This window comes from Aplidium turbinatum, chromosome 13 (genome assembly GCF_918807975.1).
Source record: "Aplidium turbinatum chromosome 13, kaAplTurb1.1, whole genome shotgun sequence".
In the NCBI taxonomy this organism is placed as follows: Eukaryota; Metazoa; Chordata; class Ascidiacea; order Aplousobranchia; family Polyclinidae; genus Aplidium; species Aplidium turbinatum.
In genome coordinates this window covers 11,409,552-11,481,640 of record NC_137484.1, presented here as the reverse complement: position 1 = coordinate 11,481,640, position 72,089 = coordinate 11,409,552, and the positions used below count along the sequence as shown (strand labels likewise).

Genomic DNA, 72,089 nt, shown 5'->3' with positions numbered 1-72,089 from the left:
TCAACGTCACGCTTCATTGCACAGAGCTGTGGGAAAGGTCTATTGCAATGGACCACCTGTGGCTCAATTTACCGCTAAAATATGTAAGATCCTGGCTGCTAAACCACCTATCAGCTAAGGATATATAGCCGAGCTGGCTGCATAGCCGACTGGTGAGAGCTCTGGAACGGCACTGGAAAGGGCGCCGGTTCGATACCGCTTACGAGCATGCGACTGTGTCTTTGGCAGGACACTTTAAGTTTAAGCAGTGTTGTACGTTGACGCTGAGGCTGCAGCAAATGCATCCTTCTGAACCAATTAGACATTTCGTAACTTTGCGCAAAGACTGCAATATTTAAATCACCAAAATTTCGAGGCACACTTGAGACCATCCTGCCGCACACCAATGTGCCACGCCACACAGTTTAAGAAACCCTGGACTAGTCAGTACTCAGTAGCGAAAGTGGAAAAAAATGTGGAAAGGCGCACCAAAGTTACAACCAACCAACATTAAAAAAAAAACACTCAAAAGTTAAAGTCAAATAAATCCAATAAGAAAATATCTTGACTGGAAAATATCTATACTGAACAAACCCAGACTAAAAGAAATATCCACAAGGAATAGAATTCCACTCTCGAATATATTAGGACATTTTCCATTCGAGATTATTTCCTGTTAACTTCTTCTTCGTCGTATGAGCTGTCTTCTTCCGAACCATATGTTCAGACCATGAAGTCATCAGCCACTCGACAGTCTCGTCATCCAGGGCCTTCAATCCAAGCGTTCCATGTGGTGGTTGATGGATTGGGCAGTCATGGACGACATGGTCTATTGTCTGGTCTGTGGCACCACACTCGCATCCCGGTGAGGGAGCCAGGCCTCATCTGCACATGTTTGAGCAAAAGCGACCGACGCCGGCTCGTAGGCGATTAAGCCCGACCCACGCAAGTCTTGCGAGGGACATTCCCGGAGGGTAGGGATCGACGTCGGGTAGGAAATCACGGAGTCGGGAGGTGCTGATTAACTGTTATAGATATTTTATTTTTCCTCATGGATATTTTCCGTAATTTTCTACGCGGCCCAGTATTGCCCTATTGGCGTTTTTAATGCCAAATGCGAGAAATTTTGTGTTCTTTTTAATGCATGTGGGAAGGCAGTTTTTGGTTTGGCGTGGTGGAATTTTTTAGCATATTTTAAAGTTCTTTTTTAGCATTTTAAATAGAAGTTTTTAAAAACCCTATTTTATCTATTTGCAGTACTGTATTTATAAAAAATCAAGTTTGAAATGGCAATCTTTTTTTGCGAAATTACATTATTGCATTTTAAGTTGATTTTTTTTTCAACACCATCAGACCATAGACATCTATGATGAGACTGACAGTGGTTAAAATTACCATTGGTATATTTATATACCAAATTTTACGAATCTGGTATATTTTTTTTACGTTTGGTGCAATAGTTAAAATTTTTGTTTGATATTTGGTATATTTTTTTAGTATTTGGTAAGCACTTTTGTGGGTTTAGTATCATAATGCCTATTAGATATTGTTACCTACATTAAAAAGTGATTTCTTCTTTGAAAAAGTGAAAACATTGAGAACTATTGAGCAACAACAATCGCCAATTAACAATGAGCATTCAGCTACCCCATTGCTTAATACTGGTAGTGCTCTGGCAGGAGCTGTGATTCTAAAGACTGAAGTAGGGCTAAGGGCCAGGATTAGGGTAGGTATATTTCTAATTTTTAATAAAATCTGGGAAAACTTGTTATTTTAAAAGCATGTAATTTTTGTCTTTATGTTTTTGCATTTATGTGCCTCTCAATAACTGAGAAGCCCCGATAGCTCAATTGGTTAGCGCGTCACTTCTGGAACGAAGAAACTTCAAGATCAAGCGGCGCTGGTTCGACTCTCGGGGTGTGCGCTTGAGCAACGCACGTCAAGGACTGCTCTCCATTCAGCGGCATCGAATGGATGGAATAGTTCCCCGGCAACAAGACTTCAACAATCGGAAACTTCACTCTGTCAATCTCGGTGACCGGGCCTGCGTCAGTGATCCGAAGCCTCTACAAGTACGTATGCGAAACTGCCAGGATTAAGCTCTGCAAGAAGCTTTCCCAGTCCGAGGATAAAGATTCAATCAATCAATTAATCAAATGCAATCTTTTGATCTAAACATGCTCACCGAACTAGTCAACAATCAAATTAGAACTACAGTAGTCAAAATCAAAAAGTCTTGAACTATTGACAATAAACTTGAACAATAGACAAAAAATCTTGAAAAATTAGAGGTAGTCAAAATCAAGCAATCAAATATCTATTTCAGTGTTAATACAGTAGGCCTAGAAGTATGAGATAAAATGTGCTTTTTGAACAAAGGCTACAATGTGCTAAGGTAAAGACACCGCGTTTGGATGATAATTGGAAATTTCTCTGAAAGATGATGTACGGTAGTGCAAGACAAAGCAAAACCTTGTCAAAAAATAAGTTATCACATTGAAATTTTTCTGTAAGGATGAAAAAAGCTATTTGAAACTTAAATTCAAGTTTAAACCAAACCTTCTTTCAGTATATACATAATCAAGTTTATATTTATTAAATAAATGTACCGTAGTTGAATACAAAATGTGAGTCTTGAAAAAAAAAGAATATTGAAGCAAAAAATACGTTAAAGAAACGTAAACAAGATAAAATTATTACAGAATGGGACTATTCACCAGGCATTTAAATTATGATACGGTAATTAATTGCCTTCTTTTGGTGACTGTAAATAAAATTTGCGAATATTTGTTGGGGACACGCCTCCCAGGAACCACAATCTCAACATCAGCCTTGTTTTGGAATCATAACATTTACACTATCTTATTTATTTTGCTTGAATTTTTGCATTGAAATTTGATCCCTTCTCCCTAATTTTTCTTCTAGGTTTGCTGCGATTCTAGTATGTAATTCAATCATGATGTCTTTTTCATCTGCTTGTTATATTTAGCCTATATGTATGTATGTATAGGGTATATAGGGTATAGGGTATAGGGTATATATTATATAGGGTATCTCCAAATACCCATTGCCCTTGTTGCAAGTTGTTTTTTAGTAATAGTATATTAATACTTAAAAGTAAGTTACTGCTGTAGTATTTATTCTATTGAAGTCGTTTTGCAATAATAAATCAAAGAAATCAACTATACCAAAACTGCAACTGCTAAAAATTTCTCACAACTAGGACATAAAACCAGTTATGTTTTGCGATTAAAACTTATGGATCTAACAACCCTTAAAAGTTGCTCGGCATTTTCAGTGAGTGGCTGACATTTTGAAGGGTTGTGGAATTGTAATGTTAACCCTAATCATAACCCAAACTGTAATCAACAAATTTTTTTCAATTGGAACTGGCAACCCTGACAGTGGGCATTTAGAGGTACCGGTAATACATAGGCTTAGATATATTAAATTGAATCACTATTATCTAATAACCTTTACAGCTTGTTTTACCTTTTACTGAAGATCGTTAAAAGGTCCTTGTTCAAATACAAATTACAAAAATAGGAAAGTCCATTTGAATAAGGACCTTCTGATAATCCCCAGTAAAGGGTGAAACAGGCTGTAGAGATTATTAGAGAGTACTGGTAGTTAGTGGCTGAATTTGATATAATTTGCTTTTCTTGTTTGTTTTTTGTTTGGCATTGAGCACGTTTTGTAGTATTAATAGCAAGTATTGTTTAGGCCTAGATATATTAAAATTAGCATAAATTAAAACTTTGTTTCTCTTGGTTATGAATTAAACATTATTCTAGCAGTTTATGTGTGTGAAAAGTATATAATTTTTGCATAAACTTTTGCTTATAAGCTCTGTTAGATGTAAACTTGGAATAATACTATTTTTAAGTTTGGTTTATAATGCTCTGTAAAATGTGGCAGTCCTGGGTGTGGCTATTGACTAATATCCTCTAGGTGGCATTGCTATAGATGTTATGGTCATTCTGTTAAGTAACAGTATATAACACTTTCAGTGGTACCACTCCTAGTGTTTTTCCCCTAGATCTAGTGTTTTTGGATTGCATCTAGTGTTCTAGTGTTTTTTTGCTATCTAGCGTTTTTTTAGCGATTCACTGCTATGTTGGTGTGCATAAGTTTAGACAGTGTTCAAAGTGGATGCAACCTAGTTCGTACCCTGAACAGTTCGTACCCTGAAAAGATCGAGAGAAAAAATTAAAAAAAAGTGGAAGTCGCTGATCGCAGTGTCCGCAAACATTTTTTTGCAGTTTCCGCTAACCCTAGCCATAGACTAATCTATGCTCTAACCCTAACCTTCGCTGACCGCAGTTTCCGCAAACATTTTTCCGCAGTTTCCGCTAACCTTTACCCTAACCATAGAGTAATCTATGCTCTAACCCTCACTGATCGCAGTTTCTGCAAACATTTTTCCGCAGTTTTGCAGTTTCCGCTAACCTTTACCCTAACCATAGAGTAATCTATGCTCTAACCCTAACCCTCGCTGATTGCAGTTTTCGCAAATATTTTTTTGCAGTTTTTGCTAACCCTAACCATGCCCTAACCCTCGAGTTTGTTTGCGGAAACTTCGATCAGTGAGTTCGGCTTTGTGCTATTAAACTACGATCAGCGACTTCGCCTTTTTAAATTTTTTCTCTCGATCTTTTCAGGTTACGAACTGTTCAGGGTACGAACTAGGTTGCACCCGTTCAAAGTAGCCCCACCTATTTTTTGTTTGGCTGCATCAATGTGCTTGTAGTGCTTTTCAAAGTGGACAGCGAGTTTTTTGTCTGACACTCAATGGTGACCAAATTTGAGATATTTAGCATAAATATTTTTAAAAATACACAAAAATGACTGTTAAAAGTGTTCAAAGTAGACTAAAGTAGGTAGCGTACGTAGTCTACCACCATAATGGCAGGCTAGGCTTACATTTCGTCAGCTTACATTTGAAGAGTGTGGAGTTCTTACACTACACTACCCCAGAGATGATTGTGAGTAATATTGCGTTTTTGACAATACATTTGCAAAAGCCAAATTTGGGGAAATTTTGTTCGACCCCCAAAATGTTTTACTCTCCTACGGCTATGACTTCAGGGCTCTCACTTTTAAGAGAATTCAGTTCTATTTTGAAATTTTAAGGACTTTTAACACTCACTAACGCCATTGGTTTTCGTTTTTACATTACCGGTAGGGTGGTCCAAAAAAATTTTTTTTTGTAAATATTAATGTCTCATGCTAAAATATTGTTACCATTGATAAGAAAATGACATATATATATAATGTATGTGAATTTTCATAAAGATTGGTTGATATTTAGAGGTTGCTTACCGTGGTTCAAAGTTTTGTCGTTTGCCCCTATTTTAATGTGTTAAGAGGATATGCTACAGATATGATATGATACGGTACAGTCGGTAGGCTACAGTGCCATGGTATATTGCACCAAAAATACAGTTTAATAATTACTTTATAGTATATATGTTTATAAACTCTCTAAACCTTTGACAGCCTGTTATCAGAAGGTCCTTATTCAAATAGAATATATTTGAATAAGAAGGACCTTCTGATGATCCTCCCTTTAGGGTGAAACAGGCTGTCAAGGGTTTAGAGAGTAGGCTAATAACTATATATATTTGATTTAATTTGCTGTGCTTGGCTTTTTGCTTGGCATTGAGCACTTTTTGTAGTATTAATAGTTTTTATTATATATATTTGATTTAATTCGCTGTGCTTGGCTTTTTGCTTGGCATTGAGCACTTTTTGTAGTATTAATAGTTTTTATTGTTTAGTGCAGTGGTTCTTAACCTATGGGTAATTACCCACATGTGGGTAATTTCAGGATAGCAGGTGGGTAATCAGCTGAACCAGAATATTTAGATTTATAGATGTAACAAACAAATCACAACTCATCACAAATATCAAAGCTTCTCCTGTGTTTGGAATACAGCTTGATGAGTCTGTTGATGTTGCAAATCTTTCTCAACTGATGGTGTTTGTTCGGTATCTTCGCAACAACACTATTGATTGATTGAATCTTTATCCTCTGAGTGGGAAAGCTTCTTGCAGAGCTCCTTGCAGTTTCGCATACTAGTCGAGGCTTTGAATCACTGACGCAGGCTCGGTCACCGAGATTGACAGAGTGAAGTTTCTGATTGTTCAAGAACTATGTCACAGCCACGCAAGCACTTGATTGTGTTATTAAAGTTATGAACTACATAAAAGCGAGTGGCCTTAATACACGACTCTTGTGAAAATTATGTCAAGATAAGCAAGTGGAGTATGATTTTCTGTTGTTTCATATTTCTGCACGCTGGCTCTCAAATAGAAACATGTTGATTCGGCTTGTGTGTTTCTTACCAGAGGTTACTGAATTTCTTAAGATGCAACATAAACAAGGATTGAACACGGATATTTCAAATACAATGTTTCAGAACAGGGTGGCATGCCTAGCAGACAAGCTGTTAGATCTGGAGTCAGATTTGCGTTGTGCAATAATTATTCAAAATCGCACCAAATATTGCACCGATTGTAGGCTACACATAAAACAAGAGCAAATGTCTCACTGACACTATTGATGTCCTAGTTTGCATTAAATGTTGTTTTTGTTGAATAACGCTGTTTTATATTTTTAATATGTCAAAATAGATAAAATTAAATTTTGGGTAATGGGACTTTGATCTGGACAGAAATGGGTAATAAGAGAAAAAAGGTTAAGAACCCCTGGTTTAGTGCATACATAAAGGAATTATTGCGCGAGGGTCTTTCTACTACAGTCTGGATATCGGTGATCGGCGACGACACTCAAAAGATACCGGTACTGTTTTTGTTCTTCGTCACATGTGTGTAATGTGTTGTATTCCGTGATCAACGCCACTCTGCGCCTGGGTTTTTTTTTCGGTCATTTATCGGTCATTGACCGATTTTTTAGCAAAATGTCCGAAAAAAATATAGTCAATTCGGTCAAAATGTCCGAAAAAATGTGACCAGAAAATGTGAAAATGACCAAAAAATGTGAAAAAAAGAAAAAATATGACCAAAAATGACCGAAATAAATAAAAAATGACCGAATTTTTTCAAGCCATTTCGGACAAATGACCGAAAAGTCTCAGTGAAAAAAAAAACTCAGCTCTGCGCTCGGCAATGTCATTTACAACCTTCATTTCACTCACAATTGCTCTCGCTTTTTGATACGCATCATTGGTTTCCCAGTTGGTTTCCAGTTTTCCCAGTTGGTTTCCCAATTCTCAGTTATCTGAGTCTATCTCCAAAAATGATGAAGACAAATTCAGGGCCCTAAAAATCGGTTTGTATTTGATGTAACAAATTCTTCCAAACTTCTGTCTGCAATTTCTTTGTGGCAAATTACAGCTTTTTTGCTTGGCTTTACTCCTTCGTCACATGTCTTTGTTGCAGTCACCATCCTCTGTTTAGTGTCTGATGATACAGAATTATCAAAGAATGCCAACGCGATAAGCTACTCTCCCAGGTACCACAAATGACGCAACATCTTGTTCACTACGATCTTGTAGACACAGTTCATATGTACCACCAAGATCGCATGCAAGAAATGCAGGGAAAGCTACATAGGCCGCACGATTTGACCACTCCACTCCCGCATCAAAGAACACCTCAGCTCAGACAAAAGTTCGGTCTTTAATCATCAACAATAGTGTCACACCGACTTTGAATTTACAATAATTGCCCGAGAAAATGACGCAGTAAAATTACGTTTCAAAGAGGCCATATTCATCAGCAGACAAAATCCTAAAATCAACAAGCGTGCCGAAAGGGAAGAACTACGTCATCTAATCTACTAATCAACTGAAAACAATTTTTGCAACATAAAACGCCTAACAACACAGAAACTCAACAACCAGCAGCCTCAAGCTAAACGAAAGAACCACACTAAAGAACCACTCACTGACTTCAACACCATTCATCATAGCACATGACTAGGGAACTGTGTTCCGAAATCTTGCGCAACTTACTATGCCACAGCAAACTCGCAGCATCAGGCTAAGACAGATCGTTTAAATCTACCTTGTGAAGTAAGCTACGATCATGCTGCTAAAAGCGAAACTCAATCAATTGCATAAAGTTTTACCCATATCCCGCAATGCAGGATAAAAATACAAAACAAACATCAAAGATGAAAACTTATTTTATTTGGGAACTAGGCCTACTACTTTTTGAGATAAAAAGAAATTGACATCTTGTCGTTACGCACCAATAAAACCATGATGGGTAACTTTAAAAAAATTCTTTTTTTATTGGGTAGAGGAAAGATTGACTAAACGTTTGGCAAAAACAGAAAAGTGCTAAAGTCTCAAAGTACGGCAAACTAGTTCAAATTGGATGGTTTAAGTGCAACCATACTTCTTTTAAACTTGTCTATGACAGCACAATGGTGTGATTAAGGGAAAACAAACATGACTATGACATCACAAGAGAGTATTGAACCTCTTCAGGGAAAACAAAAAACATCAAAATGTTTCCATCTTTCACTGCATTTAAATGTGATTTGGGCTAAAAGTTGGGACTTTAGCACTACACTGCTTTTGTCAAACTTTTCACCAATCTTTCCTCTACCCAATTTAAAAAAAAAAAATTTTTAAAAGTTACGCATTGTCACAATCAATGCGCAAAGCCTCGCGTCGGGCTGCTTTGCGTCTTGACGGAATGTGCTGTTTTCATTATTGAATTCTTGAGCGGTATGTTATTATCGGGTATTGACCTAAAGTAACCTCTGATGACGAAATCTGTATTATGTAACGTGTTTTCTACAACCTTCGGCCCGACGTGACATTCTAGAGACTTTGTTGTTTACATCTCAATGCTACGTGACCGACGATGGGTTCGTGTGATGCAATACTACGTCACCTTCTCGAAGTTACTGGACTGAACAACCAACTATATAAATAGTGGTGTAGTTTGTGTAATGATTATTATGGTGATTATTATGAGTTGATTATGAGAGGTGTGCTATGAGTTGTGGATTGGTAGTTGATGCAGAAATTATAGTTATTTGAGAAGCCGTTCGTTAAAGTTCTTCAAGAAGTCAGATTATCATTTCACTAGTAGAATTATTCGACATTTAATTGACTGCTTTTCGGTTTGACCCATTAAACTACGTCATTGAACCTTTCCAAGTCTTTTTCCTGGTAAGAGATAGAAAGAAATCGTGACATTCTGGGGGCTCGTCCGGGATAAACCGAAAAAATTAACCGAAAAACCGAAGAATACCGAAGATTTATTGAAAGAATAATAAATTAATGTCAAGATGGCGGATACTGTCAAACATGAGATGATTGAAGACTTAGGGAGCATGGCTGAACGAATGGGGCTGACTGGTAATGAGAAGTCTCAGTTTGTGATAGAAGAGTATCACAAGATAATGGACCAAAAAGCTCAGCGAGAAGCTGACGAAAGAGAAGATAGAAGAGCTGCTCGTGAAATAAGGAAAGCAGAACTTGAAGCTGAGGAAAAGCGAGCACAACTTGAAGCTGAAGCAGAGGAGAAGCGGGCGCAGCGCGAAGCTGAAGCTGAAGAAAAACAAGCACAACGAGAAGCTGAAGAAAAACGTGCTCAATGGCAGTACGAAGCAGAAGCTGAAGAAAGAGCGCAATATGAATTGGAAAAGTTAAAACTTGAATTAGAAAGACAAAAGCTGGACATTGGTGAGCGATCTAATTCTACTAATGAAAATGCTCGAGATGTTATTGTGGCGCAAGTTAGACGTCCAGATTTGCCATCATTTGTTGAAGAAAAAGATGAGTTGGATAGTTATTTTTTAAGATTTGAAAGGTATGCTACAATAGCCAAATTGGAGAAGTCGACGTGGGCTACCCAACTAAGCATGTTATTATCGGGACAAGCTCTTGATGTATATTCAAGACTTTCGCAAGAAGAAGCCATGAACTACGACAGATTGAAGTTAGCTCTGTTAAAGCGATACAATTTTACCGAGCATGGATACCGTCAAAGATTCCGTGAGGCAAAGCCTGAACGACACGAAAGTCCAGGTCAATTTATTGAACGTTTGAGAAACCTTTTGTTTAAATGGTTTGAACTTTCGGGGGCCGAACAATCATTGGACGGATTGGCAAACCTTATAGTTAAGGAACAATTCACAGATTCATGTTCAAAAGATCTGTCTGTTTATCTAATGGAGAGAAGTCCAAAGACTCTAGAAGAAATAGCCAGTGTGGCAGAACAGTACTTAGTTGCTCATGATGAAAAGTTGTCGACTGAAGAAACGTTGTCATTCAATAATGACGAGGAGCAAGCAAATAATTCTAAAGGAGGTGCTGTTCCAAGAGAAGTACGTTGTTTTAATTGTAATGGCTTAGGTCATAAGTCTGTTAACTGCCGGAAGAAGACTAATAGAAATCATCAGGAATCGAGGAAGTGGTGCAATCGTTGCAATAGGCAAGGACACGAAGCGAAGGAATGCAAGGACAAGTCGTTTTCCTTATCCAATCAGTCTGGAAAAGATAAAGACACGGACGTTTATCGAGGTGGTTGTGCGTTAATGATTCCTAAACCCACGCTTGAAAATGAGAGATCGGATGAAGATGATCAGTTGGAGAAGAAAACGGGAAAGAAGACAAAAGAAGATGCTTATAAAGAAATAAAACCTGAAGATTACCTACCAGTAGTGGATGGAACAGTTGGAAACAAAAAGGTAAAAGTTTTACGTGATTCTGGTTCTACGGGTATAATGGTGAGGAGAGATTTAGTAAATGACAATCAGTTAACGGGAAAAACTGGCCATGTGACAAGGATAGATACCACTTCAATCCAAGGACCGTTAGCGATGATATATATCGAAACTCCGTATTGTAGTGGGACTGTGAAAGCGTTATGTTTACAAAACCCTTTAGTTGATCTTATAATCGGAAATGTTATTGAGAAAAATTCTGAAGTTACTTGTTATTCTTGTGGCAAGAATGGTCACTTTGCTCGAGCGACCATTTGGAGTTTGCTATAGATGCGGTAGACGCGGACACTTCGTCAGGGAATGCGTTGCTAACGGCGGACATTCAGAAAACAGACGTTGCCGTGACAACCATTGCTACCGATGTGGGGAGATTGGACACATAGCCAGGAGCTGCCCTTTTGATGAAAAGGCTTGCTACAATTGTCATAAAAAAGGTCATCTCGCCAAGGACTGTCCGGAAAGGAGGTGTTTCCGATGTAGGAAGATGGGTCATCTTGCTCGCCGATGCACTGAAGACATTGAGGACGATGAAAACTTTCACAGTAAACGTGACTATTGTTTTGAGAAAAGTTATCGTTGGTAGATCATGCAACGATGGACTTATGAGAATTGATTTATTGAATAATTAATTGTTTTGTGGTATGTTTTGTATTGATTGTGTTGTTATATTGTTTGCAACAATATTCTAAGGGGGGGCGTATGTCACAATCAATGTGCAAAGCCTCGCGTCGGGCTGCTTTGCGTCTTGACGGAATGTGCTGTTTTCATTATGGAATTCTTGAGCGGTGTGTTATTATCGGGTATTGACCTAAAGTAACCTCTGATGACGAAATCTGTATTATGTAACGTGTTTTCTACAACCTTCGGCCCGACGTGACATTCTAGAGACTTCTGTTGTTTACATCTCAATGCTACGTGACCGACGATGAGTTCGTGTGATGCAATACTACGTCACCTTCTCGAAGTTACTGGACTGAACAACCAACTATATAAATAGTGGTGTAGTTTGTGTAATGATTATTATTCTGAGAATTATTATGGTGATTATTATGAGTTGATTATGAGAGGTGTGCTATGAGTTGTGGATTGGTAGTTGATGCAGAAATTATAGTTATTTGAGAAGCCGTTCGTTAAAGTTCTTCAAGAAGTCAGATTATCATTTCACTAGTAGAATTATTCGACATTTAATTGACTGCTTTTCGGTTTGACCCATTAAACTACGTCATTGAACCTTTCCAAGTCTTTTTCCTGGTAAGAGATAGAAAGAAATCGTGACACGCATCATGGTTTTATTGGTGCGTAACGACAAGAGGTTAATTTCTTTTTATCTCAAAAAGTAGTAGCCAAAACTTGTTTTAATGTTCAAAAACAGATAGCCCACCCCAGAAGACATAGGGGTAGAGCTAAAAATTATCCAAATATGTTGAGCGGTTCTTGAGATATTGCCGTTTTTCTATTGCTCCTTATCTATGAAGCCACCTAGTGGTAATGTTATTTTACTAACCCGAAAACCGCTTGTGTGATTTTCATCAAGTTTGCACCAAATGCACATCAACTGAAACAACCTCTTGACGGTGTGGAGTGCTGGTCAAAAGTGCCTTTGCGAAGCAGAGAAACAGGACACTGACCACCTGGTCCTAACATGCTCATTAACCAAAGTCTCAGGTGGCTTCGAAACTGTACGCGAGTGTGGTACTGCATTTAACAACTGGCTGGACCAAATTACAGACAATACTTGAGATGTGCCAACCATAGGACACTGTTACTACTATTTGAGACGATGAGAAATTTTTATGGCTCGTGTGTTGAGACTTCAGATCTACAAAATTGCAATGAAAAAATATACCAGACATATTGTCTGATTTGAAATAAGTTATACGAGTTATGAGACTGTTTGTTTGTTGAAAGAGACGCTATTGCAATGAGTTTACTCTAATTGCGGCATATTCTGACATTTAATGTCAAAATAGGTAAAAAAACGAATAAAAAACAAAAAAAAACGATAAAAAACAAAAAAACGAGCTCGTTTTTTTTTAAACAAAAAAAAACGTTTTTTTACATCTCTAATCGCGCATGAAAATATTGCCTCGAGAACTATCTCTATGAATAATGTGATGACGGCAGGTCAAATACAACAAGTCTTTGGATTTCAAATGAAATGGTCATTCACTGATTTTGTTCAAATACAATTACAAACCGATTTTTTTAAGGCTCTGAATTTGTCTTCATCATTTTTGGAGATAGACCCAGATAACTGGGAGACCAATGACGCGATTGACATGTACCAAAGAGCGAGAGCAATTGTGAGTGGAAGGATGAAGGTTGTAAATAACATTGCCAAGCGCAGAGTGGCGTTGATCATGGAATACAACACGTTACACACATATGATGAAGAACAAAAACAGTATCTTTTGCGTGTCGTCGCCAATCACCATCAGCGATATCCAGACTGTAGTAGAAGGGTCTGCTACTATTCGGTGAGTTCTCTATTCGGTGAGAGTCTTTTTCAGAGAGTTCCCTATTCGGTGATTTTTTTTAAATTATCAGGTACCGTAGCCTAATTATCATTGCCGCTTTTACATCGTTTTAACGTCGCTAAACGTTGACCCTAACCCTAAAACGGCAATGATAGTTAGGCTACGGTACCCGATAATTTAAAAAAAGATGAAGCTCGACTTTATGCCGATGCAGTAGCGGTGGAGAGCTCTGTGGCATGAATTAGTGATGTGACACTGATAAGCTCAATGTCATATGCAAAACATCCCAGATCTGGACCAGATAAAGTGGCTGTCTGGGATGTGTCTTGCTCTCAATGTTTGGTGCCCTTGAGTGCCTAGAAACATTTGTTGGTTGGAAAAATCTTTATGGCTATCGTAGAGGCCACATTGGTATGATTAGCAAATCACAATGCTTAATTTTGTAGTGAGTGCGAATGTACAATACTCACCCTTGTGTATTATGTCAAGTGGATTGCTCCTTCTACATAAACTACTCGTTATGTTTCAGTCGAAAATAAAGCACCCAACAACATAATCTAACCATGGAACATTTTTTATTGATTGACTCTCCTAAAATATTTGACATTTTTTCTCCTGATTCGGCAGTTTTTTTAGGTGCATTTGACATTGTTTGAAATTTGGCTCCGACAACCCTGATTCACCACCTACTTGGTAAGCTGTCTAGTGTCTGTTACCGCTATTTTTACCGAGCCAATCTTACATCTTAATTTCATGCGATCGCTAAGGTTTGAGATCGACTTCAACAATTATTGAATGTTGCAAAAATCAAAAAATTAATTGCTTGCAGCTTTATTTGATTAGGTGACATCCGGTATATTATTTGATTACTTTGTAGTGAACATTATTTTCCAAAAAGAAGCTATTTATCTTGCCAATGCCATTTTACAATCTATAATTTTATGTAGACAATGATTTTGCTGAAGTGAAAATATGCTAAAATTTTGGAGGCTGATACTGCTGTGCCTGCCTTTTTTCTGTTATAACATTTTCACATTCAAGTGAAAAAAGCTACCAAACTACCTTAGTTAATAGTTAGGCCTATTCTTTGGTTACATAAATAGGGTCTGCTACTATTCGGTGAGTCCGATTCGGTGAGTTCCTAACCTCTAACTCCTAATCCCTAACCCTAAAACGGCAATGATAATTAGGCCACGGTACCCGATAATTAAAAAAAAATTTGAAAAAATCCCCCGTTAAGGGATCGGACTCACCGAAACTGGCCATTCCGACATAAATAACCCATTTTGTTGAGCAAAATTACACAATCAATCATAAATAACATCTGTCTCCACTAAGCTGTCAAACTTCTTATTATTTTTCTTTTGGAGTGTGGTACCTCTTCAATTTAGCCCTTGATTTCTCACTTGGATATGAATCTGGGTTTTTTTTTCGCTGAGACTTTTCGGTCATTTGTCCGAAATGACTTGAAAAAATTCGGTCAATTTTATTTATTTCGGTCATTTTTAGTCATTTTTGGTCATATATAGTCAATTAACTATATATTTTTTCGGACATTTCGACCGAATTGACTATATTTTTTTCGGAAATTTCGCTATAAAATCGGTCAATGACCGATAAATGACCGAAAAAAAACCCAGATATGAATACGTATTATGTGCTGCTCTAGAGAGAAATGCCTACCACCCTTTTTAGGATTATAGGCTACTGAACCGAACTCTGAAATCCAATGTTATCTTGAAAACAAAAAAAATGTATATTTTTTTACTATTCTGTTGAAATTCTTCCCTTAAACTCATGAAATCTTTTCTCTGGAAGAAATTCTTCCTCAGTTGGAAAGCACTGGTCTAACAAGTGTATGCATTTCTTACAGGCCTGGCTTATAATCACAATATGTAGTGAAGCACTGGTATGCAATTTTCTCTTTGGATTTACACAAAGCATAAAAAATAAAAAGAGGTGATACACAATTTTATAGCTTGTTTATATTTGTGGTCGCGGGTAGCATAGCTTTTGCCTTCCAGTTGGACCTATTCCTTCTTCTCAAGAATGGAAAATGTAGCAGGAAAAAATGAAGTGCAATCTTCAAGCAAATCTTCAAAGGATGCAGATCAAAAAAGGCTTCATCAAAAAGTAAGTACCTATGTGACTATTTCCCAGAAATTTTACTGTACTAAACACTTAAATTGCTAAGTTTAAAAAATGGTTATAAGAATTCTTACTGTAGCCTACTTATGACTATTCAATCACTTAATACTTAAAACATCTTGCAATTGTGGTACTTTATCTATTGCCAGTAGGCTATGTATGACACTGTGCTGAAATATCTGTGGAAATAATTCACCACTAATTTTACTCTGTAACTTTTAATGTACTGTATGTATATTTCCTTCCATCATTATGTTCCTCGTATTGAGGGTTGGATCATGGATTCCTTGTAATGTTCGCCGTTGTTCATGACAATGTTTATATGTGTCTTTTAAAACCATTTTATGTCGACAGTTTCTATACTTGTATAATGTATACAGTAGCCTAATTTTCAAACTTTCTATTTCAATAACATCTTTCAGTTGTTGATATTGATAACACAGGACTGTATGTATTGTTTACAATGTGTGATGTGCAAACATGATAGGCCGTACGTAGCCTGTTTTGGGGAGGTTGTTTTTATTTTCCATCTTTTTTCAGCCCACAGACAACTTTTACTAAAAATTTTGTTTGGGATCCTTTATGAGATCGGTAAAATATTTCATAATATAACACTGAAATAAAAAAGCAAAAGAAAATACAATTCATTGTGAATGGGACTGTTGAGCTTGCTTCTTCAATATGATCAGATCAAGGCAAAGTTTGATAGGAATCAAACTTAAAGCGAATTTAGGCAACCTGCCGACTGGTAGAGATTGTTAACCTTGAATGTGGAGAGCACATGCGCAAACTGTGCAAGTTTTAACTTACAATAGGTAGATTCATGGTACCGGTACTGGTGCTTGTCTCGTTTACAGATTAATCAATAAAAAACTGTAGAATTTTATGACCAATTTAACCAAAAATTGTATTGTTATTTTTTTAATTTCTTGAAACTGCTGCTATCCAAATGATCCCTACAATTTTTCTAAACAACACCAAACGGGATGTTTGAAAACCGTTGCATCAAATTGTCATTGACTCGGATGTGATCGTGAACACTGCCAATAATGTTTGGTCTGTGACTTAATAATGAATGATTGTTTTCCGTAGAGAGAACAAGGCTTGATGACAAAACTGGGCAAAACTGACTTGCTAAAGTTGCTCAGCATCATGGAAGGAGAAGTGGAGGCTCGGGATGTATGCATCACCAATCTGCAAGTATGTATCGACTTTGTAGTAATATATCAAGTAACTGTACATATGTATGTAATGTATGGAAATTTGCATGTGTAACACCCTGTGAAAACAACTTCCTCGCTTTTCCTGTAAACCAAGTATGTTAAATCTCCGGAATGGCCCGTTTCGGTGAGTCCGATCCCTATTCGGTGATTTTTTTAATTTTTTTTTTTAAATTATGGGGTACTTTAGCCTAATTATCATTGTCGTTTTAGGGTTAGGGGTTAGATGTTAGGAACTCTCCGAATCGGACTCACCGAATAGTAGCATACCCTTAAATCTTACATGACACTTTAGGATGTGGTTGACAGTGATTTTGTCATTGCAATCTTTTATTTCTTTTCATATTTTATGATACCATATTAACTTGACAGGCTCAGTTAAAGAGAGATTCCCATACAAAGGAAAGGTACTTTCAACATAGCATCTCCGATCCATTTTTAGCATTGATGCGAGATAACGAAGCTTGCAGTGGAAATGTTACACCAAGTACAGAGAATACTGCTAAGAAGACCTTGAACAAAGATGGGATGCCGGTAAAAAGCTTTTCTGCTTGCAAAGTTGAACCAAACTTTATTTCATTTGTACAATGTACATAGAATAATCTACAGGTTTTCAACAAATATAATAACTTTTGTGATTTTTTATTTTTTTTACGTATTACACTTACCAATGTGAAATAGCATCACCATCCCAACAGACTTGTTTTTGATCACAGATTTACATAGAGCCGCTCCCGTTGCTTGAAAAGGTTGTAGAGGAGTGCAACAGACAGCAAGTTAAAGTAAACCAACACCTTGCAATGAATAATGCTTGTCACAAGTTGGTGAGTTATTATTATGCTGTTAGCTAGGTATAATTTTGTATACCGTAATACTTTCTTTAGGGGTAACATAATTAGTTGTAACATTTTAAAATACTCAATTGTCAATGAGAATTTTCACATGATCGTTGATATGATCGTAGAAACGTTTAGTTTTCTGTTAGCTGTCACACAAAAGTAGCTAAGCATGGCTAGCAATATAATCTTGCCGTTGAAATGGAAGAACTCTGTTCTCTAATTGAACTTAGCGGTACTGAAGCATCATGTGACTGACATAGTAACTCTTGAACTTTTTATTATCATTCTATGATATCTATAAGAATATATCTACTATTATATATTTTGTACACATGAGCATTGAGCATGGAACTCAAATTGTGTCCAAACATTAAGCTTTCAAAATGTTTTACTTTCAACTTGAGTTGTGTAAGTTATGGCAATAAGATATTGTCTAAATTCCAAAACTATTATGTTATCGACATCAAAGAACTCGACATCAAAGTTAAAAAGCCCCTAGGTGAGATGATATAAAATATATATAAAGAAAAATAAAGTTGGACACAGCAGACTGGCTTTGAGGTGATGATGTGCAACTTGGTACATATTTTCCGATTTCTAACATAGTATCTTTGCCCATCTGTACCACGCACATGAGAAAAACAAGTAACACCAAAACATGTTCCTTTGTTTCAGGTCAAAAGCGAATTGCTCGAACTGAAGAGAAAGTATGCCAGGGACACAGCAACCGGTGATGACGTCACAGCTGCGTTGGAGAAAGAGCGCGAAAAGCTTCAAATAGAAATTCGCGCCGAGCGAGCGAAAACGAGGAAGATTGAAGTGAAATATAACAATCTGCTTCAAAGAATCAATGAGGAGACACAGACATTTCAGATGGTGAGTAACTTTGTGTTTGTACAACTTTAATGATTATGTTTTTGCGCACATTGTGGGCACTTGCTCTGAAGCGTTGTCGAACCGAAATCCTTTCGGGCGTCGCACAGACTCTCTCACTTCTTTGGCCATGCAGCCGGCAACAGCGTGGTTTGTAGTACAAAATAACAGTACAAATGTAGAAAACCGTTTCCTTCCACACGCTTGTCCTTGTGGCTATGATTTCAAAAGCAAATTTTGAGGTATTTCTGTAGCATACTAATTCGTTGCTTTTTTTGTGAGTCTTTTTCAACTGCTACAAACGGAAACTCAGAAAGAAAGTATTTAGCAATATATTAGCCCTTTAAAAGATAACTGTTTAAACTACTAGAAGAAAACTACTGAATTAAAATTATGTATACTACATTACTGGATTTCTACCTAATTACTGAATTCAAATTGTTACCATTTGTATTATAAAAGTATAAAACATGTAAATTAATTGGAAAAGCTTTGATTTGATTTTCAAAGCAGTTTGGCTTTTTCTGTCAACCTCACATTAACGTGGCATTATTTCTTTTTATCGCTGCATATACATTTTGATTTGTCAAACAAAGGATGATTTTCATTCACCCATTACCACAGTCGCATGGTCATATTAAGACGTCAATGTTGGTTTTCAGATATCAACTATGCTGCTTGAAGAAAGAAAAGTCCGCAAATCAAACTTTGATATCAAGGATGACACACCACTTGAGCAATTTAAGCTACAGTTTAAAGAAGTAATTACTTTGAATTTCCACTATTTGAAATGCCTTTTATTGCCCACGAATTGCCACTGTGCAGTGTCAACTATTGCAGCGATTAAAGCGCTAGTGCGGGTGCTACGGAAATAATAGACTTTGATACTTTCCGATTGATACCAAAAACTTATGTTCAATCGCTCCCAGCAATCACAAGCTGTCTTGTTGTGCATCGCTTCAACTGTCGCGAAACGTTGAAACAGTGTGAAATAACTTGCCTTTTCTGGGCCGTTTTTACGTATTCTTGAAGCGATCTTGAATTCTTTTGACTTTATTACTCAACTTATCAATTTTTTTTTATCTGCAAATGACCCGATTTTTCTGCGAATTTAATTCCGTAACAATCCACTACATGACAGGTGTCAATCAGGAATAAAGAACTTGAGACGTTGGTCAGGAATATGAAGATCAACGAAGCGAGCATGAAACAGGAAATACAAACTCTTCAGCAGCAATTGAAAAGTGCGGCACAATCTTTCCCGACCGCCGTGAAAAATGGCAAAGAAGTGTCTTCGGTGAAAAAAGAAAACGAAACCCATTTGAGTAAAAACGTTGTCACACCTTTGTCCACTGCACCCTCCGCTTCAACTGATAATTCCAGAGTGGTTTCTGTGAAGCGGACATCAAGCGTCATAGAGAAACGCTGCGTGAAGGCAGGAGAGAGACAATCAGTTGGAAGTGGGACAAGAGCCACACCTTTGTCGAAGAGCTTTGATTCTTCCGAAATGAGTGACAACAACAGAGGAAGATATGTCCTGCATCTTGAAGATAAGAAGGTCTCCGCGAACAAAGAACGTGGTTTACAAATCGCCACCAACATTGTATCCTCCCCAACATCCGGAGCAGCAAATTTTGCTCTCAATTCTCCTAATCAACCTCCGCCTCACTCCGCTTTCTCAAGTTCACTGACAGTATCAAAAGGACAAAAACCAACATCCGCTCCATCCGGATCATTTCAAGCCACTCGCCAGAAGTTCCAGCGCTATACGAAGCCTAAGCCTTCGCTTCCTGTTTCGTCACTTCGCAACCATACCAACGAAGCCACTGCTGCTACCCAAAGGTGCCTTTTCGTGTTGTCTCATTCAAGCACTGAATTACAAATTAGCAAAACAAACGTGTTTAGAAGTAGAGTTTGTGATAGGTAGTGTTTGCGTTACAGTACTGGAATAGGTTGTGTTGTACCTTGAGTGTGGGTGAATTCGCAAGGGCGGTTCACACAGAAAATTATGGAATCTTTGCTAGGGACTTCAACTCACATTGTGCAGTAAACTTTCCTTCCCTTCTGTGCAGAAGTCCCCTTCAATCTGCGTTATCAAGGATACAACACAACTTAGTTCGCATAAACAATAAGTCATTTTCAAAGTTGGCTTGTCGATGTTTTGCCAATTCAAACCTTTCTATGCTCAGTAGAGTAGTAGTTATGTCCTCCAGTTGCATATCTTTGAAGATCGTTTGCGCATACTATTAAAATTTATTGTAAAGTGTCGTAAGTTTTTGAAAAGGCTGCGTTACTTTCAAATTGCTAAACAGGTCTCGATTTTTCAGATTAATCCCGATACTTGTAATAACTTGAGAACCGGAATTTCTCCGTACATTGAACAGAATCTGTTTGTTGGCGGTCATCTGTCCATGGTAGAACGATATTTACAGTTTCAACTTTTTTCTTTTGCCACCTTCACGCAGTATAGCTTCTGCCCATCATTTTCGCAGCGATAAACCCGCTCCTTGCTTTGCAGTCGCCAACCCAAAAGCAACGCGGAAACATCACCAGCCAATGCATTCCCATCTGTGCAGGCTGGTGGTAAAACTGAAGGCAAAGTCAACTCAACAAAAAAGTTATCAGAAAGCGGCAATGGATACAAGCCACAACCTCCTAAGCCGGCAAAGGTATTCACAATTTATCTTGGTTTAGCTCTGTGATGCTGTTCAAAAATGCGCTGTTTCTTTAAGTTGATTTTTTTACACAGTTCCAGGAAATGATTCAGCGGATACGTGATTTTCCATTATCGCTTTACTTTATAGAACTTGGCTTCGAAACCCGCTAAGGAAGAAAAGAGTGACCCCCCTCGGCAAGCTTGCCCTCCACCTGTACCTCCTAAAAAACCAAGCATAATCCAAAAATCAAACAGGTTTGATAGGATACCTTTGAGTTTTGTCATATAGTATTGACAACAGTTTTTGTGCCAAGAAAATTACTTTAAGATGGTGCGTTATTTGGTCGATTAACTACACTTAATTTTTCTGTGTTTTTTAAACTTAAAAGGTAGGCTATATACAAAGTTGAAATGATATAGGTTATACTATACTACATATCTGATGCTTAAAGTCTGAGTTCATCTTTATTTTTGGATTCCATTTCAGCGTGAAAGTGTCAGCAGTACGTGCTATGGGAGATCACGAAGCCCCCAAGAAGACTGGTTTGTTGTTTAACTTAACTTGACTGTCTACAGACTAAATTATTATCAGTTTTTTTGTGCTGCAGCATTTCAATGATTTGCCTGGTAATGTTGAAACTTGCTAGAGTCCCTCGGATTCTATAAAAGAAATGGTTTTTCTCCACTTTAACGACGTTTAATCTATGTATATTAACACAATTTCGCTCATGCTGTCGTGTTCAACTCAAAGGTCTGCGCAGTGGTGACAAGACTTCTCGAATTACTTCAAAACCATCACCTACTGCTGCTAATAAACTGGTGAGTTCAAGCCATCTTCCAATAAATTGGTGATTTACGAGTTACGCTGTAGAGCTATATTTTTATAAGTTACTTGCAAAAAATTTTGTCCTACAGGTGTTCTTGTAAATCTAATTCCTACAAAATTGGGCAGATATCAGAGCCGCCATTGAACTTTGGCCAAGAGTAGCAGTTGTTGCGATCACTTTGGCCACAGATGACGTTGAAACTTATTCAGCAAGAAGCTCAAACATTTAAGACCCGACATAACTTTTATCCTGAAGTTAATTTTCTGACGTAAATTCGTTTTTCAGACAAATCATTCAACAACGTCAAAGACGAACCTAAAGCGGCCCACCTCTCTTGGAACGAACAACAGTAATAATAATAATAACAACAACAAAAATCTCAGCCGGTTGAGCATTGCAGGTAGGAATAATTCACGTAAATATAGCAGATGTTGCTTGTGTTCGTTATCAATCTACATCTCCAAACAGCAAAATTTGTCACTTTTATATTGATTCAACGTCTGCAGATGTTTGGCTCAAGGTTGCAGTCAACGTTGAATCAATGTAAAAATGGCGGATTTTGTTGTTTGGATCGTTTGAGAGAAGTAACAAGACACAAAACATGTTATCATTGCCTCATGTAATGACTTTGCCGATTTCTTTGCAAATACTTATTCAATTTCTTGCTCCCCAATGTTTTTTTCAATTAATTGGCGTTTCATGTTTCAAATAGAATTTATCGCAATCGCTCACCCATGTTCTTTTTAATCTTAAGATCATTTTTTATCAAGTTGATTCTTCGAATAAAATAACATCGCAACAATCATCATAATCCATCGTCGGTTTGTTTCCCACTAGTGGGGGTGGCCGATTGTTTCCGCGCAGCAATTGTTTTAATCCCTTTTCTTCATTTCACCCTGTCCCTTGCATCTTCCTCCTTCAGTCCAACTTTTTTAAATTCATCCTTCACTTGTTGTTTCCACGTTCTTCTTGGACGACCGCGTTTCCTCTTCCCATCCACCTTTAGATCTAGTGCTTTTCTAAGAAAAGTTACTTTCTCCCTCCTTATCACATGTCCATACCATCTTACTCCATTTGCCCTTGCCAGTTGGTCTATGGTCTCTCTCATATCCAACAATTCTTCAGTCCTTTTTTCCCTTCTCGTTTTCACCCCACACATTGCTCTCACCATTGACCTTTCCGTTCTTCTCAGGATTGCCAGTTCACTCTCTCTCAATACCCATGTCTCGCTACCATATAGCATTGCAGGCCGCACATAGTACACATGCCGCACATTGCAGGCCGCACAACAATAATATACAGATGTGTATTATCAGCGTAAGCAGTGACTAAAGTTATCGCTGCCATGTTAAAATGCTTCAGTATTGTTTTCAATGCAGGCGATCACACAGGAACCAGTAGCCTCATCACCCAGCCCGTTCCTCCTAGTAAGTTTATCATCTTGTCATTTTTAAAAATAACAAATTTTGCCATCTAGGATGTAATCTATTCAGCGTGACGTCACGCCGGGCAGCTTTTGCGTTCACCCAGCTAACAAGTCAGTCTTTTTATCATTGTTTCAACGTCTGCTTAACAAATGTTTAACGTGACACCTGCAGACCGGGAATCAATGTAAAAGCACTGACTTGCTAACAAGGCAGATCATATAATAATAACAGTGCAAACTATGCTTCAATGCGCTCTACATCGTGATGGTATGAAAATAATTCAATCTATCGACATATAGTTTGTTAGTAGCCTATTTGGTGTGACCTAATTTTATTTTGAGGCTATCACGCCGTCAAAGTCAGCTGCTGGGTGAGCGCGTAGTGATGAGATAGATTTTCTGTTTTCTGTTTGCCCTTATATTTGCCGCCAGGAATATAGCTGAAATCTTAAGTTTACGTTTACATGGCTAACTAACTCTAAACTATTTTTGTTTCCAACTTGATTTGATTTGTGGTCATTTAATCAACTTTAGCGTTAAATTAGCATTATTGAGTATTTCATATCACATCAATGATTGGCTTCTGCATACAATCACTTGTAGGTTCAGCTCCGGCGCGTCTCCTACTGAGCGCTCAACAGAGATTATTTCCCCCGCAAGACGGCAGTAGCGGACAGTTGCTATCACCAGTAACAAACACGGTACCGAAGTCACCTCTAGGCCCGACCATGTTCAAGTTTTGAGTGAATCGGCGATGGTGATTGCTTGTTTTGCAGTATATTCAGTGGAGTGTCTTGCGTTTTGCATCGTTACTTTTTAGAGCCAATTGAAGACGTAATGATTTAATGAAACTTTTATTATCAGTGAAGTTTTTATCGCAGTCAAATTATTACAACTAACAACCCAAGCAGAGTTTTTGTATTCGACACACTCTTCACACAACGCTTTCTTCACGTGTTATCATGTTTAAACTTACAAACTAACATTTTTAATCATGTATTTTATTTTACCTTTGCATTTTCCGTCTGGGACTGCGCCATGATATGGCCACTGTTTTGAAAACACGTCTATGAAATAACCAACATGATAGCTTGACAGCTGGATGGAAATCATCACATTTTATTATTTCTTAAAACTGTCGCCACTCAGACAGCAAACCAACCGTTTTTTACATTTATTTAACGTCTGCAGACGTTGATTCAATGTAAAAAAAGGTTGATTTGCTTTCTGGCATTATTATTTGCTGTCACGTATAAATCAAGCGACGTGTTTTCGATGTTAGAGTCACAATATTTTACTGGCTTTTCACAGAAATGATTTGGTCACTGTGCAGGAAATTTTATCGTTTGTTCAGTTGTATATTCTTTGTTTTTGACTTGTCTTTTATATCGTTTGTAGATCATGTTATGTGATGTTTTCTCTATCACGGCCCTTATTTTTAGTTACTGTATTTAAACTTTAACGCGTTAAAGATTTCATGATCTCGACCAAATCCTCTATGAGTAATAAAATAATCAGATGGTCTTTTAATTTTAAAATGTCTAGTTTTCCATTTCCAGCAAACGCGACCGTTCAACGGTGCCACAGCCATAGATATATGATCAAACCGATAGAACTTTGCTGTTATGTTTGAGAGTATGAAAGTGTAATATGAGCTATTTAATAGCCACCACTGTCCAGTTCAAAACGTCTAAGCTAGAAACGTTATGTTCCATTCCAGTCCGCAATCAGTCCTTTTGATACATTGATTCAACGTCTGCATACATTGAATCAATGTGAAAAGAATTGATTTACTGCCTGGGTGTCTCGTTTGGTAGCAATGAAGCCATCCAAAGATGACAAATTTTGTTTCAAATTTCCACGCATTCCTTCGTTGTGTAAAACGTTGCAACACACAACTGTGATCTGGTGAAGATTCCGTGAATTTGCAAGTAGTGTTCTTTAGACCAGTGGTTTCCACTCACTTTTTCACCCTGTAGCATACATTTAGCGTTGAAATTTTGTGCACAATTTTATTTAGTTTTTTTTTTTTTTGTAAAGGACCGCAAATGACCAAGTAAATTGTAAGGACTCCACCGTGCGGTTCTAAATCGCTGGGTTAAAAAAACAACAGACGTCACTTCTGATTTTTTCTCCAAATCATCGTAACTTTTAAGTTGACAATCAGCAAGATTTCATCACTTGTATCACTGCTTTAACACCATTCAATTACTACATGTCATATGGTTGGAATGTGATTTTGTAGCTCCGTCTGAATGGATTTTCAGAACCGCAGTATGCAGATACCACAATTGATATTGAATGTATGTATAGTTTCGTAATGTCTTTCATGTTGTGGCCTGGCATTGTATAAACAAGGCAAAGCATTGCTGCTGTAAAGAGGGCAAAGCATTGCTATATTTCTATGTCATATTGTAACAAATCATCAAGTAACTACAATCTTCATCGACCCCTGGTCACCGCTCTGCCTTGAACTAAAAGAAAATGGTCTCAACCCCAAGTAATGTCATGATCTCCTGATAGCAGATAAATGTTACTTTTTGTCTCGATCGTTTTTATTTTCACTGTATTAAGCTTTTTTATGTAGCAAAAGTAGCTGCTGTAGTTTTGTTTAGCTGACCAGTAGCTTTTAGATCATCTCTTTGTGCAGTTCCAAGAACAAAAGTTGCTGATTCTTTGCTTTTTTAACCTCTGTGGATAACATTGCTAGTTTTATTGAATTGACCATGCACGTGCGTCACGTCATGATGTTACATTCCAAAGTCATATCTATTATCAGCAGGCTTAACCTAGAGAAACTTTTTTCAAAAGGCCGGGATGTGCTGCTTGGTTTTCTTAGCCGCAATTCTATGGTACCACCAATCTAGTTCAATTTTTGAGTTTTATTGCAGTGCAAAGATTGACATCCAACTGGTACGAAAAGTACGCCGTGAAATATTTTTTATCTTTTGCACCACTTTTTCATCGCCTGCACCTTATCCCAGACAGCAAAATATGTCATTTTTACATTGATGCAATGTCTGCAAACGTTGAACCAATGTAAAATGACAGAATTAGCGGTCTGGGGAACGGTTAAGGTTGGCACATACAATGTCAGATTTAGTTGTAATTTCATGCTCTTTGTTGCAGTTTACTTTTCTCGCAGCATTTTTCAACATGACGCCATCAGCTACAGTGTAGTTTTATTCTGTTATTTGACTCGTTATCACACAATGCCATCTATTTAACTAATCATGTAATTTTGTGATCCAATCATGTTAGCTGATGTCTTTGTCGCATGATGTCACACTGTTGAAGGGTCAGCAACCGGTTCAAAGTTACCTGCATAGCATATTAATGAAGCAAGGGACGTAATTGCACGAGAATTTATTACAAATCTTTTGCAGCTGTCTGGGGAATAATTTGCTTTGTACAGCCTGGTTATGGCCCGCCAAGTCCTGATTACTAACTTTCATGTTTCTTCATATAATCCAGATGTGGCTCAGTTAATATACCGTATTGTTCTTTGCAGTGACCTGTATTTATTTCAAGTTGTAAATTAGACTGTGTGGCATGTTGGTGTGAAACTTTCAAATGATGTACGACGTATGCGAAGTAAACGACTTTTTTCCTTTGCTTTACAATGTTTTTCGTTTTTATGTAACGTGAACAAATATACGGAGCCTAATTTACCTGGTGATGTGGACAAGGATGTCAACAGGAGGTCGCTTTTGTATTTGTGAAAGTTAGTTGGTTAGATTGATGCTTTCCGCACTGGCATTTAATAAATTTATTTGCTTGAAAGGACTGAACTATTTAAATTGGTTACAACGGCATGCACTAGGTCTCAAAGTGGAGTGGTTATTAGAAAATGTAATCACAGGTAAAAAAAATACGAATAAGACTCCTTTTCATGATTGCAACAACGAAGAATATTGGAATGCAAATACTTTAACAATCACCCTTCGTTCTCAGGGCTACACATGGACTACCATCGGGAAACAATAGCACAATTAGAAGTGTAGTTTTCACTAACGTATTAGCAAGCGGGCTGCGCTCACTGGAATGAGATTATTTGTTTTGGCAACATTGCAAATTTTTTAACGTTTTTATTAACATTTTCAACTTTAAACTGCCCCTGACAGGTTGGATCCAAGTATAGTAACTTTTTAAAGCATTTCCTAGCGCAGAATTACACTTAGCGAAATTTTTAATCTTAACCTCGTAGCTCGACTGGTTAGGGCGTAATTTAATCAAACGACTGCTCCGCAGCGCCACCACAGGCGAAACTCCATATTTCACTGCTCTGGGACGACTTTGGTGGTATTACGTCATCCTAAGTGGACGTCGTTAGCAACGGATGAAACAAACGCTTCCTAGATGTAATTGGTGGATCACAGTTTGGTCGGAGTTGGTATTAGCGGTTGCTTTTTTCGAGGATTTATTGTTTTTTGCAGTTTAATAAAACTGTACTGGATACGTTCCTACAAAACCTAAAATATACTTGAAGTGAAAAATGAAGAAATCGTACGAATCATCATTCATATTTAATTCATCATCACTATTCAATAAATAAAAGTTCTCTCTCTCATAATGTGCCTTCAGTTGGCCATTGAAATCCTGTGTAACGGCCATCTGGATCTGGAAAATTGTTTCGGATTTGCCAAACAATGCATGACGGCATCACAATCCGATTGTTGCTTCCGAGAGCATCACCTTGTAGTATACACTTCAACACATGCCTGTAGGCATTTTTACTTTAGTGGTATTAACAAAATCATCTTCAGTGAAGTGAACATATACGACTAGTTTTGTATGGCCCATCCCACTTTCGAACACTTGAAGAAAACTTTGATCATTTTCTTCTTAGTAGGCTACCTTGTTTTGTGGGAAAAGAAAGCACACGGTCTTTGTCACTGACAATGTCACATAAACAGCAATTTGTAGGCGTTGCCTCAACCATAAATTAAAGGTGCTGTTTGTGAGATACTGTTGTTACACTGCAAATGTTTATAGCCAGATTAGGACAAATAAAAAAGTATGAAATTGTAGCCCTATGAAACTGCAATTTTAATTGAATTGAGATGCTGTTTGATAAAAGTAAACTCAACCTATTTGATCGAAACCTGATAGTAATAAGTTCACTTTTTCATTTCGGTAATTCTTAATCCACACATGCTTTAGAGTTAGACCAACAGAGCCCCACACATTCACGTTTTGCAGTAGCCGTACCATACTTTACCAAGTCATCACAGAGAAAGAATGTATCCTTCCCGCTTACTGTGACGTCACAGCGGTGTTGCCGTTTTTATTTTCGCAATGGAATGAGTGCCAGATTCGCCGATGTCAACGAAAGTTTGCAAGCGTGTAACTTGGTAGCCTGTTGATATTTTTTACGATTTGCTGGTCAGGGAAATTTGTTAGTGTCATCTTTTTGGTATCTTAAGTAAATTTAGCGAATTTATTTTCCTGTCAGAGGCACTTTAAGAGTTTAATCTTGAAAAAAGTTGAAATCGTGTGTGAAATGTTGAACACCTTTTAAAATAGTTAGAAATAAATCTGGTGTTGCCATACGCAGGCACTCATGTTACGATTTAGACACAGGAATAAAACTTAAGAGATTACAAGTTGATCCAACATGGCATAAACGAACTAAAACACCGAGCAGCATATAGCCTACTCTCTTTAAAACCAGTGGTTCCCAACCTTTTTGTCACGGACCCCTTTAGAGTTAGACATTAATTCTGCGGACCCCTACCTAAATTTTGCCTGAAACTCAATTAACATACTACTGTATTGACTATTGTAATAATTATGCTACTCAACTACTGTACTGTGTCATATTGCATTGCCGCTATGACTCCGCGGCAAATATCAGGTTAAACAGTTGCTCAAATAAGAAAATGAATGAATTGTGCAAGAAATGTCAGAAGTATTTGAATATTAAGGTGACCCAAAGTGCCATGCCGAAACTTTTTCAACGTAAGCAAATTTAATGAAAGTAAAAAGATCGCTTTTCGTTTTTATTTCCCAAAATTCATCAAGGTAATCACAGACCCCAAATGCTTTTTCACGGACCCCCAAGGGGTCCGCGGACCCCAGGTTGAGAACCACTGTTTTAAACGAAAGGTAAAAATTCTCTTTAGACTGTATTTACATCTGCTTGGCAGTGCAGGAGATGTGTTATTAAAAGAACAAGATCCCAGACAGCAAATGAGTCGTTTTTTACATTGATTCAACGTCTGCAGACGTTGAATCAATGTAAAAAACGACTCATTTGCTGTCTGAGATAGCACCTTAAAAAACATCAGTTATCAAGCAGCAAAAAAGAATACGCAACTACAACGCTTCTAAACTACAGTAAAGTATCACAGGCAGCAGCGAATTCTAGTGCACTAAATGGCTTTGTAAGGAAATAGAAAAGTCTCAAAATCGGACTACATTCTCCAACGATTTAAATAACTCTCCATTAGTTTCCTTGCTGCTGGTTTCCCTACGTTCACAGTCGGGATAATCTTGTCTGGTTTCAGCATTTCCACAAATTGTTTCAACTCCAGAAAGGAGCTATGCTCACTGAAACAGAAAATCAAAGTTTTTGAACAGTAAAAACAATAGAAAAAAACTTAAATAGCTAAATTTGCTGAGGAATCGTAACATGCTCGGTCAACTATGACAAAAGATGTTTTTTTTTACAAAAATGATCATTCAGTTCACCTGATAGCGCGCTTTGAGTGACTTGTGGAGGGAAGTGCAATTTTTTGGCCACAAATAGTTTTTTTTGCCACAATTGACCACGTTTAACAACTTTACATTGATTTTTGTGACGTTTGTGCCAACTTGATGTTGTTTGTTAAATGACGTACTCACCTGTAAGGGACTTCTAACATAATGACGTCACCATGCCGAGAGGGTAGTATCTTGTTCAAATCAGTGCTTTTTCCTCTGTAAGTCCAACCCGTCGGCTTTATTGCAATGATTTGTTCGTACTTGCTTGCAAATTTCTTTAAATAGTCATTTAAGTTCTGCAACAAAAACCTACTTAGTCCAGAAACGGCTCATTGAAACCAGACTGAACTAGTTAATAAAAGTGTAAAGGAATGGCGCCTAAAGGTTTTAGGGTTCACAAAATGATAATAATGAACCAATAATTCTTATAGAAAAATAATTCAGGCAGTGTTGCAGACATATGGAGGGGAGGGTCTAACCACTTGCGCATGCTATAACTATGCTATAACCACTGCCTCCGCCCCGATAGCTCAGTGGTTACGCGCTCGGCTCAAGATTACGCGGCGCTGGTTCAACTCTGTGGGTGTGCGCTTGAGCAACGCATTTCAGGACTGCTCTCCATTCAGCGGCACCCAGTGAATGGAATAATTCCCCGGCAACAAGACCTCAACAATCGGAAAACTTCACTCTGCCAATCTCGGTAACCGGCCCTGCGTCAAGAGCCTAGTACAAGTATGCGAAACTACCAGGAATAATCAATCAACGCTTTGTCAGTCCGAGGATAAAGATTCAAAACCAACCAAACCACTTCAAAAACTTTATGGCCTGGACATTATTTTATCTAACAAGCTAGGCGGGGGCGATTCAGCAAGTAGCCTTAGGGGGGGGCGATTGCAACAAAACACAATGATGTGTAGGTCTACATTAATGCGACCTTGCATAATACGGTGAATATAGTTAATTTGTTGCGCTTTAGGGGGGGTCCTCTCTGGATCAGTCACTGAAGGTAGGTACATGGAAAGCTGTATCTGAGGTGCTTTTTACTGAACAGCACACGTCAAGGGATGGTTTGGTTGGTTTTGAATCTTTATCTTCGGACTGACAAAGTCTTGATATGTTATTCCTGGTAGTTTCGCATACTTGTTGACGCAGGGCTGGTTACCTAGATTGGCAGAGTGAAGTTTTCCGATTGTTGAAGTCTTGTTACCGGGAAATTATTCCATTCACTAGGTGCCGCTGAATCGAGAGCAGTCCTGAAATGCGTTGCTCAAGCGCACACCCCGAGAGTCGAACCAGCGCCGCGCGATCTCGAGCCTGGCGCGTAACCACTGAGCTAACGGGGCGGACAAAGGTGAACTTTCGTTGCTTAATTTCAATCAAAGCCAGTTAATCATCAATTTAACTCTGACTCATTATCATCCAAATTCGGTTATGTCTCCACCAGTGGGTGTGACCTACCTTCTTTGCAGCGATTGTCTTCACTCCTCCATCTCATCAAGTGATCACAGAAATTTGAAAAACTTGTAAAACTTAACCGTCTTGCCTACTATAAAAACCAAAGCTACCTTAAATGCTAGCTGTTTCATTGAAAGAACGTGAATATTCGTCTGATTCGGATCTCTGGTCAATATTTCGTCTACTTTTCGGTCATCGAGACACTTCAGCGTCCTTTCCTTGTCCCCGCTGACAAACACGGCACAACCCAGCTTCTCCGCAATGCCTGCAAAATAACAATCGCAACATTGTATGGTATGGAACTTGCTACTGCGCTTGTTACTTTTTGAGAAACGGAAAAGACTCATTTCAACGCTTGATATAGAAAGATGAAACTCCTTCAGTCCTTCAAAGAATCTATTTCGTTCAAACTAACTTATTCAACCAAAAAATAAACTTCATTAATTTTCTTTGACGTTGGCCCTGCTCAGCTGGCGAAACCCACAGCTACAGCTTTGGATTTCCTTAGACATTTGGCGTGGGCTTGTTGTGCGTGTAATAATCACTGCCTTCACATCTCGAGGTACATCTAGAGACGCAATGTTTTTCGCCATGTAGTGTCATCGCTCGAAGCACATCTCCGTACCATCCGGTTTTATGCATCTTCAGAAGAAGTTTGATGCTTTGGTATATCTTGGTCGCTACATTTCTATGATACCGGTACCAAAAACATGGCTTCATGTTTTATAAACTAAGCTGGCTGGGATGGTGAACAATTGAGATAAACACGTGTTAGAAGTGATCTTACCCAAAAATATTTTTTCTTTGCCAATGCAGTACGTTCCTGTTACAACCAAAGTTCCAGGTGTGTTTTGCACAACTTCGCAAACTTTCCTTGACACGAACTCAAGCACTTCATTCTGAGGTGGAAAATCATAATTTGGATCCAGATATGTCGTATCCAAGTATAAGGTGTTGATGTGGCATTCTAGAACACGAGAGGTGGAATTTTACTGGAAAAAGTTTCACAACATAACCTAAACATCAAACAGTTTTGCAAAAACAACTCTAAAATTCTAATTGCAAAATTGGTAGCCAATCGTGGTGAATGATACGTGGCATAAAAATCATAAAACAATAATCACAATAATCAAAACCACATTTCGTGTAACAACTGAAACCAAATCTCTTTATTTTCGAAACAGCTGTTGGTTTGATCAAAAATCATTATGATAACTTGTCGTTCAAGATTGACTTCTATAAATTATATTGCTCGATAATGCCAAGACTACAATGTTAAGGAGGTAGGGCAATTAATTTCAAAACAACTTTTGTAATCGAAAAATTTATCAAATGTCCAATAGGAAACAAGATTATTAAGGACACGGTGGACACCAACAAGCATCTTTAATTTATATTAAAACAACTGTATCAACCACCAGCACTTTGTACTAAGCGGCAAAATTTCAACTATATATATACCATGAAGAGCAGGGTTTCTCTGGAGGTTGAAATCAGCTCTGAAATCGCCTGTGTGAAGAACAGTCTTTCCATTTGCATGTTTGAACAAAATCAGAACAGCACCTGTATGACGATGGTCAGTCAATTTGCTGTCTGGTTTAAATCAGCTTCACAAGGTACAACTTAAAACAGGGTTGCCAATTCTTCAGCTTTCCTGCCTAATAAACTGATTGAGGAAAAGCCACAAGTGCACAACAACAACATATTAATGGTTTCTTCTTGCGAATGAAAGATTAGCTACACAATGTTGGATGTTTGCTGTAACCACATAATACATCATGGCGTGAACCCCAATATGAAAGTCGCATTTAATCATCAAGAACGATCAATTTTGAATAAAAGTAATTGCAAAAAATCTAATTGTGCTTTAATGTCATGCACTGAATTACCTAGACAGTGGTTCGCCTCTAGCAGAGTCACTTTCACATTTCCAATATTAACACTTTTGTTCATTGGTAATCGCTTGATTTGCTTTGCAGCAACTTTTAACCTTGTTTCAACTAAGTTACCAGTCACCTGGAAACAACATGAGATAAAAAATCATTATACTATACTTGGACTAGAGAAAAACAGTTTACTTGGCTGGTAAAAGTCACAGATTTTAAATAACCCACTTACATGACTGCAGTAAATGTCAGATTCAAACTTTCTAGTCAGTCCCATGTAGTGATCATAATGGAAATGAGATAAAACGTAAAACTTTATCCCAGGTATCAATCCATAGCTGAACGCATCCACCGCTATGTTAGTGCCTGCTACCTTCTTGTAGAAAGGACACTGGCGCTTGTTACCATTAAAAAATCTGGCAGAATCTGAAACAAAAACGTCATAGGCTACTTAACCAGGTTACAATCCATAACATGCAATTTTTAAAAAGTAGAAGTTATACATTCGAAACCAAGTGTACATACAAATTATTAAGTTGCATCTCGTATGAGCAAACAGTTTTGTTCCAAGACTTTTTTGTCAAAAACGTTTTAAAAAAACGAAACAACAGCGTCAATCGAAAAATAATTGTAACTGCACCAGTAAATTGTTTGGTTTCCATCATTGGTTGTTTTCTTTGCATAGGCTTTAATCCAAACAACATTGATCCAATATCAGCTTGTTTCTGCTTTGCAACTGGTGATTTCTTTAATGATTTCGGCATATGATTTTTGTTGCTATTGAGAACAGGGGAATTGTTAGGCTTGTTTAAATCCTCAATAAAAGATTTCAATAAAGAGTCAGAATCTGTGTCACTATCTGAGGCCAATTCTTCGGCATCCTTTCCTGAAACTTGAGTAGAAGTTGCAGTGAAAGCTTTCTCATCAAATGGTAACTCCCGATCTTCATCAAGTTGCATTACAGAAACAGATGAATGTTTTGTTCTGGAAATTGCTTCAATATCAATCAAAGGAGTTTTAGAAGCCACTCCTTCCCTGTTAAGCCTTTTAGGTGATTCAGCAATAAATTCTGGTGCTTTTTGATCAGGTATTGGACTTTTTGTATCAGTAACTTCACCCTGATAGTCATCATCCATGTCTGCAAAAATTGGAGAGCAAATGATATTTTCTTTCACCACTACAGGAGATGTATCCATGGAATGAATTTTTTTGCGACTATGATTTTGAGATGGAGTACTTTTATGAATGTTAGTTTCTGGTTGTGATCTACTACTTCGTTGAGAGGTACTTTTTGTAACAGGCGTTGATTTCACTTTTGTTAAAGGTGACATTTTTCTTTTCAGCAATTTTTTACTTCTCCGTCTCATTTTTGATGTTGGTGATAAATTCATGAAATCATCCATTGAACCATCTGTGTCAATTTGAGACGGTTGTGTAAGAACTGATGAAAGGGGAGTAAACTGGGCAATTAGTGGGCTATCATCCTCATGTTTTGCTCTAAGAACTGCAAGCAGGTTGTGAGAGTATCGTTCGTAATGACACATCATTGTAGAATTGCATTTTTCTCCTTTAGGACATTCTAAAAGAAATAGAAATGTTCAGCAATTTCATTTGCCAAGAATATAAAAAGGTAAACATGAATTTTGTTGTGGTATGGCATGCTGCTTGGGATATGCAACTGTGGACAGAAAAACGTGATATAAAATAAAAATGCATATGAGAGCAAGATTCAGTAATGTCGAAGTTTAATAGTGAGAGCACAGATGCTTGCTTTAAAGCAGTGATTTCCAACCTTTTTTGGATGCTGACCTCTTATGTTGATTTTAAATATCTTGTGACTCCCCCTCACCCTGACCATTGACCAAATATTTTTTTTAAACAGCAAGATCAATGTTGATGGTTGCAACTCCACAAAATCTTTGAGCAACCCCCAGGTTTTAAAAAACTAGATTAAGAAAATTTACTCTGGACTAAATAACAAAATATGACAACCCGTCACTGACCATTCAACACTTTTTGACGAGGTTGCTTTTTCACACAAACTTCCACATGGAGATTCACATAATTTTTTCGTACTAAAACAAGTGGCATCTGACAATAAGGACAATAACCAGATGGTGATAATGAATCACCCATTTTGAAATAAGATACACAGATTACCACAGATGATATAGCCTATGTCACACAGCATCAACTAATGATAGAAACCTGTAAATAATTTGATAACGTTAGGTCGGGAATAGTTTTGTTTAAAAGCTACATTTGCATTGATTTGCCTAACACTTATTAATTTTATATTACTATTTTGAAAATATTAGGCTGCTAAAAGTATGAATGTAAACCATGTTTTAGATAGCCTATGCCTTAGTCTAGGGTCATTTCATATCACTATAAGCAATGGATTAAGGCTGTGGCTATATTTACACTATATAGTGTAATAATAGCCTGAATAGTGTTGCCAGATAAGGAACTCTGCCCTAATTTGAGAAAAGTTTAAAGCTGTTGAAAACAAAAACTTGCATTTTGGATTTTTTTTTACTCCTGGGAAGATCAAAACCCTAATCTTATTCCTAACTCTAACCCTTACCTTAACCCAGGGGCGGGCAACTTCTCCAGTCGGCGGCCTGATATGGGAAAATAAAGTACTTGGCGGGCCGGATTCAAGAATCGCTACATTAATTGCGTATTTATCTACCTAGACAAGAAATGAATCCTATTTAATGTAATGTGAACTTTAAGTTTAAAGCATAGAGACTAAAAACAGTATTTAATGAATTTATTAACAATTAACGTAATGTACTTCAATAGCTGCTGAAGTCAATGAGACATCTGTGGTCGATCAAAGTTGTCAACAAGTTTTTTGAACTCTGGCTGCATGTCGGACATAGAAGCCCTCAGTAAAGACTGCACCTGAACATCAGTGAGATTGGATCGCAGCTTTGTCTTGTTAATGTTCTTGGTCGAAAATGTTTGCTTGCAAATGTATGTAGACCCGAACAGAACAAGTAGTTTCATGGCCATCTTTCTCAGGTTGGCAAACTTGGACTTATTCAGTGACGCATAAAATTTGTCAATGCTTTTAGATTGGAATATCTCTTTCAGGGTAGAGTCACACTGCAAATTAATCATTTCCAGTTGTAGAGCATCCGGCACCTTTTCAAAGTCAGTTGTAAAGGGTGATGAAAAGATATCAAACTCAACAGAAAGTTTCTGGAAGTCCGCAAAACGACGACCAAATTCATTGTCTAGTGCAGATAGCATATTGGTGTACTTCTCAATTGTCATCATCTGAGGTGCCATAGTTTCGAGTGTTGGAAAGTGTGTTGTGAACTTGTGATATTCTGATTGAGCTGGCGAGAAAATAGTTTTAGCTTCACCGTGAATGCCTTCATTGTTGAGCATATTTCGTGAGAAAAAGCGCCCTTTCCTTGAGACTGAAGGAAATTCTTACAAGAGATAAAGAAAAGGCAGTGGCTATTTGACCGGCTCCGGTCTTTGAATCTGAAACACTATTTGACCGGTCATGACGTCACTATATAGGCACTTTTTTCTTTTTCTCTTTCAAAGCAAAAGACGAGAAGAGTGGCTATGTAAATTCTAAATTCCACAATTGTGTTCAACTGATTCGGTGGCGTGTAGGATACATTTTGGGCTGTTGTTCCAGAGGGAATGAGTTCGAAGCTATGCGGAAGCGTTCTTTTTTTCTAATTTTTAACTAAATTTTGACCCGAATTGACTCAATTGTTAGGCTGCTGCATTTTTGTGGTCAATTTTTAATTTGAGTAGCCTACAGCCCAATTTTTTTATGTCTTTTCAAATATGAGTAATAAAGTTAGAGTTTTTAGATTTCTTGAATTTGAGAATTTCTCAGGGTAATTTTCCGTTTGTCATAAGAGGATGTGACCGTGTTTGCTAAACGACGCATTTCGTCCGGCAAACGACGCATTTCGTTGATTGAAAGACATAAAAAATTGGGCTGTAGGCTACTCAAATTAAAAAGTGACCACAAAAATGCAGCAGCCTAACGATTGAGTCACTTCGGGTCAAAATTTAATTAAAAATTAAAAAAAAAATTAAAAAGAAAAACGCTTCCGCGTAGCTTCGAACTCATTCCTTCTGGAACACCAGCCCAAAACGTATCCTACGAGCCACCGAATCAGTTAAACATAATTGTCAAATTTAGAACTTATATAGCCACTCTTCTCGTCTTTTGCTTTGAAAGAGAAAAAGAAAAAAGTGCCTATATAGTGACGTCATGACCGGTCAAATAGTGTTTCAGATTCAAAGACCGGAGCAGGTCAAATAGCCACTGGCTTATGACAAAGGATGGAAGGGCCCGTTTATGACGGAACATACGGTAACATGCTTGTCACTTGACAAAAAACCGAAAACAAAGACTCAAAGAACACAAAGAACTAAAGAATAACTAACAGTCACTATTATTTGACGTAGTTTACAAGCAAGTACCGGTAGTGGGGGATTGCGGCAGAGTGCGGCCACATTATCATGTAAAGACCGGACTGTCTGCGGGCCGCTCAAAATCCCGTCGCGGGTCGTATGTTGCCCGCCCCTGCCTTAACCCTTCCTAACTTTAATCCTAACTCTGGCAACACCTGATTGTGGAAAAATAGCCACTTCCATGGATTAAACATCACAATTTCTAATTTAGTTAAAACTTGGCACAAATTATCTTTATATATAGATAAAAACTATCTGAAATTTTATACTTCAATTGAATCAACAGCCACAAGATTTGTACCGTACATTAAACTTTTTGACATATTTCACAAAATTAATGAATTTAAAAATCTCAGGAATTTTCACAAATTGTAAAAGTGAAAACAATACAGTACTATACCCTACTTTCAAACTCATTTTCACATCTCTAAAAAACAAAAAATGACCTCGTTCTAATTGTTCACTACTTATTGAAAGAACAGCTAAAAGGCTAGTCACAAGCAGCTCTTCTCCATCCATCCACACTCTAGTCTACTCTCCACATCTTCAGCACAGAATCGATACCAACAAACTATCAAACCTTAGCAACAAGCATATGATCAAATCAGCTAAGATTTTTTAGCTCCATCATGAAAAATGAGGGTCTGGAGTAACTGTTCATGACTGGAAAAACGCAGACATTGAAGAAGCATAAGAAAAAAAAATCAATTAATTTCTTCACCAAATCAAATACATTATCCATCTGGCAACATCAATTCTGTCAAGAAGACAAAGTTAATTAATGTTGCCAGGTGCAGGCAAATGAATTTCCAGTGTGTCTCCAAAAAATGGTTTTAATTTTCTTAACACCGGTGTTTGTACATTTTAAGGTTGCATTTGCTCTTTTATTCTTTTTTGGTTAAAACTTTAAAATTTCCCCAATCACAATTTCTGGTGCAAATAACTTTGAGTTTTCCCAAAAACTATCATTCTAAAATAAACTGCATTTCCAGTCGGTCTGGAAAAAATGAAATAAAAAATAAATAGAATGGAGGTGATGCTTTTAGCAGAGCTTTTAGTCTCTCTTCAAAAGTAGTTTTAACTGAATTCAAGAACAAAGGTTGTTTTAAAATAGTTTCAGAACACTTGGTTGTCTTTCGGCGAGATGTGTTTTCGTGCAGAACCATGTTTTAATATTATTTGCTCTCTTTGGAAAGAATTGTTATGCGTTTAATAAAGAACGCTACAAAAGTTTGCTAAAACGCATTGGTGCAATGCAATGTTAACTAACTACACATTTTTACGCACTGCAACAGCATTTTGTATGTTTACTGAAGTGCATGCGATGCTATTTGCATTTGCGATTTTGTGCAGCGGCTGAAAACTTATATAGCCTATCTTCCTATGGATTTTGAACAAACAAATTGTATTTTGTAAACAAACTTTTTTTGTTTACAATCATAAAAAGCTGCAAGATACTAAGTGAATGAAAAAAGAAATGGCTTGGTCCAAATAAGCCCTTCTGTTTAAAATAGGCTACTTCCATATTGCCTCAAGCGTTTCTAAATTATTAGGCAAATTTCAAAATATTGGCTCATTTAAGCTTCAAGTCATCAGATATATTCTTTGTTGCCAATATTTTAGACGTTAAAGTTTGTAAAAAATAATAACAAATAACAGCAACCAAAACTGAAAAAAATTACCCTAACAATTTTTTTTTTTTTTTTTATTGAACTGATTTTTATGCCTGCTAAATGAGTAGAAACTACGTCACACTTAGCAACAACAAGCATCAGCTTTCAGTCAGGTAGCTCAGAAATCCTGTGCTGGTATGTTTGCATGTCTGAATTTGGTACAATAGTGTCCTTGTAGTATGTAAAGCATGCATTTTTGTACAAATAACATTTCTAACTTAAACGTTATGTAACAGACTACTGGCTGATTTTAAATTCTTTCGTTTACTGGAATATGCTGCAATATAAGGATCTTCTCCAGGCCTGTATTTTGGCATTGAACAAATTTAGCAATGAAGAGCAAAGCGTCGAAGAATATATTAAAGCATTTTTAAAAACACAAAAGGTAATTTACATAATTCTTAACTGTTTCAATTATAAAAATTTGAAGGATTCCAAGATGGATGGATGGTCATTTTATTTCCATAATTTGCAGCACATCTTAGGCTACATGCCGGTACAGTTTCAGCACCAACTTTCTAATTCAAGAAACGCATAGAACAAGTGGTACTGATTTGACTCTCTGGGTGTGTGCTTGCAAAGAAGCTTTCTCAGTCTAGCGATAAAATTTCCTACAATCAATTAAAGTCTACTTTGATCTCTCAGTTGAGACACATTCGGCATTGCAAATAAGGAAACAGCCAGAGCAAATAAGTCCGCCCCCGTTAGCTCAGTGGATATGCGCCTGGCTCAAGATCATGCACCGCTGGTTCGACTCTCGGGGTATGCGCTTGAGCAACGCATTTCAGGACTGCTCTCCATTCAGCGGCATCTAGTGAATGGAATAATCCCCCAGCAACAACACTTCAACAATTGGAAAAACTTTACTCTGCCAAACTCAGTAACCGGTCTGCCTCAAAACTCAATGAGCCTTTACAAGTATGCGAAACTACCAGGAATACCGTAACCTATCAAGGCTTTGTCAGTCTGAGGATAAAGATTCAAAACCAAACCAACTATGTTGGTGTTTACTTGAGTATCTCACTTCAAGGACAGCTGTTTGATCAGCACCAACTATTATTTAATGTAGGCCTATTAGTTTAGAAGCAACAACGCCAACTGGAAACTTCACTCTGTCAACCTTGATGAATGAACATGCTTTATTTGTTTAAAGATTTCACAACTATATATTTAAAGCTGTAAGAAATAATATTCTAAAGTTTTTTTTATCAAAGAATTATTCCTTCAAATAATAAATACCTTCCCAGTTTTGTTACAGTTTATTTGAGATTGGGTTGCCAAGTAATATATTTCGTTTATTGCTTTGCTATTTGGATAATAATACTAAATCATTTTAGTTTAACAATAATAATTTTATAAGCTTGCTTGTTAAATTTGTTGTCATGTTGAAGTGTATGCTCAGTAGTTGAAGGTTGAGATAAGTAGGGGGAAAAACAAGGAAGCAAACCATCAATTCTACTATTAAACAATTGCTTATTATGATTTTGCATCAACATTTTTTTTACACATTGCAACTGTTAGTTACAGTTGGTGTAATAATAGATTGTTTTTGAGTATTAAATGACATAAAACTCTAAAGTTTTTGCTCGAAGTCAGTCTTTATACCATCGACGACTAGCTATCTCCCACACAGCATTACAATTTATGTTTGCAATTTATTTGTTGCAGAACCGGTTTTTGTTCATAGAGAACTCATCTGTACAACTATTAATAAATTATAATAAACATTTAGTCAAAGTAGAGGTAAAATTATCAGCTTTAACAAAGGTTAATTGTCCAACATTGAATGATTTAATGCCATTTAGCATCAATCAATGTTGTACAATTTGATAGGCCTATTCTTGTGTAATCATCTGTATTGTTTGACAGTTATATATATGAGATTTATTAAGGTTGACATGCTAAACTACTTTGATATATTTATTAGAATGAGTATTTTTCATTGAGTTTGTTTGTCAGTTAAGCAACATGTATCAGCCTAAAATCATTTTCAGGGATTGGACGACGATGATCACACTTTTATTGTAGAAGTGGTTTCTGGATGTGCCAGATTTTCTAAAATCTTGCAAGTGGTGGTGAAAGGATTCTTTGCATCTGATGGTAAACATATTCTTCATTGTATGATGGAAAATTGGTAAAACAGGCCTACATGCACGTTGAAGCAGTTGATGGGAATGCCTTTTACTGTAGCTTACCATGTTTTGATCATATGTTAAATAATTTCTTTACACTTGTCGATGAATTAAGTTTAGCCTAGCTACCTTTAATGCCACAATTAAATAATTATTATGCCCAAACGTAAACAAAGGACCTTCTGATGATCCCCCTTTTAGAGTGAAACAGGCTGTAGAGGTTTTAGACAGGGATATCTAGAGAAGGGATACGAAGGCTTTTAATACGTCTGACAATAGAAGGGCTTCTGTTTATCGTAAATAATTTCTGTTTACCGTAAAATAACAATTGGCACCGGTAGTAGTTTAATAACTTTAGTTATGATAACCTGCATTGCGCTATTAGCATCAGGCCTAATACTCACTGCATGCTCATGGTTACATGTTAATTTAACTACCTGTTTACTGGCTTTACATCTAGCCTACTGCAAAGGCTTTGTTAAGAAAAACGGTTTACTGGTAACTTTTCAACTGTCTTTCCAAACAAGTATTCTTTAAATATGCTCTATGTAACATTTACTAACTGTCTTCTGTAGTTGACTGTACCAGTTGCACAACAACACTTTCTGCAATTGTGAATAGAACCGCATGTTTCACGCGATACAAACTACTGCCCTGGTAGTGTCATAAGAATAAGGCAAGCGCTGTGAGCCTTCGCATCCCTTTCTTTAGATATCCCTGGTTTTAGAAAGTAATAATTATATTTGATGTAAATAGTACATGGTATATATTACTTAATAAGAGTTAATCGCTTGTTCCGCAATTATTCTGTTTATTAGTTCACGTTACTGCAGGTGTTTGTCATGGTATGAGAAGTTATTTAATTGTTCAGCTATACCTTATGTTTGCAGGTAAAACATCTCTACGAATCGACACCAATCTTTATGTTATTTTGTGCTACATGATTATTTTTAGGCTGGATGAACTTGGTTTGTCTCATCTAAACAAGTTTATTAATACACAAGATGTTTCCAAAATGCACAGGTGATCATTTGGTTTTTATTTTAAATATAAAACTCAGTGTATCTACTGCATAGTTTCCTATTATATCATGACAAGGTTAGTGCTTTGACTATCGAAGTACTTCATTGCCCAATGTTTCATTATTTTATTTTGTTCAGAGTCAAGTAACACGTAGCCCTTACCTCACTTTTATGACAAGTTCTTCAGCACCTATTAGGAAAAAACGTAGGCCTAAATACATTTGGTGATAAAAAACTTAACAAATAGACATTCTTGGCTAGATTAACTAAATAATTTCATTATAGTCTTGAAATTTAGCGGTGTTGATGAATTAATTATTGCATGTCTTTGATTGATGCAAACATTTTCATAGAATATTTAACTTTCATATAGGGACAGTAGATACCGGGACGCGCAACTCCGTTGTTCCGCCAACATTAGAAGGGTAAATTGCCAATTTGACATTTTTTTCACGCTTTGCTGCTGGCTTGCTTTCAACTAAATAGTTTAAATTACTTCAAAACCAACTTCACTCTTTTTATATAACCCATAAAAAATACATTATTTTGTAAATAAAAAAAAAATTACTCTTCTAATGTTGCAGATGAACGAAAAAGCGGATGTAGTTAACCATCCCGGTATCTACTGTCCCTACTTTCATATAACACATATAATTTCATATAATAAATAACTTTCATATATATTTCTAACGGCTTTTAAAATGCTTTACAATTTATTGTCTTAATTAATGTGAGCCAAAAATCTATTTTAATATGTAGTTAATCTTTACTTTGTCTTTTTGGACAATTTTGTCCCTTTAAGTGTTTCTCCTATTGCCTACTCATATTGTGATGTATATTTTCAAAGCTAATGGAATAGGCGTATCTTAAATTACTATTTATTTTTGCAGATTTCTCAGCTTTTTTCTAGATGATGATAATTTATCATCATGGATATATGATGAGTGGTGCAAACTTTATGATACTTGTTTTGTTAATGAAGAATTAAGAAGCCCACTTCTAAAGTAGGTTGTAGTGATGTGACAAATACCTTCACACCTTTAGATTGTACTTCAAAAACCTATGTCAGTCCAATTTTGTATTTTATTGTACGGTAATTCCAAATACAACTAGATTAACTTAAACCATCTTTACTTTAATAAATCACCCCCATATTTACGTGAATCATTAGTTTTAAATAAATAATGCCAATTTTCTGCAGAGTTTTTAGATGGTCAGTTGTCAGAATTCTGTCGCTGGCTGTAGGCTACCTGGAAACTTGTATGCTGATATTGTTTGATAGTAACTTGTATATTTAACCTTGGGCTACGCTACATAATGTGTAACAAATGTCGGTTATATCTTGCAGCATTCCTTTTTTATTTTTGAGCAACAAAAGCTGGCCTTTGCATAAAGTAGCCTTTTCTATTTCCCTTACTTGTGTTGGTATGCTGTGAAGCACATTTTGATACCATTATTGATACCATCATCAGCACATCATTGATACCATTTGTTGTTCTTTAGGTGGAAAGATGGTCTGGACAGCATTGTTTCCAGGCTGGAAGACATTACATGCAACAGAGTCAAGACAAAAATTGAGAAGAATTCACCGACAAGACCGAAATCGTTCAATTTGACGAAACCAAAACCTAAATCGATACCACTGCCTGAAAGATTACCTTCCATGCCAAAACACAAACCTGTATCGAAAAAAGTTTTTGAGTAAGTTATTATTTTGTACTGTATCTACTTAGGCTGTAACTGTTAATATTTTCTCCGTAATGAATCATAGACAAATAAAACCTAACAACCACACGGTACTTAGCGAAATAGCTTACAATAACATAAAAATAAACTAAAAGTTACAAACGTTTTTTGCCATACTCTTGTTAGCCCTTATCAAGTAACCAATAATAATGTTATGGTTTTATTTATTGTCGCTCTACAACAGCTAAGGTCTTTTAGCGACAGGGCTCATTTTTAATTTATATCAGGTTTACGATGTTATCACATTATCACCCGACTCATTCTCACTGCGCTATACAGGATAGAACACAATCGGTACCGTTTTAAAGTCTTCGGTTTGACCCGACCTGGAATCGATCTCAGATCTACCAGCACCAGAGGCGAAGGTGAAACCACTCGGCCACTGAACTGGTTATCAAGTAACCAACTGACTGATGTTCTGCATAAGTTGAAATTACAAAACTGATCTACATACACAAAATCAAAAAAAGAAACGCATAAGAATGAAACGTTCAAAGCAGAAGAGAGGCAAAATCACATGACGCCTAATTGCGCAAGGAAAAAACACACATCAATGGCGCAAAATTACGTGAAGGCATTTGGTAGATAGGAGGCGCTTGCGGCGAACAACTGCCTATTGAGGCGAAGATTGCAGGATTTTATGAGGAAAGCCTTGTGGATCTTAGTATGAAATTCGGTAAAGCATTTACGCATAATTCTAAAATACTCCAGGGATGGTTTATTGTTTGAACAAGTTTGGCAATCGAGTGTATGTTCTTTAATGGCACATTTTCTGTTGAGAGCAGTTAAATCCAAATGCTCTCTCACTCTCGTAACCAAATGCCGCGTGGACATACCAATGTACGTACAGTTCGCGTTTAAGAACAAGTGAACTTGTACACGACATTTGAACACAAAAAGGAAGGAGTCTTAGATTTCAGCTGAAAATCACAACCCACTTTAAATGTTTTATACACCGGAATAATATCACTGTTGAACCTCAGTTTAATATGACTAAATTCTTGACAAAACGTTTGGATTCTTTACCAATAAAAGGGACAGTGAGAATTTTTTTTAATTTGCGTTCACGTTTCTCCGTCTGAGAGTCAGTAGAACTTGAATTCAAAAACCCTCGCAGCACTTTATGAAAAAAGCACGAGGGATAGTTGTTAGCATTAAAGTAAGAACGTTATCGATTGACTTCATGACTAAACAATCAGAATTGGAGCAAATGTCTCGTGCTCGCTTTAGCAAGCACTTAATCAATCCAGACTTGTATTTAGAAGGACATAATAGCGTTGAAATTCAGAAGGAACTTAGCATCGGTTGATTTTTGCCAAACTCAAGTATCAAATATGTTGCTATTAATTTTGATTTCGACATCAAGAAAGGGGATGGTCTGATTATTTTCTACTGTAAAGGTTATATTGGGATGTATTGGAAACATTAGTGAACAATGATTTCACATCGAATGTTACCATTAATTGATTCCTACCACATTGGAAATAATTGAGTTTTTCCAAAAAATCGTTAATAGAATTGAGCATGTACGTATTCGGCTTATATGGTTTGATACTAGAGTGCAAGAATTTTGCAAAACAGTTTTCAGGGGTAGAAACCACAGATAGCCTACTACAGGACGAGCGGGATTGTCTTTTTTGTGGCTTTTGATTATACCAATTTGAGTAGAGAGGTAACTATTTTACACCATAAACAGACATAACTTAGCAACAACACTACATTTAACATCATTAAAACAATAAGCGAACGTTTTCGGCTAGTCATACAGCTCTTTTCAAGCCAATAACAAAAATATTTTAAAAGAAATACTAAAGAATCAAACACTATCACAGCAAAAATATGGTCAAATCTAAAAACTTGAGAAACTGCTTAACTAGCTCACACAAAATGAAAAATTACGCAACACAGCGGGTCAAGTATTTGAGAGGTAAAATTAATTAATTGTTCAGAAAAACACTCAAGCAGATTACGCAAGATGGAAAGAAGCACAACACGAGATACGCAGTGGCACAAACAAAGCAAAAATACAAGAAGCACAAGACTTGGCAATTCAATTTGCCTTATTTGTGGTCATTTGTTTCAGTGTAACATTTTCAGTTTTGATTAAATGGCGTGAATTACATAATGTACTCTGGTGACAATGTTTTAGACTGTAATCAAACTAAGCTTGCTAAGTTGCTGCTCTTACCCTAAGCAAGCTTTTAGATTGTTTTAAAAGCGAATTCTTTGTAGAGAGCCAAAGGAAAACATTCTTCTGGACAAACAAAAAAACGAGAATCACATGAAAGCTGAGCAGAAGTTGCTCGAGGCAAACGAGAATCAGTTCGTGTGCGCTCGAGCTGAAAAGTCCAGGAAAACCAAAGTAGGTTCTAAATTTCATTAGCATTTTGACAACATGTAGCGTACTTTAGACCAGCTAATTACTGACAACACAGCAATTAATACCAGCCCCATTTCCTTGCTGTTTTTCATGCTTAGTAGTTGGCAGTCCGTAAGTCTCATTTTCTTCACCTTTTGGCACTTTCTTTCGCCTGCTGTAAATAAAATCCCACTGGCTTCAATTCTTATTGAAGGATATGAAACCCACGTTGTTTTAATCGGATTTTTGGACATTTTACAAGTGAGTCCGATTTATAACAAAAACAAACAAATTAAATCTAAACGTTTTTGTTCAGATAAAGCTCCATAAGATTCGACGAACTGAAGAGAAAAAGCTCAATTTCAACATGAAGCATATGAGAGAAGTCCCACAGCACATGGTTAGTTCGACTGAAAAGCATTTGCTTTCAAACTCTGACAGAATGCTTATTGCTTTCAAGTGTAAACTTTTTTTCAGTTTAAATATTGTCAGCTATTTCCATCAGTTTTGCATACTTGACATACTATCACTTCGTTTTCGCGCAGAAAGAAAGCAGGCCGATCAAGTTGAACGCTGCGGCGGTGTTAAGGGAGGGTGCTCTATTTCAGAAGAAGGAAAAGATAGAGTTGGAAAAGTGAGCACCGTTTTTATTTTGTTATATGATTTGTGAATTGCTTTTTCTGATAAAAAAAAAACGTTTTTGAAATCGCTACTAAAACGACAGCAAGAAATAAACATATATCGTTTGATTTGCTTTAATGCTGTGACTATGTTTAAAGTTTAATCACTTTTGATAAAGAATTTATGTCATTTGATTTGCTATACTAGCCTATGAGGCAGCCCACTTAATCTTCTTCCCTCTAAAAAGTGCCCCTTTGCCTTGTAGAGGCATTCATCTAAGCTAGTTGTTCAGTCTTCCTACGTTTATGTTTGTCCTCATTATTTCGTTCACAATCTTATTCTTCCTTGTTGTTGCAAAAGAAAAGAGCAAAATCGTATTTCAACCACTTCTCTCTTCAATCAACGAAAATCTGCATTATTTTGATGGTTGTATTTTCATAGATTGGAGAATCTTCTGAGTGGCGCAAAAGATGAAAGTGAGTTTGTGGAGTGGCAAAAAACCATGCATCAAAAGGACGCTGATCAACAAATGATCAACACAGAACAAAGAAGGATGAAAGGCAAACTGAGTCGAGAGGAAGCCATCTTAGCTCGCCAAAACCAAATCATAACCAACCAAGAAAAGGTATGACGCAATTGGTTCGCGTAAGTCACAGTTCTTTTGTAAAGAGTTTTTTTTTTTTTTCAGCTGGCCATAGCCCTAAAAAATGCCGCAGGCATTTGTCTCTTGAGCAGCTTGCTGCTCATAATCAAGGGAGAAATCTTCGGCTATGGTCGAAGGGGCGCCACTTCGCAATCGACCGAATGCCTTTAAGTGTCTTGCTAAAGACACAACCACATGCTCTTGTGCGGTGTCGAACCGGCGACCTTTCTAATGTCGAACCATGGCTCTCACCATTCGGTTATGCAGCCGAGTTTGCAAAGAGTAATCGTTGAATTGGGAAAAGAAAACATTTAATAATCTTTATTGTTGTTCATGCTGTTTTCTGCACTTTCAACTTATTTCAAAGGCTGCTACAACTAATTGTAAAAAGAAGATAGCCTACTGGATCATGTTTATGGAGCGCGTTTTTCATAAAGAAGAGTTAGTTTCTTCAGATTGTAGTCCAGTTTTAAATTGCACTTGTGATGTGAACCAATCTGTCATTTCTTGCTGTCAGGTCTCCCAGCTGAAGTTTGAGTCGGCAAAAATGATGCAAGATTATCTGGCCTTGAGACTCGAAGAAGAAAAACAAATGAGGATTTTAGTGGAGCAAATAATTGAAGGACATCAAAACGCCCAAGATGCCAAAGTGAGGCTTAAGGAATACAAAAGAAAAATTGGTAAGAGCTACCATCAGTATCACTGATAAATTTAAAGAAAAATATTTTATGAAAACTTTTGTGACGACATTTATTATTGAATTTGTGTTTACTTGAAATATAAAGGCTTTGTGTTAAATTGGCACTTAACTAACATCTCATTGAACGATTACAGTGCAGGAAGTGAATGCTGAGAGTCGTGAAATGATGAGAAGAGCTTTGGAGGACGCAGAGGAAGAAATGAAACGAAGAAGCAGACTCATCCAGGAGATCCGTGCCATGGAGTCTGTGCCAGTCAACAGGTCATTATTGATTTTAAGTTTTTGTTCACACTGCCTGCATGTCATTATTCGAGTGCTGGTATGAGCAATAGATAGACGTCGTGTCCGAAATATCTTCTTGTTCAGGCCACCCATCATTCAAATTGTTCTTTTGAGTTAGGAAAAGCTGCATAGTGAGTGCTCTGGTACAACGATCGAAAGGGCACCGGTTCGATACCGCTCAAGAGCATGCAGTTGTGTCTGATAGGATACATAATGTGATGCTTGGAGTGAACTCGAAGATTGCCTTCTTTGCCTTCCTATTCACTTAATCTAAGTCTCAAATACCGTGCATAAAACCCAAATACACAATAAAAGAAGAGGTAGAAAATGGGTAAACGAAACTGATTTATTTGCCTGTCTGCTTCATAACATCATGCCAGCATCCATTGCATGCGTTCTGTTTTGCTCAATCCTCTTGACTTTCATCGATTAATTTTTATCATGTTTCCGAATTTCAGACAGAAACTGGTTGATATGACCTCCACTGCTGGTCACGCTCTGCTGTCTGAGATGTCCATTGCCGAACTATACGAAAGACTGAGTTTACTGAAGGAAGAACAACAGAGAGAGATGGACGAGAAACGAGATTTAATTCTCAAGGAAAAGCAAACAAAAAATGACACCATAATGGAAACGATAGCCCGCATTTCAACACATCGGAATGAACTCAACAAAGCTTCCAAACTGCGGTTGGTGTTGCTGTACTTAAGTTTAATCTTTTCAACTTTAACAATGGTGTAGCTCTAATGGTTTAGACGTGTAGTCTAAAAGTGATTTGCGCACCATGTTTGCTGTTGATTTTTTCTAATTTTTCAAAGTGGCAAACTTGCTTAGCGTATATTCTCATCACAGACATCTTTAAAGCAGTCGAAAAGAGACTGTCAAAAGCTGTCAGAGAAATCGATCAAACAAGTAACAAATTAGGCTAACAAAGATTGTCAGAACGAATTCAGTTTGAAGCTGCAGTATGGTTAGTTTATCAAGGCTGCAAAATACCACTTTTGCCTGATTTGTTTAATTTTATTGCGAACCCTTTTTTATTAAGTCGATTTCATTACGTTAGAGTCCAAATGCAACTCCTTTTCCGAAAATGCGGCAACTTTTAAACTATGCAGCCTAGCGTATAACATGGCCGTATTTCGAATGAAGAAATTCACGGAAAGAATATTGGCTAATTTTTTCCATTTTATTATCAGACAAGAAAAAAAACTTCAAAGGAGAAAACAACAAGAAGAAAAATTGCAACAAAACAAAGAATTAAACGAACTCCAGGAGAAAATCCATCAACGAAAAGAAGAAAGATTGAAGCTCTCCAGAGAAATGGAAATAAAACCTGATCCTAAAGATGTTGCGCGGACAAGAGGACTCATAAGGTGAAGTATCCAAGAGGATTAGTGTACGTTTCTAATAGTAATCAGTAACGCTTTTCATAACAGTTATGTTTTGTTGCGTTTTTCTGATTTTTTCTGTTACTTAAAATAGTGCGCGGATATTGTTTATATTCATTAATTATCAGTTTAAGTTATTATTATGTTTACGTTATTATTATGTTATTATTATCATTTACGTTTTTAGCTACAGTTGCGTCGTTTTATAGGCTTCGAGAATATGTTTTCTCAACGTAAACGCACGTTGGGTATGCTGATATTTTAATTGATGCACAGAATTCTAATTAATAGTGTGTATTTATTTTTGAATACTTATGTCAAAAATAAATATTTGACGAAAATAACCTAACTGGCAACATTGTATTTAGTACAGTGTTGCCAAGTTCCAAAACAGCACGTGCGAGTATTTCATTTAATTTAGGCTAACCACTTTTTCTTGTTAATCCGTTTAGCTCTTAGTGATGGTAAAGCATCAATCATCACTTTACACAGGTAATTTGCAATTTTAAACTTGTCGTTTCATGGTATTTGAGTTAATTATTTTGAAGTCATGTTTACAGAGAAAAGAAGTACCTCGAAAAGACACGCTGGCGACAATTGGAGATGGGGCAGCAACGGATCGCGGAAGCAAAACTTCGAGACTCTCCTTCACAATCCCGACAAGCTGGTAGAAAGCTCAGTCAAACGTCAGCCGCTTTGAGGGTGGTCTAAATTGTGTATTGACTTTCAGTAGGCTACCGGAGCATGTGTTTTGTAATAAATTGGTGCGAGCTTATTGTGTTAAAGTCTCAACATTCGGTAGTCATCAGTTGATGCCAAGTAGGCTTCTTTCCATAGAGGCTGCGATGGTAGATTCTTCTTCTTCAATTGCCTTGCCTGAACCAGGCATCGACGGCCTCAGATGAATAATTAGACCAAATGTTCCTATTATACTGTATGTTGCATGGATAATTGTTTCTGTTTTGTCGTTAAATTGTTCCAGATGTGTTTGTCTTTGTCTGCCAGGTGCCCGCTTTGCGATGGTGGATTGCAAACATAAAATGAGCAAACATAGCTATTTCACACTTTTGGTGCGTAGTGAATTTTCCTGAACGTTAGCATACTTTGTTTTCTGTTTTCTCATCCCTGAATCTGATGGTAGGCCTATTATTTTGGCGCTACTGCAGCAATTCACAATTCGTCGAACGACAGTAGCCTACATCGAAATCACTGAATGACAGTTAAACCAGCACCATCAGCGGTTTCCTCTAACTCAGCGCACCTAGGCTGGTTAACAGTAGACCTATCTTTAAACCGCGCAATATTTTATCCAGTGAAGCCTATGAAATACCGTACTGTAGTGTAGGCTAGGCTATGCCAGTAGTTGGAGATGCATGTCTATTGCCCCGTCGGTACAGACGGAAGTGGTATTGCCATAGGTAGGGTACAGACGGCGGGTACCGCCAGGTACAGACGGGTATTGCCATAGGTAGGGTACAGACGGAAGTGGCACAGATAGGGTATTGACATATTATATAAGTATATTCGGCGCGTGACATCACTCTATGATAGTATTGGTTTATTAAATTTGATAAATAATAATTGTTTTTGAAATGTGTACCTTTCTTATTTTTCGAATCTGTTAAGAGTGATATTAATGAAACCGTTTTGTTCTTCACAGCTGTTGGTGGTTAGGCGTAAAACTCTCATAACCCAGTAGGTCTAAAGTCCAGTGAGCAGAATGTGAGCATATCATAAGCAGTTTTTTTTTTGTTGTGGATGCACGAACTCAACCTGCTTCCTGTATAATGATATCTTCAGAATAGCCTAGCAAGCAGCTGGTACAACGCACTCTTAGCCAGTTAACATTATCCAGTTTTTGGTTTATTTTTTTTAAATACGATAAATAATGATTGTTTTTGAAATACGTTTTCTGCAACAAGGACATGTAGTAATTTTTTGTTCACAAGTTCGGCAACAACATAAATGTCCACACGGTAAAAGTATAATATTGGTTCGTTTATCTAAGCAGACAACACAAAGATTGTTGTCGATAACCTCTGTCTCCACCCTTCTTTGTGGTCGTTGAAGTCCTTCCACGAGTAACTCCCCTGCAGGTCTAGCTGGTTCACTTTGTAGGCGTGAAGTATCAGGTTCCCCAGAAAAGAACATATATCGTTGTTCTGTTCTCGAGCGATGGTTGTTGATCAAAACCCGTTCATCTCTTGTGAAACTGCTATGTGGACCATTTAAAAACTGACTGGTGATGATTTCTATGAAACGCGTTCCTTTCTTATTTTTCAAATATTCACATCTGTCAAGAATGATCATGGTAAGTTGTTTTGTTCATTTTTTTTTAATTTGATTGGTATGTTACTTACAGAGGGCTCCATTTTGCAAAGTTTATGAAATGGATGGGTATATTCTTTATATAAAATTACAACAGGTGATTTGTTAATTATTTAAACTTAAATCCAATTCATTAACCAAAAAGCGAACCTAGAAATAAAAAGTATTGGCTCCTTTACTGATCATGACTCTTCAACAAATTTATTACAAAATTTATTACAATACCATAAACGAAGGTTTGTTTTTCTTCTCGTACAATACGTAGTGGGAACTGATTGCGTGTAAGTTAGCAAACTGTCTGTATGTATATGTTTTGTATATGTTCTGTATGTGTCTGTATGTTTTGTTAATTTTTTATCGGTTTGGTTGCAGCCATGTTTTTTCGTGAAGCTGTTTGCTTGCAGGAATAGAGTTTTCACTATTGATTCTGGTAAGTAGGTCTACTGGTTCGATTCCAGGTCTTTCCGAATACTGTGTTTCATTCTTATGGGCAGTAGATCTTTCGAGTTTCATAACTTGTCATTGATTTGTGGGATCTTTTGGTAATTTTATTGGTATATGAGGTTTCACTGCTGTTTCGAATGTTTAGGTTGATTGAAGATTTCGTTGTACTTTGATGAGTTTTTTGATCTGTGGATCGGTTTTAGTTCATTGTACGGCAAATGATCAAAGGGTTGGTTATAATTATTATAATCTATGACTTGTCCAAAAACCTTAATAAATACTGCATTTAATCATCTTGAATAATAATAAATACTGCATTTTTTCATCTTTTCGGTTAATCTTTGTTTCGGTTTATGATAGTTTCGGTAAACCTTTATTTCTTTAGGTCTACGTTTCGCTAAAACAGTGGTTTCAACTAAACTTTTATAGTAACGATTGATACATGTAACTAACCTAGAGTAATAGCTTGGTCAAAACAACGTAACTTTAGGCTTATCATGCAGGAATAAATTTTACATTTTTATTTTAGATGATGCTAATACCAGCTAAACAATCAACATTTCTTTTAAACAACGAGAACACCCAAATGAACAGCTATAGAACAAAGTGTTGCAACATATACTTCTACAATCTGAGGACTGGAAAAAAATCAACAAACCTAGCGCAATCTACATCACAAATTGTTACCTTAAGACAAGCATAAAAAAATACAAACTCCAGCAGAATGAAAGCACAAATTTTGCAACACGTAATGACACCTGCTGACAAAAACACACAAACAAATCTCCAAACACAGATTTTAATGTTACAAATTTTGCAACACGTAATGACACCTGCTGATAAAAACATACAAACAAATCTCCAAACACAGATTTTAACGTTACAAATTATGCAACAGAAACTTGTGATATTTTGTTATAGTTTTTTAAGCTTGTAAAAATAAAATTGCAATTTGTTGAAAATATTTTTTAAGTTTGTAAAAGAAAACTTAAGTTTGTCACTTAACATAATTTTTCATGTGTATGTTTTCATATGTTAAACTTTCAGATCATAATTTGTTAAAACTATTTTTTTATGTTCAGTTTATAAGTTATGGAACTTATGAGTTTGTAGTTTGTTAAAACTATTTTTTAAGTTGTAAATTATGGAACATAAAGTTTGCACCTCGTTAGTTAATGTTTTTTTTTAATTTATCAATCATACAAGCTGAAAGTTTGTAGCTTGTTAAAAATATTTTTGGTTGTTGGTTTGTGCAATTAAAAGTTTGTGATTTGTTAAAACTATTTTTCAGTTTAATAAAAGTTGAGTTTGTGATTAATTTTTCGTGTTTATGTTATTAGAATAAAACTTTTAGTTTACGATTTGTCAAAACTACTTTTTAGTTTGTAAAACAAAACTTAACTATTTTTTTTATTTAAAATAATTTTTCATGTTTATGTTATTAGAATAAAACTTTTAGTTTACAATTTGTAAAAACTACTTTCTAGTTTGTAAAACAAAACTTGACTATTTTTTTTATTTAAAATAATTTTTCGTGTGTATCTTATTAGAATAAAACTTTATGATTTATTAAAATTATTTTATTTTTTTTAGTTTTGTAAGTTGCAGAACTAACATTTTTAATTTCTTATTTTTTTCGTGCTAATGTTTTAAAAAAGTTTTAGTTTACAGTTTGTTGAAATAATTTTGTTTTCAGTTTTAAATTATGGAACTTAAAAGTTTGTAGTTTGTTAAAAGTATTTTTTAGTTGTTGGTGTTTGCAATGAAAAGTTTATGATTGATCAAAATTTTTTTTTTCAGTTTTGTAAGTTGCAGAACTAACATTTTTAATTTCTTAAATTTTTTTTTGTGCTAATGTTTTAAAAAGTTTTAGTGTACAGTTTGTTGAAATATTTTTTTTATTTCACTCAAGAATAATACATCCGCTTATTTATTCTTTTCTTTTTAAGATGAAGTATTTCCAGCAACCATAAGCTTACTCCCAGCAACCTTAAGCGTATTTCCAGCAACTTAAAGCACACTTATGATTTGCATACTCTTAAGTTGTTTTTATAATCTTAATCTAAAAATCATAAAACACTTTGGATGTGTCTCATGAGACTTTTAAATGACAACACTGTTTACTTAGGGTTTCACCTCCATTCGGTTCTGAAGGTTTTATTGTTGAGCTGTTGGATCCGTGATCGATCCCACGCTTACATTTGTAAAACGGATTAGTGTCTTGTTTATACTATGGTCACAAGTATTGTTTTTCACATTTTCAACCCCTGTTATTTTTGTTAAACACACGCATGGTTTACTTTGTAGATGATAAAATTTTATACCAGTAGCACTAGTTTTATGAAGCATATTACTTTAAGTGATTTATATTTTCTACCTGCTACAACTACAATTTAATTTCACACTCAGTCTTAGCGATTTAGAGATTACTTATGTATATTCTTCCTATTCCATATGTACAATTCATCTGTAAAGATAATAATTACCTATAACTAACTGTTTTGAAATAACAACACATTATTTTTGAATCGTGGTAAGTTGTATTGCATAAATCAGTCTTAATGCTGTTTTATTAAAAACGTCTTTGGTAGGCTTCATATGCGTTGCATTTTACAAACTCCAGAACCACTCCACAAGATTGTTTAAGAAACAGAAGAAGTCACGGAGTTGCATTGTTTTGATGAAATGCTTTGACGGGTAAAAATTTTGTAGTATTGACTTAAATTTACCATTCAAGGGTTAGTAGTTTATAAGTTTATAACACAAGATTCACTTTAGTTATAACTTAAGATTCACTTTAGCTTCCTTGTTGACTTGCATAAGTAACTAATCAATGTTGTTTTATGAACTTTCATAACAGGTTGCTGTTTCGTTAGGGTTCTTCAGTTTTATAACGCTCAGTGCTTAAACTGTTTTGTAATTATATCTTACCTAATATGTAACCTTTAACAAATATACCAAACTATTTTATCACATTGAAAGATGTTTTTCTAGTAACCCATTGTTTTTTACGTTCTATATGCCTCTTACTTTATGTAATGATTTTTCCACATCTACTTATAACCTAATTTCAGTGAGGTAAGGTATATTTAAGCCAACAACTTTCTATGAGTATCAATCCACAACTAAATTTTTTCACTTCAATTCATTGCTGGGTGAAAGCACACAAGCAGATCTCGGAAACAAAAGATTATTTTATACCAGTCCTAATACATTGTCTTGTATTACATCCAAACTTCAAAATTTATCTGTTACACTGATTGATTTGTATAAAAACAAACCCATAGTTCCTTAATTCCTATCAAATTCGTCTAACGAAGTGGATCTTACAACTTAATCGCTTCCCTTAATTGGATGACACCCTTTAATAAACTGCTAGCATCTCCTGTTTGAAAAGCTTAGGCACCTGCTATAGCACATAATTTCATGATCACGAGTTTTCACAGTTGAATTATGACTTTAAACGTCTTTGTTTTATCATAGTCAAAACATTTTTTAAATGAAATTGCAATAAACTGTTTTATGTTGTTTAAAACAGACGTAATATAACAATTTTTAGTTTGGTCATGCGTACTGAACACTAAGTTAAGGTGTTGATCTTAAGAACCAATGAACTAAAGTCCGCGTGGGATCGAAATCCCACATCTAGTATTTCGATTTTTGGGTTAATGTTTAGCACTTAATTCTGTTTGTTTTGTTTCTTAACCTCACGTCAGTTGCTTGTACACACGGTTGTAGTTTTTCTTAATCACAACAAGATTCACTTTTTTCACATAAAAAACATAGAAATCTAAAAATTTGCCAATAAGTCCCTTTTGTTTGCTCAGATTCCAACATAAATAGATGAAAAATCGCTTTACCTTTGATCTATTTTACTATTTTCTGACAAACAATCAGGTTTTAGCAACACTTTTGCAACAACTTATTAGGTTTTTACGTGTTTTCTAGCTACAATCTACTTATCACGAGTTTACTTATAATAAAAACGGTGAATAAAAATAAAGAAAGTCAAGTTAGAATAATGTAACCTTCGTGATTTGCGATAATTTTGTGCCTACAAAATGTCAATTTTGAAACTGAATCAAAGTTAAACACATATAACGAATAACATTTTACTTGTTTGTATACAAAAATACCAAAAAGTATTAATTATTTCCAACCATATAACGCCATCCATTCGTTTAGAATCGACATAACCCATTTTTTTAAAACAAGTCTGAACACGATTTATATGAAATTAGCGGTTTATTTTAAATCGATTACAATATCGTTTCAAATTGATTTTGTGGCAAAAATGTTTATTTATTTACATCATGTAAAAGTACGATTTTTTTTGTTTGTTATTGTTTGGTAAATTTTTGTTAATATCTCCGCCTCTTGTGTAACTTTAAGTGTTTTACAAGATCTAAACAAAAATCAAGCAGTCTGATGCATTTCATGGTAACTTTTGAACAGGTCTAAACCGGTTTTGATGAAAATATGCTTGAAAACACATGATGATGCTTTATTAAATGATCCACGTTTATCACCACGAGCCGAACCAGTTGCAATAATTTTGTTTCACAACATCAAAAAACTTTGTGTTCGTAGATTTTAACAATTGTTTGGTCTGTAATCGACTTTACCGGTTTGTTTACCATCAACTTACGTTTAAACATAAGAAAATTACTTGAACGTTCTACTTGGATACATAGTACCATAGCATTTACGCGTGATGGTTACTTTTAACAACTGCAAACCAATGACGCCAATTTATTCAACAGATCCATTAAGCAAAGATTTGTTTATCATTATCCGCAACTATTTCTATTGTCTTTTCACCATTGAATCAGTTCCTCAGACTTTCTTTTGTCGTATGTTGTGTAATGTTTAATTCTTAAAAATATGTTATTTGAACAATTTTCCGCTTTTATGCTTATCCTCATCTCAAACAGATTGCTTATGAAGACCGTATATTTTAATAGTTTCCATATTTTAGTAAAGATTTCCATGTTTCATTTAACTCTTTTATCTTGCTCCTACATCTAAACTTATTGTTTGGTTCCTCTTGAACTATCTTTTGGTCACATGTTCCTGGTGCTTCATCTTTATTACCTTATCTCACTTAGAATACACTGGTTTGTGGTTAGACTATGTAATACTGACATATACTCCTGGTACTAATTATTACTTCCAGACAGTAGATTCATCCTCTTTATCTTCACTTAATCTTACAGTACAACGGCTTTAATCTCTTCCAAACTCCTCTTCTTTAGTCTTTCTCTGATCTTATTGGCTCAAAACGTAATAAGTTTACCAACTAGTCTTTCTGTCTTTACATATCCATGGTATTTTACCACCACTCGTGTGTTTTTCAGATATAAATCCAAAGGTAAAGCTTTAATTTTGTGTAACATTTTCAAAATAACGTCAAACGATTTTTTAAGACATGTACAAAATATCATAAAATTGTGTTTGAACCTAGAAACAAACAGAAAAAAAATGTATATCTACGTAATACTTTTCACTAAACACAGATGCAAAATTGTTAAATCACTCAGTTTTGATGATCACTGTCTGTTACACAACAACAATCTATCTTTTGCTTGAGTAAACGTTTTTTTTTTCTTTTAGATAAGTCACAATATCTGTACACACCTTTCCACAGTGATTGTCTACCAAAGTGGTGCTCCTTCCGCAACACTTGTTCGAAATATTTGTGGTGACGTACTTGTATTTAATATGATTATGATATGCTAACTGTAAGCTATCAAACAAAATCTAAGACACTGTAAAATATATACCAAAGAGTATTTGCAGAAAAACATATTATAACTAGATTATCCTATAAAATTATATCTCTCTATTAGATTTTTTATTATATATATATATATATATATCATATTAAACCTATTAAAAATTATATAGAATACGTTAAAGTAGTTTTCTATTATAGTATATTCTAGTTTTTTTTGACAAATGCTCTTTGGTTTATATTTTACAGTGTCTTAGATTTTGTTTGATAGCTTACAGTTAGCATATCATAATCATATTAAATACAAGTACGTCACCACAAATATTTCGAACAAGTGTTGCGGAAGGAGCACCACTTTGGTAGACAATCACTGTGGAAAGGTGTGTACAGATATTGTGACTTATCTAAAAGAAAAAAAAAACGTTTACTCAAGCAAAAGATAGATTGTTGTTGTGTAACAGACAGTGATCATCAAAACTGAGTGATTTAACAATTTTGCATCTGTGTTTAGTGAAAAGTATTACGTAGATATACATTTTTTTTCTGTTTGTTTCTAGGTTCAAACACAATTTTATGATATTTTGTACATGTCTTAAAAAATCGTTTGACGTTATTTTGAAAATGTTACACAAAATTAAAGCTTTACCTTTGGATTTATATCTGAAAAACACACGAGTGGTGGTAAAATACCATCGATATGTAAAGACAGAAAGACTAGTTGGTAAACTTATTACGTTTTGAGCCAATAAGATCAGAGAAAGACTAAAGAAGAGGAGTTTGGAAGAGATTAAAGCCGTTGTACTGTAAGATTAAGTGAAGATAAAGAGGATGAATCTACTGTCTGGAAGTAATAATTAGTACCAGGAGTATATGTCAGTATTACATAGTCTAACCACAAACCAGTGTATTCTAAGTGAGATAAGGTAATAAAGATGAAGCACCAGGAACATGTGACCAAAAGATAGTTCAAGAGGAACCAAACAATAAGTTTAGATGTAGGAGCAAGATAAAAGAGTTAAATGAAACATGGAAATCTTTACTAAAATATGGAAACTATTAAAATATACGGTCTTCATAAGCAATCTGTTTGAGATGAGGATAAGCATAAAAGCGGAAAATTGTTCAAATAACATATTTTTAAGAATTAAACATTACACAACATACGACAAAAGAAAGTCTGAGGAACTGATTCAATGGTGAAAAGACAATAGAAATAGTTGCGGATAATGATAAACAAATCTTTGCTTAATGGATCTGTTGAATAAATTGGCGTCATTGGTTTGCAGTTGTTAAAAGTAACCATCACGCGTAAATGCTATGGTACTATGTATCCAAGTAGAACGTTCAAGTAATTTTCTTATGTTTAAACGTAAGTTGATGGTAAACAAACCGGTAAAGTCGATTACAGACCAAACAATTGTTAAAATCTACGAACACAAAGTTTTTTGATGTTGTGAAACAAAATTATTGCAACTGGTTCGGCTCGTGGTGATAAACGTGGATCATTTAATAAAGCATCATCATGTGTTTTCAAGCATATTTTCATCAAAACCGGTTTAGACCTGTTCAAAAGTTACCATGAAATGCATCAGACTGCTTGATTTTTGTTTAGATCTTGTAAAACACTTAAAGTTACACAAGAGGCGGAGATATTAACAAAAATTTACCAAACAATAACAAACAAAAAAAATCGTACTTTTACATGATGTAAATAAATAAACATTTTTGCCACAAAATCAATTTGAAACGATATTGTAATCGATTTAAAATAAACCGCTAATTTCATATAAATCGTGTTCAGACTTGTTTTAAAAAAATGGGTTATGTCGATTCTAAACGAATGGATGGCGTTATATGGTTGGAAATAATTAATACTTTTTGGTATTTTTGTATACAAACAAGTAAAATGTTATTCGTTATATGTGTTTAACTTTGATTCAGTTTCAAAATTGACATTTTGTAGGCACAAAATTATCGCAAATCACGAAGGTTACATTATTCTAACTTGACTTTCTTTATTTTTATTCACCGTTTTTATTATAAGTAAACTCGTGATAAGTAGATTGTAGCTAGAAAACACGTAAAAACCTAATAAGTTGTTGCAAAAGTGTTGCTAAAACCTGATTGTTTGTCAGAAAATAGTAAAATAGATCAAAGGTAAAGCGATTTTTCATCTATTTATGTTGGAATCTGAGCAAACAAAAGGGACTTATTGGCAAATTTTTAGATTTCTATGTTTTTTATGTGAAAAAAATGAATCTTGTTGTGATTAAGAAAAACTACAACCGTGTGTACAAGCAACTGACGTGAGGTTAAGAAACAAAACAAACAGAATTAAGTGCTAAACATTAACCCAAAAATCGAAATACTAGATGTGGGATTTCGATCCCACGCGGACTTTAGTTCATTGGTTCTTAAGATCAACACCTTAACTTAGTGTTCAGTACGCATGACCAAACTAAAAATTGTTATATTACGTCTGTTTTAAACAACATAAAACAGTTTATTGCAATTTCATTTAAAAAATGTTTTGACTATGATAAAACAAAGACGTTTAAAGTCATAATTCAACTGTGAAAACTCGTGATCATGAAATTATGTGCTATAGCAGGTGCCTAAGCTTTTCAAACAGGAGATGCTAGCAGTTTATTAAAGGGTGTCATCCAATTAAGGGAAGCGATTAAGTTGTAAGATCCACTTCGTTAGACGAATTTGATAGGAATTAAGGAACTATGGGTTTGTTTTTATACAAATCAATCAGTGTAACAGATAAATTTTGAAGTTTGGATGTAATACAAGACAATGTATTAGGACTGGTATAAAATAATCTTTTGTTTCCGAGATCTGCTTGTGTGCTTTCACCCAGCAATGAATTGAAGTGAAAAAATTTAGTTGTGGATTGATACTCATAGAAAGTTGTTGGCTTAAATATACCTTACCTCACTGAAATTAGGTTATAAGTAGATGTGGAAAAATCATTACATAAAGTAAGAGGCATATAGAACGTAAAAAACAATGGGTTACTAGAAAAACATCTTTCAATGTGATAAAATAGTTTGGTATATTTGTTAAAGGTTACATATTAGGTAAGATATAATTACAAAACAGTTTAAGCACTGAGCGTTATAAAACTGAAGAACCCTAACGAAACAGCAACCTGTTATGAAAGTTCATAAAACAACATTGATTAGTTACTTATGCAAGTCAACAAGGAAGCTAAAGTGAATCTTAAGTTATAACTAAAGTGAATCTTGTGTTATAAACTTATAAACTACTAACCCTTGAATGGTAAATTTAAGTCAATACTACAAAATTTTTACCCGTCAAAGCATTTCATCAAAACAATGCAACTCCGTGACTTCTTCTGTTTCTTAAACAATCTTGTGGAGTGGTTCTGGAGTTTGTAAAATGCAACGCATATGAAGCCTACCAAAGACGTTTTTAATAAAACAGCATTAAGACTGATTTATGCAATACAACTTACCACGATTCAAAAATAATGTGTTGTTATTTCAAAACAGTTAGTTATAGGTAATTATTATCTTTACAGATGAATTGTACATATGGAATAGGAAGAATATACATAAGTAATCTCTAAATCGCTAAGACTGAGTGTGAAATTAAATTGTAGTTGTAGCAGGTAGAAAATATAAATCACTTAAAGTAATATGCTTCATAAAACTAGTGCTACTGGTATAAAATTTTATCATCTACAAAGTAAACCATGCGTGTGTTTAACAAAAATAACAGGGGTTGAAAATGTGAAAAACAATACTTGTGACCATAGTATAAACAAGACACTAATCCGTTTTACAAATGTAAGCGTGGGATCGATCACGGATCCAACAGCTCAACAATAAAACCTTCAGAACCGAATGGAGGTGAAACCCTAAGTAAACAGTGTTGTCATTTAAAAGTCTCATGAGACACATCCAAAGTGTTTTATGATTTTTAGATTAAGATTATAAAAACAACTTAAGAGTATGCAAATCATAAGTGTGCTTTAAGTTGCTGGAAATACGCTTAAGGTTGCTGGGAGTAAGCTTATGGTTGCTGGAAATACTTCATCTTAAAAAGAAAAGAATAAATAAGCGGATGTATTATTCTTGAGTGAAATAAAAAAAATATTTCAACAAACTGTACACTAAAACTTTTTAAAACATTAGCACAAAAAAAAATTTAAGAAATTAAAAATGTTAGTTCTGCAACTTACAAAACTGAAAAAAAAAATTTTGATCAATCATAAACTTTTCATTGCAAACACCAACAACTAAAAAATACTTTTAACAAACTACAAACTTTTAAGTTCCATAATTTAAAACTGAAAACAAAATTATTTCAACAAACTGTAAACTAAAACTTTTTTAAAACATTAGCACGAAAAAAATAAGAAATTAAAAATGTTAGTTCTGCAACTTACAAAACTAAAAAAAATAAAATAATTTTAATAAATCATAAAGTTTTATTCTAATAAGATACACACGAAAAATTATTTTAAATAAAAAAAATAGTCAAGTTTTGTTTTACAAACTAGAAAGTAGTTTTTACAAATTGTAAACTAAAAGTTTTATTCTAATAACATAAACATGAAAAATTATTTTAAATAAAAAAAATAGTTAAGTTTTGTTTTACAAACTAAAAAGTAGTTTTGACAAATCGTAAACTAAAAGTTTTATTCTAATAACATAAACACGAAAAATTAATCACAAACTCAACTTTTATTAAACTGAAAAATAGTTTTAACAAATCACAAACTTTTAATTGCACAAACCAACAACCAAAAATATTTTTAACAAGCTACAAACTTTCAGCTTGTATGATTGATAAATTAAAAAAAAACATTAACTAACGAGGTGCAAACTTTATGTTCCATAATTTACAACTTAAAAAATAGTTTTAACAAACTACAAACTCATAAGTTCCATAACTTATAAACTGAACATAAAAAAATAGTTTTAACAAATTATGATCTGAAAGTTTAACATATGAAAACATACACATGAAAAATTATGTTAAGTGACAAACTTAAGTTTTCTTTTACAAACTTAAAAAATATTTTCAACAAATTGCAATTTTATTTTTACAAGCTTAAAAAACTATAACAAAATATCACAAGTTTCTGTTGCATAATTTGTAACGTTAAAATCTGTGTTTGGAGATTTGTTTGTATGTTTTTATCAGCAGGTGTCATTACGTGTTGCAAAATTTGTAACATTAAAATCTGTGTTTGGAGATTTGTTTGTGTGTTTTTGTCAGCAGGTGTCATTACGTGTTGCAAAATTTGTGCTTTCATTCTGCTGGAGTTTGTATTTTTTTATGCTTGTCTTAAGGTAACAATTTGTGATGTAGATTGCGCTAGGTTTGTTGATTTTTTTCCAGTCCTCAGATTGTAGAAGTATATGTTGCAACACTTTGTTCTATAGCTGTTCATTTGGGTGTTCTCGTTGTTTAAAAGAAATGTTGATTGTTTAGCTGGTATTAGCATCATCTAAAATAAAAATGTAAAATTTATTCCTGCATGATAAGCCTAAAGTTACGTTGTTTTGACCAAGCTATTACTCTAGGTTAGTTACATGTATCAATCGTTACTATAAAAGTTTAGTTGAAACCACTGTTTTAGCGAAACGTAGACCTAAAGAAATAAAGGTTTACCGAAACTATCATAAACCGAAACAAAGATTAACCGAAAAGATGAAAAAATGCAGTATTTATTATTATTCAAGATGATTAAATGCAGTATTTATTAAGGTTTTTGGACAAGTCATAGATTATAATAATTATAACCAACCCTTTGATCATTTGCCGTACAATGAACTAAAACCGATCCACAGATCAAAAAACTCATCAAAGTACAACGAAATCTTCAATCAACCTAAACATTCGAAACAGCAGTGAAACCTCATATACCAATAAAATTACCAAAAGATCCCACAAATCAATGACAAGTTATGAAACTCGAAAGATCTACTGCCCATAAGAATGAAACACAGTATTCGGAAAGACCTGGAATCGAACCAGTAGACCTACTTACCAGAATCAATAGTGAAAACTCTATTCCTGCAAGCAAACAGCTTCACGAAAAAACATGGCTGCAACCAAACCGATAAAAAATTAACAAAACATACAGACACATACAGAACATATACAAAACATATACATACAGACAGTTTGCTAACTTACACGCAATCAGTTCCCACTACGTATTGTACGAGAAGAAAAACAAACCTTCGTTTACGGTATTGTAATAAATTTTGTAATAAATTTGTTGAAGAGTCATGATCAGTAAGGGAGCCAATACTTTTTATTTCTAGGTTCGCTTTTTGGTTAATGAATTGGATTTAAGTTTAAATAATTAACAAATCACCTGTTGTAATTTTATATAAAGAATATACCCATCCATTTCATAAACTTTGCAAAATGGAGCCCTCTGTAAGTAACATACCAATCAAATTAAAAAAAAATGAACAAAACAACTTACCATGATCATTCTTGACAGATGTGAATATTTGAAAAATAAGAAAGGAACGCGTTTCATAGAAATCATCACCAGTCAGTTTTTAAATGGTCCACATAGCAGTTTCACAAGAGATGGACGGGTTTTGATCAACAACCATCGCTCGAGAACAGAACAACGATATATGTTCTTTTCTGGGGAACCTGATACTTCACGCCTACAAAGTGAACCAGCTAGACCTGCAGGGGAGTTACTCGTGGAAGGACTTCAACGACCACAAAGAAGGGTGGAGACAGAGGTTATCGACAACAATCTTTGTGTTGTCTGCTTAGATAAACGAACCAATATTATACTTTTACCGTGTGGACATTTATGTTGTTGCCGAACTTGTGAACAAAAAATTACTACATGTCCTTGTTGCAGAAAACGTATTTCAAAAACAATCATTATTTATCGTATTTAAAAAAAATAAACCAAAAACTGGATAATGTTAACTGGCTAAGAGTGCGTTGTACCAGCTGCTTGCTAGGCTATTCTGAAGATATCATTATACAGGAAGCAGGTTGAGTTCGTGCATCCACAACAAAAAAAAAACTGCTTATGATATGCTCACATTCTGCTCACTGGACTTTAGACCTACTGGGTTATGAGAGTTTTACGCCTAACCACCAACAGCTGTGAAGAACAAAACGGTTTCATTAATATCACTCTTAACAGATTCGAAAAATAAGAAAGGTACACATTTCAAAAACAATTATTATTTATCAAATTTAATAAACCAATACTATCATAGAGTGATGTCACGCGCCGAATATACTTATATAATATGTCAATACCCTATCTGTGCCACTTCCGTCTGTACCCTACCTATGGCAATACCCGTCTGTACCTGGCGGTACCCGCCGTCTGTACCCTACCTATGGCAATACCACTTCCGTCTGTACCGACGGGGCAATAGACATGCATCTCCAACTACTTATGCCTTTACTAAAAAGGTAAGGACTTTTGCTTGGTTTTTTCCTATCGACGCTATGCTGACGACAGTTGCGAACTATAATAGTAGCCTACCATCTGCTGCTCTTGGATATTGGCATAAATTTCTCTTTTTTTACAAACTAAGGGAGACCGGGGCTAGTTGTAACATTTTTTGAATTATTTAGCCTATTATATGTCTGTAAAAACAAGTCTGAGCGAATTTTTTGGAGATTAGTTGTATAGGTAGACTATTTATGCATATTACTCCACCTAAAGCCCTGTGATTAAGGATTTTGAGAAGATTGGCCTAGAAAAACTTCAATCGAGCGTTACAACTTGCCCCGGATCTGGGACAAGTTGTAACAGAATATTTTTTTGCTGCTAATCAATAGCAAACACTTTACTGAACATTCACTTTTGCTCAAGAAAGGTTTATTTCACTCCTCAAGGTCAGAAAATGTTCACCAGAAGGTAGGCTACACACTGAAGCAAAACTGCACACAATATAATAGGCATTTCAAAAATTCACATTTTTCCTTTACTCCTCACAAAGGTGACAATAATACTTTGGCAATCCCTCGGTACATTGAGAATGCGACCAACCATGTCACTTTTCACACCTGACCCAGTTTTCTCCCGGTCTACTGTTCGGATACGCTTCGGAGCACACCAAACAATACCATTCGGTTTTCTTCGAGCAGCCTTGTTTCTTTTTCTTTTCAAAAGTAAGCTTTCGCTTCTTTGTGTGTTTGGATTTGGAAGCATGTTGCTCTTCTTCAAGCTTCTCTTTTTCCGGTGTTGCTGTCAAGATTGCAGACTGCTTAGTTTTGCGTTTCTTTGCCCCAACTTTTCTAGGTGCAGCCTTAGGCAATCTTCCCATTACTTGGATAGGAGAAAACACTGCTGAACCAGCACTCAAAGAAACAAAAGGACTTGGTGTTTCATAAAGTGATGCTTAATAAAGTGATGTTTCAGCAGGTGGAATCTTCCCACGTTCACTTTTTCTTTTATAATTACGCATAATTGTAACAGTTACCAAGTAATCTAGTTCATTTACTGCCAAAGAACATAACACAGCTCTTGTTACATCTTGCCCCAATAGCAATTAGCCATAAACTGTTCGATATTTCACCAATAAAATACCACATATTTTTGGTCAACTTTAATTTTTTAAATACCTAAGTAAATGGTTATATCAAAAAAAAAAGACCAGCCCTCTAGCTTACTTTTTCTTGTCGTAGTAACTACAAGTTTATTTTTCTAAAATTTTACTTTCAGTAGGCAAAAAATGCTTTTCGTTATAACTCAACTGTACGGAGAGATTTTGAAACGAGGGTTTCTCTGTAACTTAGCTACAATACACTTGATAGAGGGCGCAATAGAGAAATATACTTTTCTGTTTAGTTGGGGAGAAAATGATAGTGTTACAACTTACCTCTGTTACTTTTAGCCCCGGTCTCCCCTACTATAAAAGCTCCATAGCCTGAAAAAAGCTTTTTTTCATAGGCTATGAAAACACACACATTTGCGATGTAAATCTATTCTGATACAAAGCGCTACTTATGTAGGCCAATAGGCTGGTGAAACGCTAAATTTGCCTTGTGAAACCCAAAATTCGTTATAAACGAAGTGGTGTTTTTGCCCTGCTTTAGCAATTTCAACTCTTACAAAAAAAATACGACGAGTCTATATATTTCAGCCCACAAGCCTTTGCTGTCCTTGACTCCGTTGATATGTCCACTAGCCTATATTCGAAGGTTGCTACCCTACGCCGCTGGATTCAGACTCTTTTTTATTTGTTTTATCCTACAACACGTACACATCAGTTAAGCCACACAGATAGCCTACAATCCCTACATAAATAACTTCTTTAAATGAGGTTGTAGGCTTCCAGGATGACAGTGAAAGACCACAGGGCCAACGAAGTCAGCTGTCACTCTCATACAAATAGAAAGAAAAGAGCTTCAAAAAGTAGAGGCAACAACAACAAAAGACCAAAAAAACTACCAGCTAGAGCTAATCAAACCAGTTAAGTTGGATCAAGCTGTAGCCTAATGGCTTGTTATTTGTTGTTGATAAAGCGGCTAAACCTTTGGTCAACGAGATTTAGGTCTACCTGTTGGTTAATCAGGGGCGTTGATAGAATGATTTGGGCCCGGTACCAATAAAACCTCCGGCGCCAAATCAATCTACTTCTACGAATAATAAAAATACGAGGTGGTTTCTTAAAATTCCCGGGACTCTTGATAAGGTTTCGAATCTCTAAAATCATCCCTGGCCGCGAGTCCCAAAGTAGGCTACCCCGGGACCCTGACTTTTCCAAGGTTTAACTAGAACAACAAATAAAAATTAATTGAGTTTAAAAACAATGCAGCCAAAAAGACAGGTTGAGTAGAAATGAGTTAGATTACGTTGTGGATACAAAAAATGGTTCTGTTCGGTTGGGTGTAAAAGTTTATTGAGTGAAATTATATTTACAAATTTCGTTCATTGATATCAGATCAGCGCCTCGGGCGACTAAATCAACTGACTTTTATTGCGAAACGTATTTGCATCTTCTCATCAGTTCAAGTCAAACCTGTTGAATCAAGGTTAAGAAATTTAACGCACAGAAGACTTAGGCTTTGCAGGTGTGCTCAATAGATCTTTTTGTTTTTTGTTGTTGTTAATAAGTAGGTAACCTGTTTGCTGAGCTTTAAAACACATGGACGTAAAACACACTAAACACATGTATGATGTAGAAAGCAACCAAAATAGGCTATAATTTAGCCTACTACGGTACTAAAATGCCTAAAATATAGTCAGCATGCAGATAGAGAAAACTTAAGGGTAGGAAAACCGTTGGCTTATATTGCTGTCGTGGTGGGATTTTCTTTCCATGCGAATTGTTATGGCAATTGTTTAACCGCTCTAATTGTTTGTTTTGTATAGCCTACCTACACACAAGCCTACAACAATGTCTATGCGGTCAAACCAGTAGGCTACCGGCATCACCAGTTAGCGGCCAAATATAGCCCTATTACAGTCTATGCGAAAGTGGCTAGGATCAGTTTATAAAAACTTGGCACGTTGTTTGGATGTTATGAAATGTTTAATTTATATAAAATTTATCAAATTTACAAAGAGATAGCCTAGAATCCTAGATATATCACGTTGGATATCGCACTCCCGTAAATGAAATAGGATAGAGTGCGCTCACACTATTTATAAATTCCTCAGCCTACTATTTTCTGCGATTACAACTTATTTTTATGTTTAACAGTCTCTTTGCAACATTTTCAAATGAGATTAAGGAATAACAAAAAGAAACAAAGCAGGTAGTTTGAAAAGCAGGGCATTCAAACCGCAATCGGATTTCAGGACAAGAAAATCCACAAGAAACGGTGTTTTCGAAAAACATGAGAACTTCAAAGAAATGTAGCTTTAAAACAAAGTCCACACTTTTAATATGTGGATTGCTTGTTTTTTGTTTTGTCCAAATAAGTTTTGGATTTGAACGGAATCATTCAATTGAAATTCGTCCAAAAGTATTTTCAGTAGAAGTAAGAAAGAAAGCAACACAGTGGAAAGACTACCCACCATCTTACAACGAAAAATTACGACAAAATTTTGTTGTGCTTTTGGAAAGTGGGGATTTTTCAAAAGTCATCGACGATGTCAGTAAAACCTCAATCAGAAACAAACGCCAGATTGAAGAATCCTCAAATCCTGGTGAACAAGGTAGGCTTTACAGGAAGCCATTCTTAAAATTATGACTTTATTGTGTGACACAGACGTACTTCATATTTAAATTTAATCTTGTTTTTTCGCTTGCTTCATACTTTGATTTAGAAGCAACATTTTAAAATACTTTCCTTTGCTGTAAGCTCAAAATAAAACACATGTGGCAGATTCAAACAACAAAGGTAGCGAGTTCAGGGGGGCACTGAGTCACATGCTCCATGCTCCCCTCATTTCCCGAAACAAAAAAACTTTAAATTTTTGCGTAAACTTTAGTTCCTGAAATTAAATAGGCTCCAACTATTTGTTTAAACAAGTTTATGGCAGAGATTTTGCATCCGGTAATGAACTTTTCAACGATTAATATTTCTAGTTAAATTTTTTTAAAAACTTAGGTTCAAATAATCTTCAACTAAAGTATTCCTGCATCAGGAAACCTCCAACTATTTGTTTAAACAAGTTTATGGCAGAGAGTTTTCATCCGGTAATGAACTTTTCAACGATTAATATTTCTAGTTAAATTTTTTAAGAAACTTAGGTTCAAATAATCTTCAACTAAAGTATTCCTGCATCAGGAAACCAAGATCCTTATTTCACTGGACCCTCCAGCATTCGTGCTGAAGTTGGAGAAGTCATCAGAGTCCAGATGACTGCAGTGGATCCCGATGAAGACCCCATCACATTTTCTTTGGAAGGAAATATTTCCTCTAATGCCGAAATACAAGCAGGTTACTTTAGTTACATAGTATCAAATATAGTTGCTATGCACCAAAAAAAAAACTTTCAGCCTGTTTCACCTTAATTGAGTTCATCAGCTGATTATTCTTGTACAAATTGAATTTATATTGTAGTTGTATAGGCCATTCTGATAAGACCGATTACGGTAAAACAAGCTGTAAAGGTTTTTAAGTAAATAGCAACTATAGGCCTATTCGATTGAATTTTGCTTGATTTTGAGCACTTTTTGTAGTATTGATAAATGATAGTAGGCTACTTATGTTTTATCATCATGTGCCGTCTCCGAGACGAAGGTTGGCTGCCAACTTTTTTACGCGTCACGTTGTTCTACTACTCTTTTTGCTTCTCTGATGCTTGACAAGTCAGCCCCCTGTTTTACATCATCTCCCAAAGCTAGTGTCTTTCTCCTGCACATCTTTTCTTCCACCATGCTTTGAATAACCGATTGATGTAGCATTGTAGCTGTCCGGCTGATCCTCACAAAATATGTCCTGCGAATTTTTTAAGTTGCATTGTCTATTTTTAAAGCAAAATGGTGAAGTAGTTACTGCGCTTTTGTTTTGTTCTGGAGACTGGGGTTCGATCCTTATATCGATCAGTCATCATGTGGTTTTTCAGCTTTTGAATGGGGGGTGGTCGATTCATGAAAAAACGTTACTTGTCTTTCACCAATACACGCGTTTTGGCAAGTTCACTTTGTTGTACCATCCAGATAGCAAATCAATCGTTTTTCACATTGATTCAACGTCTGCAGATGTTGAATCAATGTAAAAAAATGGTTGCTTTGGTGTCTGAGACAGACGCACAAAACCTGGTAATGTCAATCGTTATGACATATTTTTCATTCTAGAGAAAAAATATATACGAGTTTTTGTTGTCTGAATCAACTAGAAGACATTGAAAGTTTTTTTACTGCAACTAAAGGCACATTAATTACAGATGAGAAGGCTATCAGCCATAATTTTAACGACTAACAATATCATTGAAGAAGGCTGACGTGAAAGGGCACCCAGAAGATCTGTGGATTTGAACTAAAAACCGAAAATTCTCACACCACCTGCTCCGTTTACTATTTTTACTTTTTGTCTCAGCGGGTGCGGTGACAATTAGGAAAAAATTAGGCAGAAATTAATGAATAATTAAGTATTATTGTGCGCTTTCAGTGGTACATTTTCTTAATTGAAGGTAATCCACAACTATTTTAGCCTTGTTAATAATACATGGGGAACTACTTTCAATTAAAGGACTTTGAGCTACAACATTTTAACCTCTTGAAGCCTGTTATTGAAACCAACCAAATGCTTTTATTTATCACAAGTTCAAATTCATGCAAATAATAAAAACACAGCAAAAGAAATGCGAGCCAGTAAGACATCATTAAATGTTCAAATTTGAATCCTTAGCTGTTTTATAGATTTTCCATGCAGTTCACTGCGTTCAGGGGCGCCGGAACGATTTTTGACTGGGGGG

General features: G+C 35.7%; 4 protein-coding genes across 5 annotated transcripts; 2 read left to right on the top strand and 2 right to left on the bottom strand.

Moving 5' to 3' along the window:
* Nucleotides 1–15,075: 15,075 nt before the first annotated feature.
* Nucleotides 15,076–26,827, top strand: LOC145782172 (uncharacterized). Its single transcript, XM_082593939.1, has 14 exons — nucleotides 15,076–15,300; nucleotides 16,408–16,515; nucleotides 16,908–17,069; nucleotides 17,252–17,359; nucleotides 18,050–18,250; nucleotides 18,910–19,008; nucleotides 19,389–20,089; nucleotides 20,766–20,916; nucleotides 21,052–21,158; nucleotides 21,391–21,446; nucleotides 21,655–21,722; nucleotides 22,016–22,130; nucleotides 23,110–23,157; nucleotides 23,760–26,827. Exons 1-14 carry the CDS (start codon nucleotides 15,217–15,219, stop codon nucleotides 23,897–23,899), a joined length of 2,148 nt encoding a protein of 715 aa, XP_082450065.1. The 5' UTR covers nucleotides 15,076–15,216; the 3' UTR covers nucleotides 23,900–26,827.
* A 2,606-nt stretch (nucleotides 26,828–29,433) lies between these two features.
* LOC145781642 (uncharacterized) lies at nucleotides 29,434–35,338 on the bottom strand. The gene is made up of 9 exons (XM_082593317.1): nucleotides 35,206–35,338; nucleotides 33,843–34,781; nucleotides 33,435–33,628; nucleotides 33,206–33,332; nucleotides 32,778–32,879; nucleotides 32,104–32,283; nucleotides 31,427–31,581; nucleotides 30,003–30,157; nucleotides 29,434–29,708 (listed from the first exon to the last, which is right to left on the bottom strand). Exons 1-9 carry the CDS (start codon nucleotides 35,336–35,338, stop codon nucleotides 29,573–29,575), a joined length of 2,121 nt encoding a protein of 706 aa, XP_082449443.1. The 3' UTR covers nucleotides 29,434–29,572.
* Nucleotides 35,339–36,019: 681 nt separating this feature from the next.
* LOC145781641 (general transcription factor II-I repeat domain-containing protein 2-like) lies at nucleotides 36,020–36,604 on the bottom strand. Its single transcript, XM_082593316.1, has one exon. The coding sequence runs from the start codon at nucleotides 36,602–36,604 to the stop codon at nucleotides 36,020–36,022; it is 585 nt and encodes a 194-aa protein (XP_082449442.1).
* A 2,828-nt stretch (nucleotides 36,605–39,432) lies between these two features.
* On the top strand, nucleotides 39,433–51,001 carry LOC145782002 (cilia- and flagella-associated protein 99-like). 2 transcript variants are annotated; one of them, XM_082593727.1, is made up of 14 exons: nucleotides 39,433–39,718; nucleotides 41,328–41,433; nucleotides 42,356–42,488; nucleotides 43,378–43,491; nucleotides 43,991–44,188; nucleotides 46,466–46,595; nucleotides 46,909–46,992; nucleotides 47,138–47,226; nucleotides 47,655–47,838; nucleotides 48,374–48,536; nucleotides 48,691–48,817; nucleotides 49,297–49,533; nucleotides 50,040–50,211; nucleotides 50,787–51,001. In XM_082593727.1, the coding sequence occupies exons 1-13, from the start codon at nucleotides 39,608–39,610 to the stop codon at nucleotides 50,173–50,175; spliced, it is 1,812 nt and encodes a 603-aa protein (XP_082449853.1). In that variant the 5' UTR covers nucleotides 39,433–39,607; the 3' UTR covers nucleotides 50,176–50,211; nucleotides 50,787–51,001. The 2 variants fall into 2 exon arrangements, with proteins under 2 accessions (XP_082449853.1, XP_082449852.1); XM_082593726.1 differs by having other exon boundaries at nucleotides 39,436–39,718; nucleotides 49,297–49,527; nucleotides 50,035–50,211.
* Nucleotides 51,002–72,089: the final 21,088 nt, after the last annotated feature.

Excerpts from the sequence above, each read along its gene's own strand:
- LOC145782172 (XM_082593939.1), top strand. The coding sequence starts at position 15,217 with ATGGAAAATGTAGCAGGAAAAAATGAAGTGCAATCTTCAAGCAAATCT. Across the intron at positions 17,070-17,251 it reads TGAACAAAGATGGGATGCCG|ATTTACATAGAGCCGCTCCC; the intron begins GTAAAAAGCTTT and ends TTTTGATCACAG. Across the intron at positions 21,447-21,654 it reads CGAAGCCCCCAAGAAGACTG|GTCTGCGCAGTGGTGACAAG; the intron begins GTTTGTTGTTTA and ends TTCAACTCAAAG.
- LOC145781642 (XM_082593317.1), bottom strand. The coding sequence starts at position 35,338 with ATGGGTGATTCATTATCACCATCTGGTTATTGTCCTTATTGTCAGATG. Across the intron at positions 30,158-31,426 it reads TGAAACAGCTAGCATTTAAG|AACTTAAATGACTATTTAAA; the intron begins GTAGCTTTGGTT and ends TTTTTGTTGCAG. Across the intron at positions 29,709-30,002 it reads ATGTTAGAAGTCCCTTACAG|TGAGCATAGCTCCTTTCTGG; the intron begins GTGAGTACGTCA and ends TTTCTGTTTCAG.
- LOC145781641 (XM_082593316.1), bottom strand. The coding sequence starts at position 36,604 with ATGCTCAACAATGAAGGCATTCACGGTGAAGCTAAAACTATTTTCTCG.
- LOC145782002 (XM_082593726.1), top strand. The coding sequence starts at position 39,608 with ATGCTGCAATATAAGGATCTTCTCCAGGCCTGTATTTTGGCATTGAAC. Across the intron at positions 46,596-46,908 it reads AAAAGTCCAGGAAAACCAAA|ATAAAGCTCCATAAGATTCG; the intron begins GTAGGTTCTAAA and ends GTTTTTGTTCAG. Across the intron at positions 46,993-47,137 it reads GAGAAGTCCCACAGCACATG|AAAGAAAGCAGGCCGATCAA; the intron begins GTTAGTTCGACT and ends GTTTTCGCGCAG.